Consider the following 72,089-nt stretch of genomic DNA (forward strand, 5'->3'; position numbering starts at 1 on the left):
CGTGGACAGTAGTGGATGGTCCACAGGTTGAAAACAGTGTCGATTCTTCTCCTTCTTTTCATTGATAGCTCAGAGACTGAAAAGGCAGCTACAAAATTTTAAATACATCCCTACAGATTCAAAAACTGTTCTTCTTAATTTGCATCTCCACCATAACAACATATGCTTAGAACTAAATTACCAATGGGAATTTTATAGCTTCTCAGAAATGAAACAGGACCTGGCTAATGGGCCTTAACAGTAGCTACAAGTTTTTCAGCACAAGGCATCTCAAAAGCATTTTAACCTTACAGTACTTTTCTGTCTTATGCTTTCATCTCAAGGATGCAGGAAAAAAACAAAAAAAAAAAAACAACAAAACAAGAAACCCCACCAAATTGATAATAAGCAAAATCAGTGACATATATAGAAACAGATCCCATGGTTTTTAACTTCCAAACTTGTCTTCTCAGCACACTCTCTACAATGGAATTGTTTCCCTATCTGCCTTGAAACATTTTGCAGCAAAAACACTCTAAGGCCCCTGCTGGGTGTTTTGTTCAAAAATCACTTCTTCTGGTTTTCTGTCCATAAGCGGAGTAACGTGGCTGTGCTGGCAGCTGACCAAAGGAGGTAGGAAGAGTAATCATCACCCACAACACTGGGGCTAAAGAAATTTCCACAGAAAATTACCTGCCCTATTACTTGTTCACGTGTTGGGTTGAACGTTCAGAATCTGTTTCCATTTTCCCCATTCATAGAATGTTCTATTTCACAGAATTCCAGCCCCTCAAACATCAGTCCTGCCAGAACTGCCCGCCATAGGGGGCTGTCATAGGGGATCTGCTAATGTCCACTGACTCTTACCAGTATAGTGCTTGTCACTGTTGCAGACCAAGAACTTCTGAATAGTTTGGATTCATGCTCTTTGAGGGGTTGAAAACAAGAAAAGAATGACTAGATATTTCCATGATCAAATCCCCTGATGGAATAAAAATAGGAGCATAATAAATGTATTCATTGTTCTAAGAAGGGAGATGAAGGCTCCAAATGATTACTTGCATACTTCCTGTTCTAAATCCCTTGTTATCTGGCAAATTGCAAAAGATTCCAGGCTTTTGCCAAAATGCAAACCAGGTTAAAATGTGAAGCCTTACAGTTTACTGGATATAAAACTTCATCATCCATTTTTAAATCTTTGAGATTGTTATGTACTTCCTATTACTACCCTGAGGTTTAGAGCTGTAATTCAGAGAGAAAAGAATGCTATCTTGAATTCATTCCAGCAAATCGGCACTCTCATCTTGTCGGCACTCTCTCCTCTTGGTGTTCACTTCTGAAACTCTGTACGGAAGAGTGCATTAATGCATAGAGCTCTGCATCAATTCTTTACAACAGTTTCCCCTGTAATTCTTCTTTCAAGGCAAACTTATAAAAATCCACACTTTCTTACCCCACTTCTAAAATTCTATTGAGAAGCAAAAAAAAAAAACAAAAACCCATCAAACCACTAAATCACTGCTCCAATAAAAAAAACAGTCCATTAACTGCTTTCTTAACAGGTTCTTTACCTTGTATTAATATGGCAACCTTTTCTTGCTCTTCTAGATTAGAACCAAATTCTTACAGCATATAAGGAAACATAGGTTTACTGTATCTGATTCTTAGATACAGAAGTCCAGCAAGGAGTTCAGACCTCAAAAGAAGTGTCTGTACAACGAGATTCAGCACAACGTTGAGACATATTAGCTATTTTTCAAGAAAAGCGGCCAAACTGAAACTTTTTAGACTTCTCTACAATCATGCATGCCTGCTTCCAGAACCTGACCTTCGTTGCTGGAAACTAGCTGCAATGTTACTGTAAACAATGCTGTGAATGTAGGACATCGTCATTCTTCTCTTCCATTGAAAACCTCAAGTGGAGTCGCGTCACTTCTCTTCAAAATTCTGTATTTCCTTGCAAACTGGTCAAATAAGGATCAATAAAGCGTTCTGTTCATTCAGTTTAAACCTAATGTTCAAAATGAAAAAAAAAAAAAATCCATTCAGATATGGTCTGCAATAATACAGTAGAAGAGAAGATGAACCAGACTGGCCTACAACAGAAAGAAGTGAAGCAGAATTTGGGAATTTGGAAGACCTTATGATGAATAATTCAAATAAATAAATAAAAAAAATATTGCCTACCCAAATTCAATCAGTGATGCACAGACAGAGAAAAAGTACTAATTACTACTAATATTTCTTTCATTCTCAGACAAGAAGTTCAATGATCCTCTTGAATGCACGGAAGATTCTTGGAAAAGACAGCAGCCTTCTTCTTCACAACATACTCCTCAGAACTCCAGGAGACAAATCATTTGAGCTGTGAGGATCTTTCTCTCTGTAAAACTCCCAGAGCATAGCCAATATTCTATTCCTTTAGGGATCCTCGCCTCCCTGGGGGAGTGCTGGATAGTCTACATCCCGGTACATCAGCCAGACACTCCACCTTATTTCCCATGGCTACTGCAGCAAGGACATCATCTACACTGGCTTTCTAGCCAAAATAGATGCAAGGCACAACAAAGACCATAGCCAAAACCTTGAGCACAGCTTATGGGTTTTGAACGAAAAATCTCAGGATGGCAATACCGGATATTCTGATCCAAACCATCAGGAAACATTTCTTTAGAGGTGTTGGGAAAGATGAAAGTTTGACGAGAAAGTCTCACAGATATGTATGCTTGGCAGAAAGATTTTTCAATGTGGAGTCTGAAGAAGGAATAGAGTTGGAAGCAAGTTTTGATCTAGAAGAAAAGAATTGCTGAGCCAGTCTTACTGGATAACCGAGGATACCTTAGTTAGAAGAGGGTTTTATGACTTACAGCAAAGGATAAACCCACCCCAAACAAGAAGATGTTTTTACCAAGCAGGAAGCTAGCACAGGCAAACAAGTCAGCAAATGCTGCAAGCAGAAAAAGCTCTCCAAATTTTCCACTGTCAAGAAAACTGAAAAACAACTTTCCACTTCGACTGTAATATACTGACTTTTAGTGGGTGGAGAATAGCAACATATGGTAATTAGAGTCGTTAGGATAGGCTATAGATAATAGTTAAGGGATAGATTGGTTCTACTGTATGAAGATGCTCAGCAAAGTGCCAAAACCAAAGGGTCTCCAGGCCTGCCTGCAGCTAGAGCTGACAGCTGTAGGCACAGGCTCTGTTGCCCACTACCCTGGACTGCTGCAACGTCTTGGATGGAATAAACTGCATTTTGGAGAGCCGCCTGGACTCTCACATCCCTCCTTTAGGCTCTTCCATGGAGGTGAAAAAAGCCTCTGGGTATTGTACAAAAAAACAGCTATGTAATCTAGAGTTGCATGACCCAATATTTCTATTGAACTGGAACAAGTTTTATCAATATTATGGATCCACTTCTTTTCAGTGCGTTTGGTCAAAAACATAAAGCATCGTTTAAAAGACATTCTTGGATGCGTACTAAGTACTACAAATTAGTTAAGGTGTTGGTTTGGCATGGCTTGGTTTTTGGTGGGGAGGGAAGAAGCCAGCCACAGAAGTGATTTTTGTGCAAAGCTCCTAGAAGCTTCCTCCATGCCTGGCAAAGTGAATCCCTGCTTGGCACTAAGAACAGACATGCTGCTCAGCCAATTACAGAAGCTGATAGTGCCTTGGTGATATATTGAAGAAGGAAATCAAAAGTGCAGCCAGTTAACCTTGAAGTTGGGAAATTTTTAGGTTGGCACCTCTTCTGCTTTGAAAGCCAAACCAGTGAGACACTCTGTTGCAGTGTGTGTTTATTATTGTACTGCAGTTCTAGTAGTCCGTTTTCTAAGGCTTCCTATTTTGTGCTGTTATAGCATATGTTATTATGAATGGATTGTTCCTTTCCCCCCAGTATTGTTGGCTTTTGCCCTAGCTGTCCCTCTCCCCAAAGACCTGCCCTTTTGTTCCCTGTCCCTTCTCCCACTGAACATCAACCCCTCCCCAAGCCTGCCCCTTTCTCTAGAAACTTCCCTCTCAATTTTGTACCCTTCAAAACCCCATTGGTTTCTTCAAGTTATTCTCCTCCCCTGTAGTCCCCCTACTGGTTTCAACATTGCATTCCCCTCCTTGTCTTCCACCCCCAGTTTCTCCCAGTTGGTTAAAGATTGTATCCTCCCCTGGGACCTTCCCCCCATTTAGAAGTTGATGGATGCCTTTGAATCAGTGTCTTTCTGTCCTTGAGCCTCCAGGGAGTAAACTGAAAAATATGCAGAAGACCTCTCCCTGTTCCTTGTCCCTGCCCTCAGCGCAGTTCTATCCCCAAGGCAGTCCACCTGTGCCGTAGAACAGCTGTGCCCTACAGCTGCAGCCTGGATTCGACAGCTTTCTTGGGGCGGCCCACTCTCGCTGTCGGTGTCGGGAGCTAGTTGGGCTGAAGAAATCCAGCACCGCAGCAAGACTCCAAGTCAGAAATCCAGTTTATTAGGAAAAGGGGGAAAAACCCAAATCCATGCAAGAGTACAAAAGAAAAACCACTGACAGAGTCAGAATACAAGCTGACGTCCTGCTAGTTAGGGTGGTGAAAGCAGTTTGGATGAAATGGTCTTGTTGAAGTGGTGATTCTGTAGAAACCATCTGGTAGCTCTCGTCCTTTGGAAAACCAGTGGCTAAGGGTGGCCGTTCCTCTGGCAATGCAGTAGAAATGGTGCTTCTTGCCTTCCAAAACCCAGATGATATCCAGGTGGGGATGCTTAGCTCCTACCCCCTGGCCAGAGCAGCTCCCAATGGGCTGATATCATTCTGAGTCATGATGTGGGTCCTTGATTACCCGTGAAACAGAAATGGCTCCTGGAGGGAGTTATCTCGGAGTCATGTGGCAAGACATTGATGGGCCCATTAACAGGAGAGAAGGAAAAAACGATGCCACCCCTGGTTTCCGCAGTTCTTGAGGGTGGGAATAGGATGCATTTGGATATTGTAAGCTAGGACAATACAGGATGCAGGTTTTTGCATTTGCAGGAAGTTTGTATGGATTTGAAAAGTATCCTCATAGCAGAAGCACAAAAGTATTCTCATACCCCTTTGAATCATCTTCAAATGAAGCAATTCTCCCAATAACCTAAGGCATGAATGACTTGCAAGTGAGTTGAAGGAACACGGCAAAGATAAGTAGTGTTCAACTGCAGAGAATTGTTTAGGGACATCATACCCTAATATTTTAAATCAGAAAGCATGGATGGACGGGTCTTTTTTCCTTAGTTGACTACAGAACCAGCGGTCCTTTGCAGGAGGGTCTTTGGATTTAGGATGGTGCTGGCAACTAAGAGCATGGCTACACAGAAGGTGCTACTTTTAGACCAGAACATTCAACTACTAAAGGCAGATAGGAGAATAGCTGATTAGTGACAGCTCCGACAGGAGGAGTCTGCAGCTTACCCCGTGGGAACAATAGTAGCACATTTCAATTTTAGAAAACCATTCATTTCAGAGGACCAAGCATCAGTGAAAAGAAAAGGTCGAGTAAAGACATCCTAGTGCTCTTCTGATCAGAAGCATCTTCCTCCATATGAGAGTATTTAGGAAAGGACAGTGCGTTCATAAGGAAAGGTGTGCCAGTTACAAAACCTGCAGAACAAGGCAAGACAAACTTATATATTTTATTTGCTATTTTTATTTCACCTGCTAAAAAATGATTTTTTTTAAGACTGAATTTTATGAATTCTGCAAAGCTGTCTTTTTGAAGGTCTTCCTACCCGTATTAAACACCGAGGTGACTAAGAGAGCAGCAGTGGAAGGAAAGCTGGTCCATCTCCCCCTCCTTGTAGCTTTAGGCCAGTGAGCGATTAGAAGTTGGTCACTTCATTTGAGATAAATAGCTTTACCAAGAGAGAATATTATCCAGCCTTGATCTTTCCTTTGGAGCTGATCCACTTTGTAGTCATGAATTCTTGACTCGGTTGGGGAGAAACAATGGCATTACGGCCATGGATGTTAGAGTGCGCTGATGGGAAATGAAGTTTTCATCTTCCGGTCCTTGCTTCAGTAAATATTCCAAATTCATCAGAAAGAAAATTCGAAGACCAGGAATCCCCACTCAAATGACCTACTTCAAATAGTCTGCACGCATAAGAGACATCAAGCAGGTGCTCTCATCTGTTAGGGGAATACCCAGCCAGTATATTATTGTCTAGCTAGGAGGCAATAATTTTGGAAATCATTGAATTTTTTGTATTGCAAGTGAATGGTCAACAGATTTTATTACTGGATAAGGTAAAATCATGTCTTCTGCATCCTTTCAGAGAGGAAGCTTACCTGGATCTAAAGCTGCTCAGCTCCATGATGGGATGCTTTGTCTTCAAAGGGAACTCTAGTCTTTGTCCTTTTGGATTGCTTCCATAGCTTTTCACTCACTCTTCAAGTACCTGTTAAAATGCCCTCTTATCCCATGCAAATTTTTATGGGCATAGTCACTGAATTGGGAAGTATTCCATAAAGTCCACAGGCCTTGTTGAGACGGATGCACAGGTCTCAAGGGTGTTAGCAGATGTTATTCTGAGGCCACTCCTGATCATGTTGGATGGATCATGGTGACTGAGGAAAGTGCCCAAAGACTGGATGAAAGCAAATGTCACCCATCTTCAAAAAAGGCAACCAGGAGGACTCAGAAAAGTACAAGCCAGCCAGCCTCATTTTGATCCCCAGGAAGTTGATGGAGTAGCTATTCCTGGAAAGCATTGCCAGGCACACCAAGGAGGACAGAACAAATGTAGTCAGCATGGATTTACCAGGGGAAATTGGTGCTTGACAACTTTTTAAACCTATCCGGTGAATGAACTTGCCTGGTAGATGAAGAGAATATCATCTGCCTGGGCTTCAGGGAAGTTTTGGACGTTTATCTACATGGCAGCACACATACCTACGGGAAGGAATAGTGCAAAGAGCAGGGAACCAGTGTCTTTTCAATGATGCTCAGTGAAAAGACAAGAGGCAGTGGGCACACACTGCAATACAGGAGATTGCCTCTGAGCACCACAAAATTATTTTTTACCGTGACGGTGACTGAACCATGGCACAGAGTGTCCAGAAAGATGGTGGAGTCTGGATCATTGAAGACATTAAAAGTAGGCCCAGATATAATCCTGGGCAACAGGCTCTAGGTATCCTGGTTGAAGCAGGGGGATGGGACTTGGTGAGCCCCACAGAGCCCTTCCACCCTCATTCATTCTGTGCTAGTGAATTCTCTTAGAGATGCATTTCAAGGACTGGCATGACAAAGCTCTGTGCAGAGTGAGATCCAAATGGACATGGGATTTAAGTTCCTTAAGTAGTGTTCAAGAAGAATGTAAAACTCCAGGAAACCTGTCTCTTCCATAACTGAATCCCTTTCATGGGAAAATTCCCCAGCTCTAGAAAGATCCTCTCAGACGCATGCTTAAGACTGACACTGGCAGAGCAAATTTCTCCCTATGTGTGTCGAAGACCAGTTAGGATCTTTACCAAAAGTGTTGTCAACGTAGTCACAGAAGGCATATTGTTAAGAAGTGACAACTTACATCAGAATGGCAAATATTGGTCCACCAATGAATTACTGTATGGGAATTATCGACTTGTATTCCAAATAAAAAAAAAGGAGTTGGTCTTTATTGAACTCTCTCATTGCAATATTCATAAGGGAAGAAAAAGACCTATGTCCTTAACTTTCTTAACTCTAACAAAGACTTAAAACATTCCTTGTAAAAAGCGTATCTGAATTATCGGTCTATGAAACAATTTGAGTTGGGAAAAAAGTCCTAAAATTGTGTAGACAGTTGCAGAGAAAGCAAGAAAATAGGAAAGAAACAAAAACAGAGAAAAAGAGTCATCTTGAGTCTGCTAGCTAGTTCTAGAAGTAGTCTGCTAGAAAAAGGAAACCCCAGTTGAATTTCAAATGTGTTCATGCACTTGATTCAGTAACTGGTCAATGTAAAAACCAGTCCTTTCGTACAACTTCCCCCAGCAACAAAAACTTCAACAGATTGACACCACCATCATGCCTGTCCCAGATGTATTTAAAAGAGAAATGATGATTTTCTTGAAAATCTATTTGCGTCAAAGTTGCAAGACATTGGAGGGATTCTCCACATTCTCCTTCCTCCATGCGGCTTGAAAGTATATTTGATAAAATATGCAACAAAGCATGTGATTTACAAGGTAGAGTAAAATGGATGACTTGGGAATTGATCTCTTTTGGATATGACACTTCATATCCACTCTCTGGGAAGTTTCTAAAAGAAATGATGGAGCTGAGGCATGAATCTGCCTCTCCGAGTGCTAAGCAAACATAGACACTCCCCTTCACATGCCCCCACCTTCCGCACACACCTAGGCATGCACAGAGATCAGCATAGCAGATCATGAACACCTTGGAAAAGACTGAAATGCTAAATAGCTCTCTTTGTGGACAAAATAGCCGGTACACTATTTCAAATATCTGGTACAAAAACTCTGTTGAATATCTACCTCATATTTAAAACACAGGTTTTCATTGAATTCTGTTTGCAGAATATATTCCTTCCATTTGTTCCTTTAAAATTCCTTTGTTCTATGTCTAGAAATACTTTCTTCTAAAAATAGAAAAAATTAGATGATGTCTTTTCAGAAGAAAACATTGGTTTAGACAATTTTTAACCATCATGGTATGGAAGAATTTATTTGTCCCTCACTAAGGAGGAATAAGTATTTTGATCATAGATCATTTACAGTGAAATACTTGACATTTTTAAGATGCTTTCAATCAATTTTGATCCTCATTGCTTATTCATTGTAAACAGTAAGTTTTCAGTGCATGGAAAGTGTGTGTGGTACGTCTACATTAGTTCAAACACCAATTCCAACTAATGGCCAGGCTGAACTACAGTAAATAATGTCCTAAAGGATATTTTGCCGCCTTCTTTGGCACTCCTTGAAATCCTAATGATTGGCATGAAGTGTTGAAGTACAGAGATTTTCTCTCAGAGGGTGTCCCATGGTGAAACCCATCCCATGTGTTTGATGTTGTAGTTCTTATCGCTTTTAAAATGTGATATCTTCTGCACGGTTTTCATGAAGCTTTCTGTTACAGTAGTGAAAATCACAGAGAAATGCAATTTTGTACAACTTTGAATTTACCCCAAGAGCTGAGAGAAAATTTGTTCGTATACTTCAATCTGAGTCTCTTCTATATTCAAGCTTTGTTTATCTCCCATCAAGGGTCGCATTTGTTGCTGTTCAAAGCCCCATCCAAGCTGACCTTGAATACGTTCAGGGATGGGACATCCACAACTTCTCTGGGCAACCCGAAGCAGCGTTCCAGCACCCCAACAGCAAAAAATGTCTTCCTTTCATCTAATAGAGACCAGAAATACTAAATCTAGGTATATAAACTTTGAGGAAAGGTTTGAAATTCAATTGATTTGAAACACATTTGATAGGAATACTAACTTCCAGATGACTGAAATATGTTGATGGCCATTTGAGATTGACACTTTTTGAAAAAGTGCATGGAATTGAAAATTAAAACCGGCAAAATTAAAAACTTCTTGCCATTTTCTTTTAACTCTGATCTTCAAAATTGCATAGGTCAGATATCTGTGCTTCATGCAAATCTCTCAGATACTCTCAGACCAAAGCTTTTCTTTCAGACTAAACTGCGGTTTAGGTAGAACACGAGTGCTTAGTGAAGGTTTTTCTGGGCATAGGGGGATTTGTGTGCACAAGAGGTTTTATCCAAACTGGAAAATTCATCCCAGCTGCATTTGTTCATCGTTCCTACTGCATCAGGCCTGAAGATTCTGTGAAAAGTATCCTGTGGACCTTGAACATAGCTCATGTGAAAGAGATGAGAGGTGATGGAGAAGTTGAGGGAGAGAATCAAGAGCATATGGCCCAGTAAAGGCACCAGAAGGTATTTTTTCATGTGGTCCACAGCCCAAACAATTGTTTAGCACCGTTTGAAGGCTGTGTTTGACCAACAGGGCTGAAGCAGGTCTTCAAAATATCCAGTAGATCAAAACCCATTGAAGCAAATGACCCTGGCCAGTCACCTTGCTGCTGATCATTCACCCTCCATACCAGCTGATCAGGCCTAAGAATGCTGCTGCAAAAGTGTTGTGAAAAAGGTAGGCACATTTTCCCAGAGGCAGGGGAAAATGCCCTTGGATGGTGATTCCAAGGGATAACTTGATGGCGCAAGTTAGGTACTCTTATCTACTGTGCAATATCGAAGTTGGTGAGTTCACCATCTGTAAGCATCACTTTAGAAAATAAATGTTTGATCCACAAAACGATACTTCCTATGTCCTGTCTACCTGCTTCATTTCAGCCAAGGAATAGGCTACGTTCCATCAGCAAAGTGTTCATGATCATATGCTTCTTTAAACTGTGGTCATTCTTTCTTTTTTTCTAAATCAGACACTGTCTATTCCTAAGATTCAGATGTCCATAGGTAGGGGTGTAATTAAGTTCACTGTTAAAAAATATCCTTCTTGTTATCTTTTTAATAAATTGCTGAGATGTAACATCAGTCTGAGAGCTGAAAGAAACCCCTTCATTTGCTGTTTGCCAAGTATCATCTATGTGATACAAATTCTATTTGACCCATCCATTGTCATCTAATACTACTAGTAATGCCTTCACAACCTTTTCTTCATCGTTAGGGATTTTGGAGAAGTGAAAGATTTGAACATAAGCAAGGGCATTTGTTCAAGATGCTCCAGAAAGAGCTGCCGTCTGTTCTCTTCCTTGCTGCCTATGTTGGCAGGAAGCTGCAAAAAACCCAAAGATAACTAGAAAGAGTGTTACTTTTAGTCTAAATTTGGAAATGATGTTTGGAATACCCTGTTAAATGACAAGGTGCTCTTTTCAAATATGGCATCTTCTGGGGAAAAGTCAGTTTAAAGAGGTTTTGAGACAGTTGCTTCTGGAAAAAAAAATGAAAATTTGAGGTATCCGAGGTCTTTAGCCATACCACTTGGAAGATTGATTCAAAACACAGTTCCTTCATCTAGGAAGAACAGAGGACCATAGATGCAGCCCATTTCAAAACGGAGTTCTTTATGTGTCAGGTTGGGATTTACTGGACATCATTTCTTGTAAAGTCGAGGGACTGCAGTTAGCTCTCCAATAATTTCCTTCCCTGAAATTCATCGGCATTTGCTCCTTTCTCCAGCGTTCCCATTTCTTAGTGCTGGTATACTCCATCTATGCATTAGAATATTCAACTGGAGTGTGTGTCCGATATTTTCTAGTTCAAATTGGCTGGAACGCAATGGATAGTTCCAGTTGCTTGTATACAGTAGTTTTATTTTGACAAGTTTTCTTTGAACAACGTTTAAGCAGCAGTAGCAAATCGGAAGTACAGCTTGCAGCAGGGAAAGACACTTCTGCTTGCTCAAGTTTCCTGTAGTCAGATAGATGCCAAAAGGCTTTTCATAGTACTATTACTGTCTTGTAGGAATACTTGATCTAATCCTACCTTTGATACAATTACGAATGGGCTACTTTTCCACAAGGTGGAACATTTTTCTTTTAATAATATGTTTTTTGTAAGTTGGAAACATGAACTTGTGCACCAGTCAGGTGGAATGTACTCCTACTTCTTCATAAGTTTCACAACATTATTTAGAAAATATTGACTCTGTGTAACTTCAAAAGAAGAATTCTGGGCATCTACTTTCTATGGATGTGATTTTTTTTTTACCATGCTGTTCTTGTTTTCTATGGAACTCATTTTTACCAATAGAAATATTTTTCCCTGACACCTATGGAAAATACCTATGTTTACTCAATATTGCAGCCTCAGTACACTGTTTAGAATTATTTCAACATGGTCCCAAGCATATCCGACAGCTAGACAGCAGAGGTTAGCAACAGTGAGTGGGAATAACTTCTGAACCATTTCAGGAGATTTCCCAGGAAGGGCTTGCTTTCTGCCCCTGCAAATTTTCCCAGAGATATTGTCTGGTGAACAGTTGCATCAAAAGAGTATTTTTGCACAAACCTTGGGCCAAGCTCTGTCTCAGATTTACTAGAGAATGCAAAGAGGGTGAAAGTGCTGCTTCAAAGCCCTCTGTGTGCTTTCCGTACCAAAAGGGAGGTGACCCCAGAAATAAGTTTTTGATCTCTCTTCAAAACACGAGGCATGTCACCAGCTCATTCATCTTTTTCTGGGACTCAGCATCTAAAGACCAAGAAGCCCTCTTGCTTGCTAAAGTGTGTTCAGCAAAAAAACCCTTGTCCCATCAGCAAATTTGAACACAGCTGCATTCCAGTCAATTCCAATGCTGGCAGGGCAATACTCTAGCCCAGTAGTAACATGCCACTGTTAGAAGACTGTGTAAAAATCTTTGTGTACAAAGTAATGGGAGGGAAAAATAGAATTGGGAAGAACTGCACATTGTTCTGGAAAAAGCCTCCTGCCACAGTCTTACAGACGTCATTTTCTGGTATCATTTTTAAGAGTTGGAGTTTCTTAAATTTTGTACAAGATAAAATCTTACTGGACCTTGAAGTTTCCCTACTAGAAGTACAGCCATTTCTTAGTAGAATAGAAGTAAGCCCTTTGAATATGTACAAATGGCCTTTCAAAATATATATGCTATAGCCCACTGTGAAAGGAATTAGCTATAAAAATAGAAATTCAAAGGTTTAAAAAGGTTTTGAATAAAGTAAGTCTAAGGTGATAGAAGAAGAAGAAAACAGCAGTTTTCTTCTTCTGCTGAAAAAACAACTCCGAGGACATTGTACTCTACAGGTGTATTATATCACTTTCTGAAAAACTGAGTAGGTTTGCTATTTCAAAAGGTTTTCATTAGGAAGGAAGAGATTCCTTTGGAAAAAAAAACTTCAAATTGACTTGACATGAATGTTATGACACTTCACTTCACCAATCATGAAGAACAATTCTCATCACTTGATATGGAAATCATGATGGTAACGGAGACAAGGATGTCTAAGCCGTGCCATCAGGAACATCAAAAAGCATTAGAATGCAGGTAAGACTGAGCTCCTGAACTAGTGAGAAGAGAACGCAACCAAAACACTTTCCTTTAAGAGTCTTCAGGATGAACAGCAGATCAAATGTTTTCCTGTGAAGTATTTATGAATAGAATTAACCTTTAAAAGAACATTGTTTTCAAAAACCTGTGTCCAGTATCTCTTAGAATGATACAGAGTTCTTATTACTAGAAAAAAGAAAAGCACTTTTTTCCAAACTGTTGTGCACTTTTAAACGATCTACAATAAAAAGAGTACTTTTTCATGCTGGGAACGGTGTTCATTACAAAAAAGCCTTGTGGCACGCTTGGTACTCTAGTGTCTTGATTAGCATAGCTTTTATTCATTGACTCTTTTTCACCTTGAAATAATGGCGTCTTTGTACTTATGCAGCATCCATGAAGAATTTCTTGGGTGTCATTTTGTACTCGATCCTAAATGGCAGCTTCTGCATTCTGCCATCCATCTAGCTTTCCCATTTGATGCAGCTTCTGAGAGGTCTTTTCAGAATTGAGGACTACCTGCAAGAATGATGCTAAATGCATGCATTTTACTCCTTGGTTAATGCAAAAGAGTTTTTCCTTTACAGCATAATAATAATAGGAAAAGAATGATGGTGGATTCAATTCTTATAGTAATACAAAGAGGACTATTATCATCATTAGAAACCAAGCAAGTCATATTTATTGCTCATGCAGTACAACCACAATGCAAATTACCCTGTAAATTCAAAATGAATCTGTATCACAGGAGTGGATTGAATGTCTCTCTTGATATTTTGCTTAAAGCAGAAAATTAATTCTTTTGACAGCCAACTCATAATTGCAACCGAACTTTCAACTACAGCTTTCAAACAGTGGAAACATGTCTGTTTATAACACGATATAGTACCGTACACAAGACCAAAACAGGTCCTAGACGTTCAAATGAAAGAAAAGATCAAAGGACAGATTAATTCATGTCTGCAAGCCGTCAAGAGCGTGCAGGTCAAAAGTCCCCAGAAAACTAGGCCAGTGGCACAAATTCTCGATGTTGGCACCAGCAGAAGCAGCTGCTATCTTTCTAGGATGCAATCTTGCTTACGTCATCCTTCAAAGCAATCTTCTGTCCCCCTGCCCAATATGCCTTCTGCTCTACTCCTTGGACTTCACGTTTGCATTTCTACAGAGTCCTGCAAACGGACTCAAAGTTCAGGTAATAGATTTCCAAGATTTAGAAAGATTGTGTTAAGTCTATTTCTTTCGTATTTCATCCCGTCTAAGCATACTGTAACTTTCTGAGGTGAAATATGTAGAGTATGTCACGTGTAGTTTACATGTTAGTTCTGCTTGACATTAAAACTTCTCACAGACCCCTGGGATGCCTTACTGCAAAAATAGATAGCTGCAAAGAGTGGTTGCACAAAGTTAGAAAGGCCAGAAAACCATGCAAACAACCTAACAGTAGAGGCTTGAATTTCTGAATATAATCTTGCACCATCTAAAGTCAAAATAGAATATTGAAATGATTTTCATCTAATAATGAGCGTGGGGAAGAAAGAATCCAGATAGGCTTTTTTTTTTTTTTTTTTTTGAAACAGTTCCAGGAAATACATGGCCTTAACTTGGAAGTATAGCATTAAATATTTTTATACAGCATGAGTTCTCATTACCTAATCATATGATTTGTAGAACTGAATTAGAAAGTAGGAAATAAACAAAGAAAAATATTCAAGCTATAAAAAATGTGAGTTTAAAATTTTCTTTGTATTTCTGATTAAAACGATGAGGTAGCCAAATGGTCACCCATTATTTTCAAAAGCATCTGGACATAAAAAACGGATCAATTTTGGCGGGACTCGGATGTCAGCTATTCCTGAAAAGCTTTATTTCACTGCTTCCCAAGCCTGATTCAATCCCCTTAAATGCAGCTGTATTTCAGTTGCTCAGTGAAACTGTCCCTCTCATGCATATAGTTTACAAATAATCTGCAGAAAAAGCTAGCTAGATTTAAAGATCTTTTTTCTGTAAATGGCCTTCAACTGATTTCTACAAACACACAGCTGGGATTTCTGCTGTCTTCTTCAGGCCACTTCCTGCAGAGACCTCTCCATTAAATCTGTCTCGTTCTACTAAGAACGCTTCTGGTGATCCAAAGTCAGCACTGGGATTGTCCAACTGCATGGAATTACTGTCTGCTAGAGCTGCACACTGAGGGCTTCTGTGTGCAGCATCATGTGAGCCCTGCTAATGTCACCCTGTTGGTATAAACTGAGCTAAGTGGACCTTAAGGGACAAGATTGTGCACTGATTTTGTAATAGAAATGAGGTACTAAGAAGGAGGCGGGAGGATTTCCATGTTTCTGCCTCCAGCTGAAGCAACACTAAATCTCGGTCTTTATCTGAAAAACCAGGTGAATTAACCCCTTTGGCATTCATATGCCAAAAAGGTCAGTAATACACTCAGAACTGTCAAAAGAGTAACAATTCCAATCATTACTTTCTAAAAAGAATTCATTTGAAGAAGTCAGGAAGACAGATGAAACATGCAAATATCCTACCCTGAGAATCATTCTGTTGATCTGCACAGGTTTCTTGTTATATTCCCATCTAATGCATTGGTCATGTGTGCTTGTGATGACACAAATACTTGCAAAGCTTACCAGAAAATCACGTTCTCTTCAAACAGCAAAGCATTTCTTGATGGTTGCATTTGCTAATTCCATTTAGACTCAATGTTCTTAAAGGTCTTTTCCAACCAAAGTTCCAACCATCATTCTCTAAGTCGCACATCCTGATTGTCCTGGTTTAGGGCAAATTTGGCAGAAAACCTCAAAAAGGGCCACTGCACCCTCCCCCCCACCGAAAGCCCACCCACACAGCCCCTCCCCTCAACTGGTTTGGGGAGAGAAGTGGGAAAAAGCTGTTGATTTAACAGGCAAAGCACTTCCCAGCACAAAAAAATGAACAATACCAGATGACAAAACTCATTTGCCGCACTGAAGAGACGACAAATCAGAAAGTCTCTCCTGTGGCTGCTCACTCTGTTATCAATGCCTCCGGCAATGGGGAAGGCTGCTGCCCAGGGTAGGCCCTAGTAGGCCACAAAGTGCAAGTTCCCAGTGCTTCCCAGGTCCCAGGCCGGAGCAGATGCGAAACGTTCCAAGAAAAGGGAAAGGAAAAAAAAAACCAGTCCAGGGAAAACTCTGCCTCAGCCAGCTAAACCAACTAAAAAGCAAATGCGTGCTCTGTTCTGCTCCGTCAGCGCCCAGACAACACAGTGCAGCGCAGAACGTGGAAGAGTCTTGCTTTTTAAGGAGTGCAGCCTCTGATAAGAAACTCGGTGCTTCTTCTTCTCCCCACCTTTGCTCTCAGAACCAGTCTTGAAGGCAGAGAATATCATATCCAGCATTAACAGAACAGATGACTGGGGATACAAGCATCATAAAGTCACCCTAGGACACTGCTCCTTTGAGATATGTCACCAGACTATGCTAAGACCAAGTTTTGGAACTGCTCATTAAAATTCTACTCTCACAGTGAAGCTGAGGAGGAAACACAGCTCACTACAGTTACCTTGTGGCATGCCAGTGCTTCCTTTCAATCACAATGGTCTTCGTTTTTAAGTCCCTGACATCACAGGCATCATGAAACATCCTTTGTGCAGGAAGGAAGGAAATATTCTTCTCCTTGATGCTGATGGGTTAGCTGACATGCAAAGCAGTTAATTCAAAGGGACAGAGCAATCAAGTCAATAGGAAAACTCACCACAGTTTTGTTTACTCCCCTAAATCCTTACTATCCCAAAATACAAGAACAGCTGTAAAAGCCTTGTGGCTACCTAATTTTTTCCTAGACCTACATGGTGGGGTAAGAGATAAACAATCCCAAACTATGGTAATCCACAACAAAGCATTCTTGACATCATATTCAGGTTCTGCATAGCGAGCTCTTCCTCCTGATCAAGTTATTCCATCGCAATACTTTGGGGAGTATCTCAGAGGGCTGGCTGTTGTTTGGTTTGAAAGCATCTTGATCATTCAGGAACCCAGTAGCAAGGACAAAGTTTAAAAGAAGATAGTGCTATGCATTGATTTTCATCTAGGACAGAGATATTTCTACAACACAGAAGGCTGACCTAATGCTTCACGACAACGTGGCTGAAGTGGCATCCAGGTCCCCATAGGTTTTTCTCTTTACTTTTAGCTGCTTTCTTACCAGATTAATGAGCTGAACTAGCTCAAAAAAGAATCAGATAAGTGCCAGAGCTTTCAAACAAAAAAAAAAAAAAAAAAAACCAACAAAAAAAAAAACCCAAAACAGATGCAAAAAGGTGATTTGTAAGTGCATTTGAAAACAGAAGTTTTTTGTACTTTTCATAGATACATGGCATTCTCTGGAATGATATTGCTCCAATGCTTTGGGTTTGGTTTTGTTTTTGTTTTTTTCCTCAATTCTAAATGTTACACATTCTTTTTTGGCCATTTTAGTAAACTGATTTTCTGATCCATGTGAAAGACAGTCCGAAGTTCCCCTCATTTGCCTCACGACTGTCCCCAGGACAGACATCGGGACCCTGAGGACCCTGACTGGAATGCTGGCATGCCGGTCAGAGAGGAATGCCAGAAATCCTGAGGCCCCTGAGCAGAATTCTGGCCTGCCAAGTGATTGTTGGCAGCTGTGTCTACAGTGACTGCTTCTAGCAGGGCCTGCCAAGGGGCGAGGCGACCTATGGGCCTGCACGTGCTTCGCGACACCAGCCCAGGAATTTTCCCACCTCTTGGCCAGATGAACTTGCTGGGGCAACTGTGGTTTCCGCCCCATGGAAAATCCTTCATCTGCTCCACTACCACCGTGAGGGACGGAGATTGAAGCCCCCCTCCCAAGGACTGAGGCTGAGACGCCCGTAATTCTGATCCAGGGCTGCTGGCGTGACTGAAGCAGGATGCCTGCTAAGTGTTGCCTGCAGATGTGTTCGCGGGACCTAGACTGGTTTCCCATAGAAACCAGTCCTGAAACAATAGCTCCCACTCACTGCTGATATTGATATTGACTTCTCCTGCTGAGAACATGGACTGTCTCTACCCGTCTTCAATACCATTTTCCCCCTCAGCAATTTCAATAGACTTGCTCTTTATTGTATCTGCTTCCCCTCAGCCATTTCTAGATCTGTTTCCCCCCTCAGCAATGGACTAGAATAGAACCTTGAGATAACCAGGACTTTGAGATCTCCCCTAGGAGAACTCCATCGGCTGGGCTGCGAGGACTTCATCTCTCTCCATTTGGTAGCTGTACTCCCTCTCTCTTTCTCCCCCTCTTTTCTATTCTTTTCCTCTCCCTAATTCCTTGAAGGCATTTGCTGGGGTCATTCTAGAAAGGTGCATTTGTTTGGAGTGATACTGCAATCCCTTTTCCATCTTGTCTTTTGCCCTCCGAGATCAGTTAAGAAAACATCATCCCCCCTTGGTAGGAGCGGATCAGAACAATATGTTCTTTCCAGCTGAAATTGGTTCTAGTCAATAGAAGCACACTGGTAGGTAAAAGTAGACTATAAAAGATAACCTTCAGAATGTATTTCCCATGTCTTCCCATTCAAGTAAGTGAAGAAAGCAGACAGATCTTCAGATAACATGCTATGCGAATTGAAAGGAATCTTCTTGGAGGCAACTGTGAAACTCACGCAATGCAATACGGATGAGAGAGATGAAAGGGTCACATATGATGTCAAATCTATTCTTTTAATGTTTGAATGAAACAAGATTTCTTGAAGTACAATCCTACAAAATGAAGGTGAACTTGCAGAAGCAATTGAACTGGGTCTCCTTTAGAAACACAATGTTTTCTAATGAAACTGAGCATTCAGGAAGGCAACCTTGAAATCCAAAGGATTTAGAAAAATACAAATACCAGGACTGGCAGTTCGTTATCTTTCACGGTCTCTTTAAGATAAGATTGATTTGAACTTCCACTTGTAGTAGGTCTGAAGACATTAGGAATGATGCAATATGATAAAACCAAAACAAAACAACTTTCTCAAAAAGCTTTGAGAAACCAGAGAAATGATGATTTTTAGTGGTTAGGTAGTCCTTTAAAATTTGTCTTGGGGGGAAAGAGATAAAAAACTGACTGAGATCAAATGTCTGTGGAGTATATTCCAAAACAGTAATGAAGAAGGTAAGGGGCAAGAGCCTGTTAGAAAAATACTATGCTGGCTTCATCTGTTGAAAGCATTCCAGAATGGTTGAAATTATGAATCATATCTTCTGGGATTAAAAAAAAAAAAAGAGGAAGAAAACAGAAGGAAAAAAAAATATTTTGAACATATTTTTCCATTCCAAGATGGTATAATGGCTTTATTTCATTTTGTTCCTATGACCGGTTAATAGCTTATGAAGTGTTTAGCAATAGAGAGTGAGAGTCTTCACACTAGCCATACCATTTGGATGTGTCTCTTTTACTTTCTAGAGCAGCAGATATGGTTTAGCACTCCACAATTCAGTCCCCAAAAGTGAGTAAGGGTGGCAGATTTAACCTAACTGCCCAGTCCACCAAAATGCCTAATTATCTTGAAAAATGCTTTGCTCTATCTCATTATCTGGACATGTCTCTCTAGCTCCACTTTGAGCTTCTTGATCTTTCATCTACAGGATGAGATCCAATTTAGCTTAGCAAGGATGTAGCCTTTCCAAACCATATCTTTTACCTTCTCTATTCTTACAAGTACATTTCTACCGCAGGGACCAGTTTGGAAGATCCTAGTTGTTTTATTCCTTAGATTATGTTGCTGCATTAATTAGCTCTTCTTTGAAGTTTTTTCCCTGCTCAAGTATAGGGTCAGTGCTGAAATGATTGTGATGCTAACTCCTTATGATATATTCTGCAGGCTTACAGAGTATGCAGCAAAGTTTTCTCTTCTTCTGAGGACATTCTACTCTTTTGATGAGAAATGCTGAAGGTCTGACTTCAGTTGCAAAGGTATTTGATTGAAAGATTGCAAAATTGTTGTCTAGTAACAGCAGGAAAAGCGTGCTCTTGCTCTGTATGTAAATGTTGTGTCAGCTGCTGTTGGGATAAAAAGCATGAGCATAAGTAAAGATATCTGCATGGATAGAAAAGAAAGAAAGAAGATATTTGTTGTGATTTCTGCACTAAGGAGCAAGAAGAAGCATGAAGCGCTAATTTCAGTGGCTAAGACAGTATCATCCTTGGGCCAGTTCTCTTCAACATCTTTGGAACCACTTGGACTCGGCACTTGAAGGAATATTAAGCAAGTTTGCCAGAGACGCTACATTGGGAGGAGCTGTCAACTAACTCCCTTGAGGCCAGTGAGACACTGCAGAGAGATCTTGACAAATAAGAGAGATGGGCAATTATGGCTGGCCGGGAGTCTATGCACAAATCACGAAAGGGGCGGGACTGCAGGGGAAGGCGTCCCAAGCTGTTGTATTTTCCAGCATCAGTCTCATGACATGCTTATGACAGTGGGAAGATGCCAGCAGCTCACGTCCCCAGCAGCAGAAAAACAACTTGATGTTACAAATTACTTGAAAAGCTTTTTGACCAATCCCACAAAGCAAAAGCATATTGACAGTAGTTCTTTCCGATCCCTAGAAGCACACAGAACTTTGGTTCAAAGAACGCTTGCTTCTTTTGAATAAAAGACCTGCTTGTAAGCCTTAAGATAGAATGCACAGAGCTCCATTATTAAGCTTAGAACTTCCTAACATCTGGCTAGATCTACTTTGCTGTAGCTTAGGGAGTTCTTCTGGTCAAGCGTTAATACACAGGCCATTGTTCTATTTGTCCTTACTTCTCTACTTCTTCTATCATTTTTCTGCTGACAAACCTTATGACTACTGCTTAGCTCCAAGCACAGTTCTGCTGTCTCTGAGGCCTGCCTTTTGCAGCTTTCCCAAAATCCTCTGTTTTCAAGGATTGCCACAGGCAATCCCCAACCTTCGGGAGTTGTGCGATGGCAAGTGCTGGATTCAGCACCTGGGACAGGGCAATCCTGCTCTGTGTGTGTATAGACTAGGGAGCCAGAGGCTGAAAGGAAGCCAGGCTCCTGGCCAATGGCAAGCTAAATGTGTATCAGCAGTGCCCTGGCAGCCAGGAGGGCCAAGCCTGTCCTGGGGTGCATCAGGCACAGTATCACCAGCTGGGCAAGAGAGGGCATTGTCCTGCTCTGCTCTGCTCTGCTGTGTTCTGGGGCGGCCTCACCTTGAGTGCTTGGGGGCAGTTTTGGGTACCACAATGAAAAAAGACATGAAGGTATCAGAAAGTTCTCCAATAAGGTTTACAAGGACAGAAGTGGAGGAAATAGCATGCAGCTGAGTCAGGGGAGGGTCAGGTCCGGTATCAGGAAAAAGTTTTTTAACCAGAGGATGGCTGGGCACTGGAAGAGTCTCTCCAGGGTGTGCTCACAGCATCACACCTATCTTGAGTTCAAGAACCTTTGGGACATTGCTCTCAGGCATCTGGTGTGATTCTTGAGGAAGGTCCCATGCAGGGCCAGAAGTTGGACTTGATGCTCCTGACGGGCCCCTTCCAATTCAACTGATTCTACCACTCTATGATTCTGTCCTGGCCACTCAAGGTATATTGCTTGATCTCACCAGATTTTGACCTGCTCTTGTTGGGTCAGAATTTGTCACTACTGCCTAATGATATTTACCACAAAAGACATATTTTCTCAAGAAAAGTTGAAGAGGCACCCTAGAATCCTAAAAAAGTCTTTTCCTTGAAACAACACTGTCTCCTGCCCAGTATTCTTTCCAGATCTTAAGGAGAAAGAAGGCAAAATCAGGGGATGCACTGTCAAGTTTCCGGACCTTTAGCAGTATATTTGTACTTCCACTATTCTTTTCTATAAAATCACGGTTTTGTAGAGCATGTCATTTTCTAGCAAGACACATTTTTGCAACTGAGCCCATCAGTCTCTGTGAGAATATATTGTCAAAAGCACAAAACATATGAATGGGCAGTGGCAAGTGAGGGGAAAAAACAGTATGGGAAGCAGCTCCGTGATACTACAGTAAGACAAGGAGGAGGAGGTGTTCCAGTTGACAGAGCAAAGAATCCCCCGCAGTCCCTGGAGATATCCTAGTGAAGCAGGTTGTCTCCCAGCAGTCCCTAGAGAACCATGGAGGAACACATACCTACAGTGCAGCTGCTGGAGGGCTCCATGCCACAACAGGTGAAAGTGCCTTGAAGGAAGCTGCAGCTTGCGGAGGGAGGGCCAGAAAACCATCCTTGACCTCTTCTTTAGCCGAAGAGTATGTGCAAATGTTTAACAGCTGCTAACTCAAATCTATCCTCTTTCCAGTTCTTGTCCTAGGTAAGTAGGACAATACAAGAATTAGAAGCCTAAGCTGTTTTGCATGAGGCTCCCATTCTCTCTGCCACTCCCTTAAAATTTACTTTGAGATGAAATAAAACTCATGATCAAGTTCCTAAGGCTTGATGGTCAGGCTTCTCAGAAAACAGGGAGTGCAAAGAACTCTTGTCACTGTCATTTTTTTTCATAGAACTAAAAAAGTTAAATTACTGTTTTCTAAGAAATTACGAAAGTCAACTGGTAGAGGTGGTGAGAGTGAAGAGTATAATTAAGCTGGAAAGAGACTATCATGTAGCTACCTCATCTGCATAGAAGGTTTTTTACCAGGAACTCTGGACTTTTAAACAGATTTAGGACACAAGAGTTATCTCTGGGAATGTTTTAGTAAGTCTAGAACATTCATCTTTAAATAGCTCAATCTGTTTTACCCTTATGACTTACGTTTTAAATTTTATTTGAGGAGAAATATTTGCCATTCAGATCATTTCAAGTTCTGAAGCATTTCAGTTGTTGACAGCTTTTGCTGTCTCCTGAGGGCAGGAAAATAGTCCTGGAACCAATACTGAAAGAAACTAGATGGAAAAATTAGTTTTCCGCATTCTTTTCTGTCTATTCTATGAGGCACAAGAGCAAAACCACTGCTATGAGTCTGAGTTGCCTTACCACTCATGGATGGCAACCTTGTAGTGAGTAGTCTGTTATTTGCACACATTTCTGATGCTGCTTGTTACCTGTTGTGCAGAAAGATCTGTAAAGTATTTTCACGGAAAGGCATTCCTGAATTGCTTCACTTATCTCTGAAGCAGAGAACTAAGCTGGCACTCTACTTCGGAGATCTTCCAGTGCTCGCCCCCAAACCCGTTTCCTTCAAATGCAATTTACTTTCAACCAAAGCACTTCATTACTTCATCAGGTAATCTCTTGTTCTTAATGTTCGGGGGAGTGTTTTAAAACGGTAAGAACATCTTCTAATAAGAAGGTAGAACGTCTGTCTTAAGTAGTAGACATCACTGGGCTTTGGTTCATGCACCAGAACAACAGCAAGGAATGTCGTTTGCAATCAATAGATGGGTTGGGGAAACCGGCCACAAGTTTAGGAATCTTTCTCCAATTAATTATGCTTTAAAATTTGGCTCTTAGCATTTCAAGTGTGTTTTTATTAAAACAATCAACTATTTATTACCTGTACCACAATGAAGCACAATCAGCAGTGCTTGTGCAACAATTCCAAGAAGAAGAATGGTCTGAGCCTCCAGTGTAGCTCATTACCATAAGTAGGGAAAAAAGTTCTTGGACAGCTTTCTTTTGCATCATTCTAAACCTTATGCAGCACTTTTCTCTTCAATCTTCCATTTTCTTTTCTCCAGGAGTTGGTAAGAGCTCGAGTACCTTCATGAAAAACGTCCTGGGACGCTTGCTGTGCTGGCAGAGTTCCTTTTTGAGAAAATGCCTGGAAAAGCTTTTCGCTAAGGTCTAGGCGGCAAGAGACACAGAAGACGGGCATAGGCAGCGGTCCGAAGGTAGGTGCCGGTCCCGGGCGGCTTTCGGCAGAAGCCGCGGTTCGGAGCGCACCGCGACCGGCAGAAAGCTCTGTGCGCGAAAAAGCCGCTTCTTCGCCACCGGCAGCCGGAGAGCTCGGCCGATGCTGAGACGTCAAGAACGAAGCCGCACAGCACCGGGATTAAGTGAGCAGCTCTGAAACTGAGGGAAAACGATAACTAACCACTTTCCAACAGTTTCAACTTACATTACCATAAGTAGGGAAAAAGTTCTTGGACAGCTTTCTTTTGCATCCTTCTAAACCTTATGCAGCACTTTCTGGTCAATCTTACATTTTCTTTTCTCCAGGAGATGGTAAGAACTCGAGTACCTTCATGAAAAACTTCGTGGGACGCTTGCTGTGCTGGCAGAGTTCCTTTTTGAGATAATGCCTGGAAAAGCTTTTCGCTAAGGTCTAGGCGGCAAGAGACGCAGAAGACGGGCATAGGCAGCTGTCCGAAGGTAGGTGCCGGCCCCGGGCGGCTTTCGGCAGAAGCCGCGGTTCGGAGCGCACTGCGACCGGCAGAAAGCTCTGTGCGCGAAAAAGCCGCTTCTTCGCCTCCGGCAGCCGGAGAGCTCGGCCGATGCGGAGACGTCAAGAACGAAGCCGCACAGCACTGGGATTAAGTGAACAGCTCTGAAACTGAGGGAAAACGATAACTAACCACTTTTCAACAGTTTCAACTTACATTACCATAAGTAGGAAAATTTTCTCAAGCAACTTTCTTTTCTATCGTTCTCAGCCATTTGCAGCACTTTCTGGTCAATCTTACATTTTCTTTTCTCCAGGAGTTGGTAAGATCTCGAGTACCTTCATGAAAAACGTCCTGGGACGCTTGCTGTGCTGGCTGAGTTCCTTTTTGAGATAATGCCTGGAAAAGCTTTTCGCTAAGGTCTAGGTGGCAAGAGACACAGAAGACGGGCATAGGCAGCTGTCCGAAGGTAGGTGCCGGTCCCGGGCGGCTTTCGGCAGAAGCCGCGGTTCGAAGCGCACCGCGACCGGCAGAAAGCTCTGTGCGCGAAAAAGCCGCTTCTTCGCCTCCGGCAGCCGGAGAGCTCGGCCGATGCTGAGACGTCAAGAACGAAGCCGCACAGCATTGGGATTAAGTGAGCAGCTCTGAAACTGAGGGAAAACGATAACTAACCACTTTCCAACAGTTTCAACTTACATTACCATAAGTAGGGAAAAAGTTCTTGGACAGCTTTCTTTTGCATCCTTCTAAACCTTATGCAGCACTTTCTGGTCTATCTTACATTTTCTTTTCTCCAGGAGATGGTAAGAACTCGAGTACCTTCATAACAACCGTTGTGGGACGCTTGCTGTGCTGGCAGAGTTCCTTTTTGAGATAATGCCTGGAAAAGCTTTTCGCTAAGGTCTAGGTGGCAAGAGACGCAGAAGACCGGCATACGCAGCTGTCCGAAGGTAGGTGCCGGTAGCCGGATTCTTTTAACAGAAGCCGCTCTTCGGCGGGCTCTCTTACCTTTATAATGGGTTTTGCTGGAGGAAGTCGCTTTTTCGTTTCCGGGAATACCTAGAGAGCAGCACTAGCTTAAGCCGCGATTGGCACCATTATGTGGAGTTTTGCTCGTTCCAGCAGGAATAACTGCGTTCTTCTTTACGCTAGGTGGCGATGCTTATCAAGGTTTGGCTGCTTTTAATCATTTGAGGTGCTGGATGTTCAAACGACTTATCGTAACTTCTTCTATTTTAAGTCAGGTGCTCACTGACGTAGATCCTATTAGATATAGCAGACTGCAAATAGGAGGTGAAATAGATTTATTGTTACTAGCACATGGGTACGAGTGTTAGGAATTTTATAAGGAATATGTTGCATGAATCTTTTGGACCATTCTGCAGCCATTCATACGAAACGCACACAAGTACAAGACAATATGAAGAAATTGACTGGGAACGAGTGGGGTTTGCATCAATGGTTTGAGGGATGGGAAAGAACTGGGTGGTTGAAAGATCTCGTAAATGGAGCTTTGTTTTTACCAGTAGTCATTATTTCATTGCTTTGTGTTATTCCATGCATGGTGAAACTGGTGTGCCTCTTGCTAAAAATGACATTGGAAAAGATCTGGCTGGTGCAAGAAGAAGGGGCAATTGTGACAATGTATCTGAACCGCTTAGACTACGGGCTGCACCAGCCATCCAGCGTGGAACGGTTCTTCTCAGAATTTTCTCAGGGCCCTCTGGAATTCATCAAGACATAAGCCTTGCTAAAACAAGAGAGGAAAAGCTGAGAAACTAAATTCCAAGACCACAAGAACTCCAAAACAGGGGCGGGGGAGGGGCAAAGTACCTGGACTGTAAGGAAACACATCTTCTGAGAGGTGCACGCAGAATGCGTGGACAAGACAAAGGCACCAATAAGAAAAGCGTGACTAGCGTGTGCAGAGAGTCGGAATGAGTAAGTGCATTATATAAACCATAAACGGCTTCTGCTTAATCCTCTTGGTCCATTGTGCAGGAGTCCTGAATTTCCCATAAGTGATACTTACTAAAAGGGTTCTGATTTTAATGCTAGAGTTACTGTCTAGACGATGATTCATGGGAATAGTTCTTTCAAGTCCTTCCCTTGCTGACATCAGTCAGTTTCATCTTTTCCTGAATGTACTGCTGGCTATACATAAGTGATGAATAGAAGGGAATGAGTTTTAGGGATATGTTGCAAGGAAATAGATTGGTAGCTCTGCTTCCATTTCCATTGCCTAAGAAGAATTCCCAATATTTTTGGCCCTTTCATAGACCTCTGACTCGATTAGCATCAGCAGGGAGGGACATTTAATTGGTTTTTCTCCTTTTTAGAGAGAAGCTAATGAAAAAGTTTCACCAGAATCAGAGCAGGCTGCGTAACAAGAAGAGCGTCATGGAAAGGCGCCAATCCTATCCTCTTAGTATTGCTAGTTGTGATTGGACTTCAATGAAATGTGTCAACTCTGTGTTCCTGGGTATCACATCAGTAACAGGTACTTCACCTGCTGTACTTCTCTCCTAAAGCTAAGAACAGAATCCCAAATCATCTTGATTCCAAGGTCCCAATTCACCCTGTGATGCTGACAGGTGAAAAAGGAGTGGAAGGTGCACCAGTAAATGAACTTGAATGGCCTATCTAAATCAGCGGCCACTGATTTCCTGAAGGCCTTAACAGGTCAGTTGCCCCTATTTTTCTTGGGGTTCTTTTATTCTTTGGTCATGTTTTTCTTGGGATTCTTTGAATCCTTCCACACCAGTTCAGCCTCTGCTCTCAAATCCTTTGCTGTCATTTAAAGTATCTCAAGAGCCTGGAAACCTGTTGTCTTTATTTATCAACCCATTATTCCCTTCCAAAGGTTGTTTGCCTCAAGTCTCATTCTTGCTGATTTTCTGCTAGTTCATTGTCAGATGGCAGCAGGTGTTCTGTAAGAGCAAGTACACGATCGTATAGCTTGCCTTTCTTTTGATTTGGCCTGTCTAGAAAATGGAATGACTGAACATCTCCAACAGGATTTTCTCTCCCCATTGTGTTTCACCGCAAGGGCAGATGCCAATCATCTACCTAAACTCTTGGTGGTGAAGAAACTAGTGGTATGCTGTTGCATATAGGTAGAACTTTCCGAAAGGAAGGCCTTGTAAAACCATGGCTGAGGCCCGTTACTTTGGCTAAGTAGAAAATGACTAGGGGAAAGTGAGACAGCTGAATTAGAGGTAGATCAAGAAGTTCTAGAAGCATTGCGTGTTCACAGCGTGGGGTATGACGGTTGGTTGAATTATGTTTGTTGTGGCTTAAAGCTATGCAAGTGATAAAGGCCTGATTGCTTCAAAGGCCTGGCTTTTGCAAGAAAGCGGTTCTCCTTTGCACCTTCCTGGGGACTCTGCGTCACTACAGACCCTCACGCCCAGTTTGCCAAGGAGATGATGAGTAGGAATGTTGCAGAGCTGCTGTGTGCATATGAAAGGAATGGCAGAGAGTGAAGCCGTGGACAATTTCTGGGCTATAGTACAATGCTGCTGCATTGGTGCCAGTTTAGTCGGTTTTCCATCAGTGGCATTTCTGTCTAGAAGTACACTGCCCAGAGTCTTTCTAGCATTTGATGCCATTTCCTTACTGCCATTAATTCCTTCCTTCAGTTTCAAGGATGAGAGAATCTTTACAGGATTTTGAAGATCCCTGTTAGGAAACACTATGCCAGAGGAGTCATCACTCCCTTTTCTTTTGCCTCCTTTGTAATTTTTATAGACTCATTTCACATTTCTGCTAATGGCAATAAGAATACTGAGACTACTTAGCAGGGTTGACGCTCTCAGCTGCTTTCCTCTTTCCTACTGCTTCATACCGGATGTGACTTGATGGCCTCGTTTTGCAACCAGCATTTTGCTGTGGTTTGCTAAAACCTGGCATGCACTGCCAACTCACAACTTGTGTGTTGGCATTTCAGGGGCTTTGATGGGTTCCTTTCTGAGATTGCCATGCACTGGACTTTCACAGTCACAAAGACTTCATCCACCATCGGTCGAATTTCAGTATTTAATGCTCTTTCCTGGAATGTAGGCAACCTAGCAGCAAGTACTAAATTCGCTGCAAGCCCTGTCTTCCCAAAGGACCATTCAAAAAGTTTGCTTTTCCCCTCTGACCAATCTGCCAGTATTTTGATGGAGAATTTGCTACCTTAATAGAACCTCTTAGAAGGGATCTCATGGCAGACAGCATCTCAGGCTTTCTTGAAATACTGAAAAAAACTTTGGATCTCAATTCCATTCAGAGTGCATTTAAGATTTTTTTTCCACTGAAGCCATTCAACAATGCCTCTTCTCTTATAAAATGTGATGCAGGTGAGAAAGATGGATCCCCGTGAAAGGTTCTATTGATATCAAAATTCGTGCCCAATGGACTGTGCTGGTGGAAATCAAATACTAGTCTAGTATTTTGAATCCAAATAATTCCTCCCAATCAGGCCCGACAGGATTGTTTGGCTTTGAATCTGAGCACGTGGACAGTAGTGGATGGTCCACAGGTTGAAAACAGTGTCGATTCTTCTCCTTCTCCATTGATAGCTCAGAGACTGAAAAGGCAGCTACAAAATTTTAAATACATCCCTACAGATTCAAAAATTGTTCTTCTTAATTTGCATCTCCACCATAACAACAGATGCTTAGAGCTAAATTACCAATGGGAATTTTATAGCTTCTCAGAAATGAAACAGGACCTGGCTAATGGGCCTTAGCAGTAGCTACAAGTTTTTCAGCACAAGGCATCTCAAAAGCATTTTAACCTTACAGTACTTTTCTGTCTTATGCTTTCATCTCAAGGATGCAGGAAAAAAACAACAAAAAAAAAACAACAAAACAAGAAACCCCACCAAATTGATAATAAGCAAAATCAGTGACATATATAGAAACAGATCCCATGGTTTTTAACTTCCAAACTTGTCTTCTCAGCACACTCTCTACAATGGAATTGTTTCCCTATCTGCCTTGAAACATTTTGCAGCAAAAACACTCTAAGGCCCCTGCTGGGTGTTTTGTTCAAAAATCACTTCTTCTGGTTTTCTGTCCATAAGCGGAGTAACGTGGCTGTGCTGGCAGCTGACCAAAGGAGGTAGGAAGAGTAATCATCACCCACAACACTGGGGCTAAAGAAATTTCCACAGAAAATTACCTGCCCTATTACTTGTTCACGTGTTGGGTTGAACGTTCAGAATCTGTTTCCATTTTCCCCATTCATAGAATGTTCTATTTCACAGAATTCCAGCCCCTCAACCATCAGTCCTGCCAGAACTGCCCGCCATAGGGGGCTGTCATAGGGGATCTACTAATGTCCACTGACTCTTACCAGTATAGTGCTTGTCACTGTTGCAGATCAAGAACTTCTGAATAGTTTGGATTCATGCTCTTTGAGGGGTTGAAAACAAGAAAAGAATGACTAGATATTTCCATGATCAAATCCCCTGATGGAATAAAAATAGGAGCATAATAAATGTATTCATTGTTCTAAGAAGGGAGATGAAGGCTCCAAATGATTACTTGCATACTTCCTGTTCTAAATCCCTTGTTATCTGGCAAATTGCAAAAGATTCCAGGCTTTTGCCAAAATGCAAACCAGGTTAAAATGTGAAGCCTTACAGTTTACTGGATATAAAACTTCATCATCCATTTTTAAATCTTTGAGATTGTTATGTACTTCCTATTACTACCCTGAGGTTTAGAGCTGTAATTCAGAGAGAAAAGAATGCTATCTTGAATTCATTCCAGCAAATCGGCACTCTCATCTTGTCGGCACTCTCTCCTCTTGGTTTTCACTTCTGAAACTCTGTACGGAAGAGTGCATTAATGCATAGAGCTCTGCATCAATTCTTTACAACAGTTTCCCCTGTAATTCTTCTTTCAAGGCAAACCTATAAAAATCCACACTTTCTTACCCCACTTCTAAAATTCTATTGAGAAGCAAAAAAAAAAAAAACCCATCAAACCACTAAATCACTGCTCCAAAAAAAAAAGCAGTCCATTAACTGCTTTCTTAACAGGTTCTTTACCTTGTATTAATATGGCAACCTTTTCTTGCTCTTCTAGATTAGAACCAAATTCTTACAGCATATAAGGAAACATAGGTTTACTGTATCTGATTCTTAGATACAGAAGTCCAGCAAGGAGTTCAGACCTCAAAAGAAGTGTCCGTACAACGAGATTCAGCACAACCTTGAGACATATTAGCTATTTTTCAAGAAAAGCAGCCAAACTGAAACTTTTTAGACTTCTCTACAATCATGCGTGCCTGCTTCCAGAACCTGACCTTCGTTGCTGGAAACTAGCTGCAATGTTACTGTAAACAATGCTGTGAATGTAGGACATTGTCATTCTTCTCTTCCATTGAAAACCTCAAGTGGAGTCGCGTCACTTCTCTTCAAAATTCTGTATTTCCTTGCAAACTGGTCAAATAAGGATCAATAAAGCGTTCTGTTCATTCAGTTTAAACCTAATGTTCAAAATGAAAAAAAAAAAAAATCCATTCAGATATGGTCTGCAATAATACAGTAGAAGAGAAGATGAACCAGACTGGCCTACAACAGAAAGAAGTGAAGCAGAATTTGGGAATTTGGAAGACCTTATGATGAATAATTCAAATAAAAAAATAAAAAAAATATTGCCTGCCCAAATTCAATCAGTGATGCACAGACAGAGAAAAAGTACTAATTACTACTAATATTTCTTTCATTCTCAGACAAGAAGTTCAATGATCCTCTTGAATGCATGGAAGATTCTTGGAAAAGACAGCAGCCTTCTTCTTCACAACATACTCCTCAGAACTCCAGGAGACAAATCATTTGAGCTGTGAGGATCTTTCTCTCTGTAAAACTCCCAGGGCATAGCCAATATTCTATTCCTTTAGGGATCCTCGCCTCCCTGGGGGAGTGCTGGATAGTCTACATCCCGGTACATCTGCCAGACACTCCACCTTATTTCCCATGGCTACTGCAGCAAGGACATCATCTACACTGGCTTTCTAGCCAAAATATATGCAAGGCACAACAAAGAACATAGCCAAAACCTTGAGCACAGCTTATGGGTTTTGAATGAAAAATCTCAGGATGGCAATACTGGATCTTCTGATCCAAACCATCAGGAAACATTTCTTTAGAGGTGTTGGGAAAGATGAAAGTTTGACGAGAAAGTCTCACAGATATGTATGCTTGGCAGAAAGATTTTTCAATGTGGAGTCTGAAGAAGGAATAGAGTTGGAAGCAAGTTTTGATCTAGAAGAAAAGAATTGCTGAGCCAGTCTTACTGGATAACCGAGGAGACGTTCGTTAGAAGAGGGTTTTATGACTTACAGCAAAGGATAAACCCACCCCAAACAAGGGTGGGTTTGCACAGGCAAACAAGTCAGCAAATGCTGCAAGCAGAAAAAGCTCTCCAAATTTTCCACTGTCAAGAAAACTGAAAAACAACTTTCCACTTCAACTGTAATATACTGACTTTTAGTGAGTGGAGAATAGCAACATATGGTAGTTAGAGTCGTTAGGATAGGCTATAGATAATAGTTAAGGGATAGATTGGTTCTACTGTATGAAGATGCTCAGCAAAGTGCCAAAACCAAAGGGTCTCCAGGCCTGCCTGCAGCTAGAGCTGACAGCTGTAGGCACAGGCTCTGTTGCCCACTACCCTGGACTGCTGCAACGTCTTGGATGGAATAAACTGCATTTTGGAGAGCCGCCTGGACTCTCACATCCCTCCTTTAGGCTCTTCCATGGAGGTGAAAAAAGCCTCTGGGTATTGTACAAAAAAACAGCTATGTAATCTAGAGTTGCATGACCCAATATTTCTATTGAACTGGAACAAGTTTTATCAATATTATGGATCCACTTCTTTTCAGTGCGTTTGGTCAAAAACATAAAGCATCGTTTAAAAGACATTCTTGGATGCGTAGTAAGTACTACGAATTAGTTAAGGTGTTGGTTTGGCATGGCTTGGTTTTTGGTGGGGAGGGAAGAAGCCAGCCACAGAAGTGATTTTTGTGCAAAGCTCCTAGAAGCTTCCTCCATGCCTGGCAAAGTGAATCCCTGCTTGGCACTAAGAACAGACATGCTGCTGAGCCAATTACAGAAGCTGATAGTGCCTTGGTGATATATTGAAGAAGGAAATCAAAAGTGCAGCCAGTTAACCTTGAAGTTGGGAAATTTTTAGGTTGGCACCTCTTCTGCTTTGAAAGCCCAACCAGTGAGACTCTCTGTTGCAGTGTGTGTTTATTATTGTACTGCAGTTCTAGTAGTCCGTTTTCTAAGCCTTCCTATTTTGTGCTGTTATAGCATATGTTATTATGAATGGATTGTTCCTTTCCCCCCAGTATTGTTGGCTTTTGCCCTAGCTGTCCCTCTCCCCAAAGACCTGCCCTTTTGTTCCCTGTTCCTTCTCCCACTGAACATCAACCCCTCCCCAAGCCTGCCCCTTTCTCTAGAAACTTCCCTCTCAATTTTGTACCCTTCAAAACCCCATTGGTTTCTTCAAGTTATTCTCCTCCCCTGTAGTCCCCCTACTGGTTTCAACATTGTATCCCCCTCCTTGTCTTCCACCCCCAGTTTCTCCCAGTTGGTTAAAGATTGTATCCTCCCCTGGGACCTTCCCCCCATTTAGAAGTTGATGGATGCCTTTGAATCAGTGTCTTTCTGTCCTTGACCCTCCAGGGAGTAAACTGAAAAATATGCAGAAGACCTCTCCCTGTTCCTTGTCCCTGCCCTCAGCGCAGTTCTATCCCCAAGGCAGTCCACCTGTGCCGTAGAGCAGCTGTGCCCTACAGCTGCAGCCCGGATTCGACAGCTTTCTTGGGGCGGCCCACTCTCGCTGTCGGTGTCGGGAGCTAGTTGGGCTGAAGAAATCCAGCACCGCAGCAAGACTCCAAGTCAGAAATCCAGTTTATTAGGAAAAGGGGGAAAAACCCAAATCCATGCAAGAGTACAAAAGAAAAACCACTGACAGAGTCAGAATACAAGCTGACGTCCTGCTAGTTAGGGTGGTGAAAGCAGTTTGGATGAAATGGTCTTGTTGAAGTGGTGATTCTGTAGAAACCATCTGGTAGCTCTCGTCCTCTGGAAAACCAGTGGCTAAGGGTGGCCCTTCCTCTGGCAATGCAGTAGAAATGGTGCTTCTTGCCTTCCAAAACCCAGATGATATCCAGGTGGGGATGCTTAGCTCCTACCCCCTGGCCAGAGCATCTCCCAATGGGCTGATATCATTCTGAGTCATGATGTGGGTCCTTGATTACCCGTGAAACAGAAATGGCTCCTGGAGGGAGTTATCTCTGAGTCATGTGGCAAGACATTGATGGGCCCATTAACAGGAGAGAAGGAAAAAATGATGCCACCCCTGGTTTCCGCAGTTCTTGAGGGTGGGAATAGGATGCATTTTGATATTGTAAGCTAGGACAATACAGGATGCAGGTTTTTGCATTTGCAGGAAGTTTGTATGGATTTGAAAAGTATCCTCATAGCAGAAGCACAAAAGTATTCTCATACCCCTTTGAATCATCTTCAAATGAAGCAATTCTCCCAATAACCTAACGCATGAATGTCTTGCAAGTGAGTTGAAGGAACACGGCTAAGATAAGTAGTGTTCAGCTGCAGAGAATTGTTTAGGGACATCATACCCTAATATTTGAAATCAGAAAGCATGGATGGACGGGTCTTTTTTCCTTAGTTGACTACAGAACCAGCGGTCCTTTGCAGGAGGGTGTTTGGACTTAGGATGACCCTGGCAACTAAGAGCATGGCTACACAGAAGGTGCTACTTTTAGACCAGAACATTCAACTACTAAAGGCAGATAGGAGAATAGCTGATTAGTGACAGCTCCGACAGGAGGAGTCTGCGGCTTACCCCGTGGGAACAATAGTAGCACATTTCAATTTTAGAAAACCATTCATTTCAGAGGACCAAGCATCAGTGAAAAGAAAAGGTCGAGTAAAGACATCCTAGTGCTCTTCTGATCAGAAGCATCTTCCTCCATATGAGAGTATTTAGGAAAGGACAGTGCGTTCATAAGGAAAGGTGTGCCAGTTACAAAACCTGCAGAACAAGGCAAGACAAACTTATATATTTTATTTGCTATTTTTATTTCACCTGCTAAAAAATGATTTTTTTAAAGACTGAATTTTATGAATTCTGCAAAGCTGTCTTTTTGAAGGTCTTCCTACCCGTATTAAACACCGAGGTGACTAAGAGAGCAGCAGTGGAAGGAAAGCTGGTCCATCTCCCCCTCTTTGTAGCTTTAGGCCAGTGAGCGATTAGAAGTTGGTCACTTCATTTGAGATAAATAGCTTTACCAAGAGAGAATATTATGCAGCCTTGATCTTTCCTTTGGAGCTGATCCACTTTGTAGTCATGAATTCTTGACTCGGTTGGGGAGAAACAATGGCATTACGGCCATGGATGTTAGAGTGCGCTGATGGGAAATGAAGTTTTCATCTTCCGGTCCTTGCTTCAGTAAATATTCCAAATTCATCAGAAAGAAAATTCGAAGACCAGGAATCCCCACTCAAATGACCTACTTCAAATAGTCTGCACACATAAGAGACATCAAGCAGGTGCTCTCATCTGTTAGGGGAATACCCAGCCAGTATATTATTGTCTAGCTAGGAGGCAATAATTTTGGAAATCATTGAATTTTTTGTATTGCAAGTGAATGGTCAACAGATTTTATTACTGGATAAGGTAAAATCATGTCTTCTGCATCCTTTCAGAGAGGAAGCTTACCTGGATCTAAAGCTGCTCAGCTCCATGATGGGATGCTTTGTCTTCAAAGGGAACTCTAGTCTTTGTCCTTTTGGATTGCTTCCATAGCTTTTCACTCACTCTTCAAGTACCTGTTAAAATGCCCTCTTATCCCATGCAAATTTTTATGGGCATAGTCACTGAATTGGGAAGTATTCCATAAAGTCCACAGGCCTTGTTGAGACGGATGCACAGGTCTCAAGGGTGTTAGCAGATGTTATTCTGAGGCCACTCCTGATCATGTTGGATGGATCATGGTGACTGAGGAAAGTGGCCAAAGACTGGATGAAAGCAAATGTCACCCATCTTCAAAAAAGGCAACCAGGAGGACTCAGAAAAGTACAAGCCATCCAGCCTCATTTTGATCCCCAGGAAGTTGATGGAGTAGCTATTCCTGGAAAGCATTGCCAGGCACACCAAGGAGGACAGAACAAATGTAGTCAGCATGGATTTACCAGGGGAATTGGTGCTTGACGACTTTTTAAACTCTTCTGGTGAATGAACTTGCCTGGTAGATGAAGAGAATATCATCTGCCTGGGCTTCAGGGAAGTTTTTGACGTTTATCTACATGGCAGCACACATACCTACGGGAAGGAATAGTGCAAAGAGCAGGGAACCAGTGTCTTTTCAATGATGCTCAGTGAAAAGACAAGAGGCAGTGGGCACACACTGCAATACAGGAGATTGCCTCTGAGCACCACAAAATTATTTTTTACCGTGACGGTGACTGAACCATGGCACAGAGTGTCCAGAAAGATGGTGGAGTCTGGATCATTGAAGACATTAAAAGTAGGCCCAGATATAATCCTGGGTAACAGGCTCTAGGTATCCTGGTTGAAGCAGGGGGATGGGACTTGGTGAGCCCCACAGAGCCCTTCCACCCTCATTCATTCTGTGCTAGTGAATTCTCTTAGAGATGCATTTCAAGGACTGGCATGACAAAGCTCTGTGCAGAGTGAGATCCAAATGGACATGGGATTTAAGTTCCTTAAGTAGTGTTCAAGAAGAATGTAAAACTCCAGGAAACCTGTCTCTTCCATAACTGAATCCCTTTCATGGAAAATTCCCCAGCTCTAGAAAGATCCTCTGAGACGCATGCTTAAGACTGACACTGGCAGAGCAAATTTCTCCCTATGCGTGTCTAAGACCAGTTAGGATCTTTACCAAAAGTGTTGTCAACGTAGTCACAGAAGGCATATTGTTAAGAAGTGACAACTTACATCAGAATGGCAAATATTGGTCCACCAATGAATTACTGTATGGGAATTATCGACTTGTATTCCAAATAAAAAAAAAGGAGTTGGTCTTTATTGAACTCTCTCATTGCAATATTCATAAGGGAAGAAAAAGACCTATGTCCTTAACTTTCTTAACTCTAACAAAGATTTAAAACATTCCTTGTAAAAAGCGTATCTGAATTATCGGTCTATGAAACAATTTGAGTTGGGAAAAAAGTCCTAAAATTGTGTAGACAGTTGCAGAGAAAGCAAGAAAATAGGAAAGAAACAAAAACAGAGAAAAAGAGTCATCTTGAGTCTGCTAGCTAGTTCTAGAAGTAGTCTGCTAGAAAAAGGAAAGCCCAGTTGAATTTCAAATGTGTTCATGCACTTGATTCAGTAACTGGTCAATGTAAAAACCAGTCCTTTCGTACAACTTCCCCCAGCAACAAAAACTTCAACAGATTGACACCACCATCATGCCTGTCCCAGATGTATTTAAAAGAGAAATGATGATTTTCTTGAGAATCTATTTGCGTCAAAGTTGCAAAACATTGGAGGGATTCTCCACATTCTCCTTCCTCCATACGGCTTGAAAGTATATTTGATAAAATATGCAACAAAGCATGTGATTTCCAAGGTAGAGTAAAATGGATGACTTGGGAATTGATCTCTTTTGGATATGAAACTTCATATCCACTCTCTGGGAAGTTTCTAAAAGAAATGATGGAGCTGAGGCATGAATCTGCCTCTCCGAGTGCTAAGCAAACATAGACACTCCCCTTCACATGCCCCCACCTTCCGCACACACCTAGGCATGCACAGAGATCAGCATAGCAGATCATGAACACCTTGGAAAAGACTGAAATGCTAAATAGCTCTCTTTGTGGACAAAATAGCCGGTACACTATTTCAAATATCTGGTACAAAAACTCTGTTGAATATCTACCTCATATTTAAAACATAGGTTTTCATTGAATTCTGTTTGCAGAATATATTCCTTTCATTTGTTCCTTTAAAATTCCTTTGTTCTATGTCTAGAAATATTTTCTTCTAAAAATAGAAAAAATTAGATGATGTCTTTTCAGAAGAAAACATTGGTTTAGACAATTTTTAACCATCATGGTATGGAAGAATTTATTTGTCCCTCACTAAGGAGGAATAAGTATTTTGATCATAGATCATTTACAGTGAAATACTTGACATTTTTAAGATGCTTTCAATCAATTTTGATCCTCATTGCTTATTCATTGTAAACAGTAAGTTTTCAGTGCATGGAAAGTGTGTGTGGTACGTCTACATTAGTTCAAACACCAATTCCAACTAATGGCCAGGCTGAACTACAGTAAATAATGTCCTAAAGGATATTTTGCCGCCTTCTTTGGCACTCCTTGAAATCCTAATGATTGGCATGAAGTGTTGAAGTACAGAGATTTTCTCTCAGAGGGTGTCCCATGGTGAAACCCATCCCATGTGTTTGATGTTGTAGTTCTTATCGCTTTTAAAATGTGATATCTTCTGCACAGTTTTCATGAAGCTTTCTGTTACAGTAGTGAAAATCACAGAGAAATGCAATTTTGTACAACTTTGAATTTACCCCAAGAGCTGAGAGAAAATTTGTTCGTATACTTCAATCTGAGTCTCTTCTATATTCAAGCTTTGTTTATCTCCCATCAAGGGTCGCATTCGTTGCTGTTCAAAGCCCCATCCAAGCTGACCTTGAATACGTTCAGGGATGGGACATCCACAACTTCTCTGGGCAACCCGAAGCAGCGTTCCAGCACCCCAACAGCAAAAAATGTCTTCCTTTCATCTAATCGAGATCAGAAATACTAAATCTAGGTATATAAACTTTGAGGAATGGTTTGAAATTCAATTGATTTGAAACACATTTGATAGGAATACTAACTTCCAGACGACTGAAATACGTTGATGGCCATTTGAGATTGACACTTTTTGAAAAAGTGCATGGAATTGAAAATTAAAACCGGCAAAATTAAAAACTTCTTGCCATTTTCTTTTAACTCTGATCTTCAAAATTGCATAGGTCAGATATCTGTGCTTCATGCAAATCTCTCAGATACTCTCAAACAAAAGCTTTTCTTTCAGACTAAACTGCGGTTTAGGTAGAACACGAGTGCTTAGTGAAGGTTTTTCTGGGCATAGGGGGATTTGTGTGCACAAGAGGTTTTATCCAAACTGGAAAATTCATCCCAGCTGCATTTGTTCATCATTCCTACTGCATCAGGCCTGAAGATTCTGTGAAAAGTATCCTGTGGACCTTGAACATAGCTCATGTGAAAGAGATGAGAGGTGATGGAGAAGTTGAGGGAGAGAATCAAGAGCATATGGCCCAGTAAAGGCACCAGAAGGTATTTTTTCATGTGGTCCACAGCCCAAACAATTGTTTAGCACCGTTTGAAGGCTGTGTTTGACCAACAGGGCTGAAGCAGGTCTTCAAAATATCCAGTAGATCAAAATCCATTGAAGCAAATGACCCTGGCCAGTCACCTTGCTGCTGATCATTCACCCTCCATACCAGCTGATCAGGCCTAAGAATGCTGCTGCAAAAGTGTTGTGAAAAAGGTAGGCACATTTTCACAGAGGCAGGGGAAAATGCCCTTGGATGGTGATTCCAAGGGATAACTTGATGGCGCAAGTTAGGTACTCTTATCTACTGTGCAATATCGAAGTTGGTGAGTTCACCATCTGTAAGCATCACTTTAGAAAATAAATGTTTGATCCGCAAAATGATACTTCCTATGTCCTGTCTACCTGCTTCATTTCAGCCAAGGAATAGGCTACGTTCCATCAGCAAAGTGTTCATGATCATATGCTTCTTTAAACTGTGGTCATTCTTTCTTTTTTTCTAAATCAGACACTGTCTATTCCTAAGATTCAGATGTCCATAGGTAGGGGTGTAATTAAGTTCACTGTTAAAAAATATCCTTCTTGTTATCTTTTTAATAAATTGCTGAGATGTAACATCAGTCTGAGAGCTGAAAGAAACCCCTTCATTTGCTGTTTGCCAAGTATCATCTATGTGATACAAATTCTATTTGACCCATCCATTGTCATCTAATACTACTAGTAATGCCTTCACAACCTTTTCTTCATCGTTAGGGATTTTGGAGAAGTGAAAGATTTGAACATAAGCAAGGGCATTTGTTCAAGATGCTCCAGAAAGAGCTGCCGTCTGTTCTCTTCCTTGCTGCCTATGTTGGCAGGAAGCTGCAAAAAACCCAAAGATAACTAGAAAGAGTGTTACTTTTAGTCTAAATTTGGAAATGATGTTTGGAATACCCTGTTAAATGACAAGGTGCTCTTTTCAAAGATGGCATCTTCAGGGGAAAAGTCAGTTTAAAGAGGTTTCGAGACAGTTGCTTCTGGAAAAAAAAATGAAAATTTGAGGTATCCGAGGTCTTTAGCCATACCACTTGGAAGATTGATTCAAAACACAGTTCCTTCATCTAGGAAGAACAGAGGACCATAGATGCAGCCCATTTCAAAACGGAGTTCTTTATGTGTCAGGTTGGGATTTACTGGACATCATTTCTTGTAAAGTCGAGGGACTGCAGTTAGCTCTCCAATAATTTCCTTCCCTGAAATTCATCGGCATTTGCTCCTTTCTCCAGCGTTCCCATTTCTTAGTGCTGGTATACTCCATCTATGCATTAGAATATTCAACTGGAGTGTGTGTCCGATATTTTCTAGTTCAAATTGGCTGGAACGCAATGGATAGTTCCAGTTGCTTGTATACACTAGTTTTATCTTGACAAGTTTTCTTTGAACAATGTTTAAGCAGCAGTAGCAAATCGGAAGTACAGCTTGCAGCAGGGAAAGACACTTCTGCTTGCTCAAGTTTCCTGTAGTCAGATAGATGCCAAAAGGCTTTTCATAGTACTACTACTGTCTTGTAGGAATACTTGATCTAATCCTACCTTTGATACAATTACGAATGGGCTACTTTTCCACAAGGTGGAACATTTTTCTTTTAATACTATGTTTTTTTGTAAGCTGGAAACATGAACTTGTGCACCAGTCAGGTGGAATGTACTCCTACTTCTTCATAAGTTTCACAACATTATTTAGAAAATATTGACTCTGTGTAACTTCAAAAGTAGAATTCTGGGCATCTTCATTCTATGGATGTGATTTTTTTTCTACCATGCTGTTCTTGTTTTCTATGGAACTCATTTTTACCAATAGAAATATTTTTCCCTGACACCTATGGAAAATACCTATGTTTACTCAATATTGCAGCCTCAGTACACTGTTTAGAATTATTTCAACATGGTCCCAAGCATATCCGACAGCAGAGGTTAGCAACAGTGAGTGGGAATAACTTCTGAACCATTTCAGTAGATTTCCCAGGAAGGGCTTGCTTTCTGCCCCTGCAAATTTTCCCAGAGATATTGTCTGGTGAACAGTTGCATCAAAAGAGTATTTTTGCACAAACCTTGGGCCAAGCTCTGTCTCAGATTTACTAGTGAATGCAAAGAGGGTGAAAGTGCTGCTTCAAAGCCCTCTGTGTGCTTTCCGTACCAAAACAGAGGTGACCCCAGAAATAAGTTTTTGATCTCTCTTCAAAACACGAGGCATGTCACTGGCTCATTCATCTTTTTCTGGGACTCAGCATCTAAAGACCAAGAAGCCCTCTTGCTTGCTAAAGTGTGTTCAGCAAAAAAACCCTTGTCCCATCAGCAAATTTGAACACAGCTGCATTCCAGTCAATTCCAATGCTGGCAGGGCAATACTCTAGCCCAGTAGTAACATGCCACTGTTAGAAGACTGTGTAAAAATCTTTGTGTACAAAGTAATGGGAGGGAAAAATAGAATTGGGAAGAACTGCACATTGTTCTGGAAAAAGCCTCCTGCCACAGTCTTACAGACGTCATTTTCTGGTATCATTTTTAGGAGTTGGAGTTTCTTAAATTTTGTACAAGATAAAATCTTACTGGACCTTGAAGTTTCCCTACTAGAAGTACAGCCATTTCTTAGTAGAATAGAAGTAAGCCCTTTGAATATGTACAAATGGCCTTTCAAAATACATATGCTATAGCCCACTGTGAAAGGATTTAGCTATAAAAATAGAAATTCAAAGGTTTAAAAAGGTTTTGAATAAAGTAAGTCTAAGGTGATAGAAGAAGAAGAAAACAGCAGTTTTCTTCTTCTGCTGAAAAAACAACTCCGAGGACATTGTACTCCACAGGTGTATTATATCACTTTCTGAAAAACTGAGTAGGTTTGCTATTTCAAAAGGTTTTCATTAGGAAGGAAGAGATTCCTTTGGAAAAAAAAACTTCAAATTGACTTGACATGAATGTTATGACACTTCACCAATCATGAAGAAAAATTCTCATCACTTGATATGGAAATCATGACGGTAACGGAGACAAGGATGTCTAAGCCGTGCCATCAGGAACATAAAAAAGCATTAGAATGCAGGTAAGACTGAGCTCCTGAACTAGTGAGAAGAGAACGCAACCAAAACATTTTCCTTTAAGAGTCTTCAGGATGAACAGCAGATCAAATGTTTTCCTGTGAAGTATTTATGAATAGAATTAACCTTTAAAAGAACATTGTTTTCAAAAACCTGTGTCCAGTATCTCTTAGAATGATACAGAGTTCTTATTACTAGAAAAAAGAAAAGCACTTTTTTCCAAACTGTTGTGCACTTTTAAACGATCTACAATAAAAAGAGTACTTTTTCATGCTGGGCATGATGTTCATTACAAAAAAGCCTTGTCGCACGCTTGGTACTCTAGTGTCTTGATTAGCATAGCTTTTATTCATTGACTCTTTTTCACCTTGAAATAATGGCGTCTTTGTACTTATGCAGCATCCATGAAGAATTTCTTGGGTGTCATTTTGTACTCGATCCTAAATGGCAGCTTCTGCATTCTGCCATCCGTCTAGCTTTCCCATTTGATGCAGCTTCTGAGAGGTCTTTTCAGAATTGAGGACTACCTGCAAGAATGATGCTAAATGCATGCATTTTACTCCTTGGTTAATGCAAAAGAGTTTTTCCTTTACAGCATAATAATAATAGGAAAAGAATGATGGTGGATTCAATTCTTATAGTAATACAAAGAGGACTATTATCATCATTAGAAACCAAGCAAGTCATATTTATTGCTCATGCAGTACAACCACTAATGCAAATTACCCTGTAAATTCAAAATGAATCTGTATCACAGGAGTGGATTGAACGTCTCTCTTGATATTTTGCTTAAAGCAGAAAATTAATTCTTTTGACAGCCAACTCATAATTGCAACCTAACTTTCAACTACAGCTTTCAAACAGTGGAAACATGTCTGTTTATAATACGATACAGTACCGTGCACAAGACCAAAACAGGTCCTAGACGTTCAAATGAAAGAAAAGATCAAAGGACAGATTAATTCATGTCTGCAAGCCGTCAAGAGCGTGCAGGTCAAAAGTCCCCAGAAAACTAGGCCAGTGGCACAAATTCTCGATGTTGGCACCAGCAGAAGCAGCTGCTATCTTTCTAGGATGCAATCTTGCTTACATCATCCTTCAAAGCAATCTTCTGTCCCCCTGCCCAATATGCCTTCTGCTCTACTCCTTGGACTTCACGTTTGCATTTCTACAGAGTCCTGCAAACGGACTCAAAGTTCAGGTAATAGATTTCCAAGATTTAGAAAGATTGTGTTAAGTCTATTTCTTTCGTATTTCATCCCGTCTAAGCATACTGTAACTTTCTGAGGTGAAATATGTCGAGTATGTCACGTGTAGTTTACATGTTAGTTCTGCTTGACATTAAAACTTCTCACAGACCCCTGGGATGCCTTACTGCAAAAATAGATAGCTGCAAAGAGTGGTTGCACAAAGTTAGAAAGGCCAGAAAACCATGCAAACAACCTAACAGTAGAGGCTTGAATTTCTGAATATAATCTTGCACCATCTAAAGTCAAAATAGAATATTGAAATGATTTTCATCTAATAATGAGCGTGGGGAAGAAAGAATCCAGATAGGCTTTTTTTTTTTTTTTTTTTTGAAACAGTTCCAGGAAATACATGGCCTTAACTTGGAAGTATAGCATTAAATATTTTTATACAGCATGAGTTCTCATTACCTAATCATATGATTTGTAGAACTGAATTGGAAAGTAGGAAATAAACAAAGAAAAATATTCAAGCTATAAAAAATGGGAGTTTAAAATTTTCTTTGTATTTCTGATTAAAACGATGAGGTAGCCCAATGGTCACCCATTATTTTCAAAAGCATCTGGACATTAAAAAACGGATCAATTTTGGCGGGACTCGGATGTCAGCTATTCCTGAAAAGCTTTATTTCACTGCTTCCCAAGCCTGATTCAATCCCCTTAAATGCAGCTGTGTTTCAGTTGCTCAGTGAAACTGTCCATCTCATGCATATAGTTTACAAATAATCTGCAGAAAAAGCTAGCTAGATTTAAAGATCTTTTTTCTGTAAATGGCCTTCAACTGATTTCTACAAACACACAGCTGGGATTTCTGCTGTCTTCTTCAGGCCACTTCCTGCAGAGACCTCTCCATTAAATCTGTCTCGTTCTACTAAGAACGCTTCTGGTGATCCAAAGTCAGCACTGGGATTGTCCAACTGCATGGAATTACTGTCTGCTAGAGCTGCACACTGAGGGCTTCTGTGTGCAGCATCATGTGAGCCCTGCTAATGTCACCCTGTTGGTATAAACTGAGCTAAGTGGACCTTAAGGGACAAGATTGTGCACTGATTTTGTAATAGAAATGAGGTACTAAGAAGGAGGCGGGAGGATTTCAATGTTTCTGCCTGCAGCTGAAGCAACACTAAATCTCGGTCTTTATCTGAAAAACCAGGTGAATTAACCCGTTTGGCATTCATATGCCAAAAAGGTCAGTAATACACTCAGAACTGTCAAAAGAGTAGCAATTCCAATCATTACTTTCTAAAAAGAATTCATTTGAAGAAGTCAGGAAGACAGATGAAACATGCAAATATCCTACCCTGAGAATCATTCTGTTGATCTGCACAGGTTTCTTGTTATATTCCCATCTAATGCATTGGTCATGTGTGCTTGTGATGACACAAATACTTGCAAAGCTTACCAGATAAATCACGTTCTCTTCAAACAGCAAAGCATTTCTTGATGGTTGCATTTGCTAATTCCATTTAGACTCAATGTTCTTAAAGGTCTTTTCCAACCAAAGTTCCAACCATCATTCTCTAAGTCGCGCATCCTGATTGTCCTGGTTTAGGGCAAATTTGGCAGAAAACCTCAAAAAGGGCCACTGCACCCTCCCCCCCACCGAAAGCCCACCCACACAGCCCCTCCCCTCAACTGGTTTGGGGAGAGAAGTGGGAAAAAGCTGTTGATTTAACAGGCAAAGCACTTCCCAGCACAAAAAAATGAACAATACCAGATGACAAAACTCATTTGCCGCACTGAAGAGACGACAAATCAGAAAGTCTCTCCTGTGGCTGCTCACTCTGTTATCAATGCCTCCGGCAATGGGGAAGGCTGCTGCCCAGGGTAGGCCCCAGTAGGCCACAAAGTGCAAGTTCCCAGTGCTTTCCAGGTCCCAGTCCGGAGCAGATTCGAAACGTTCCAAGAAAAGGGAAAGGAAAAAAAAAACCAGTCCAGGGAAAACTCTGCCTCAGCCAGCTAAACCAACTAAAAAGCAAATGCGTGCTCTGTTCTGCTCCATCAGTGCCCAGACAACACAGTGCAGCGCAGAATGTGGAAGAGTCTTGCTTTTTAAGGAGTGCAGCCTCTGATAAGAAACTCGGTGCTTCTTCTTCTCCCCACCTTTGCTCTCAGAACCAGTCTTGAAGGCAGAGAATATCATATCCAGCATTAAGAGAACAGATGGCTGGGGATACAAGCATCATAAAGTCACCCTAGGACACTGCTCCTTTGAGATATGTCACCAGACTATGCTAAGACCAAGTTTTGGAACTGCTCATTAAAATTCTACTCTCACAGTGAAGCTGAGGAGGAAACACAGCTCACTACAGTTACCTTGTGGCATGCCAGTGCTTCCTTTCAATCACAATGGTCTTCGTTTTTAAGTCCCTGACATCATAGGCATCATGAAACATCCTTTGTGCAGGAAGGAAGAAAATATTCTTCTCCTTGATGCTGATGGGTTAGCTGACATGCAAAGCAGTTAATTCATAGTGACAGAGCAATCAAGTCAATAGGAAAACTCACCACAGTTTTGTTTACTCCCCTAAATCCTTACTATCCCAAAATACAAGAACAGCTGTAAAAGCCTTGTGGCTACCTAATTTTTTCCTAGACCTACATGGTGGGGTAAGAGATAAACAATCCCAAACTATGGTAATCCACAACAAAGCATTCTTGACATCATATTCAGGTTCTGCATAGCGAGCTCTTCCTCCTGATCAAGTTATTCCATCGCAATACTTTGGGGAGTATCTCAGAGGGCTGGCTGTTGTTTGGTTTGAAAGCATCTTGATCATTCAGGAACCCAGTAGCAAGGACAAAGTTTAAAAGAAGAGAGTGCTATGCATTGATTTTCATCTAGGACAGAGATATTTCTACAACACAGAAGGCTGACCTAATGCTTCACGACAACGTGGCTGAAGTGGCATCCAGGTCCCCATAGGTTTTTCTCTTTACTTTTAGCTGCTTTCTTACCAGATTAATGAGCTGAACTAGCTCAAAAAAGAATCAGATAAGTGCCAGAGCTTTCAAACAAAAAAAAAAAAAAAAAACCCAACAAAAAAAAAAACCCAAAACAGATGCAAAAACGTGATTTGTAAGTGCATTTGAAAACAGAAGTTTTTTGTACTTTTCATAGATACATGGCATTCTCTGGAATGATATTGCTCCAATGCTTTGGGTTTGGTTTTGTTTTTGTTTTTTTCCTCAATTCTAAATGTTACACATTCTTTTTTGGCCATTTTAGTAAACTGATTTTCTGATCCATGTGAAAGACAGTCCGAAGTTCCCCTCATTTGCCTCACGACTGTCCCCAGGACAGACATCGGGACCCTGAGGACCCTGACTGGAATGCTGGCATGCCGGTCAGAGAGGAATGCCAGAAATCCTGAGGCCCCTGAGCAGAATTCTGGCCTGCCAAGTGATTGTTGGCAGCTGTGTCTACAGTGACTGCTTCTAGCAGGGCCTGCCAAGGGGCGAGGCGACCTATGGGCCTGCACGTGCTTCGCGACACCAGCCCAGGAATTTTCCCACCTCTTGGCCAGATGAACTTGCTGGGGCAACTGTGGTTTCCGCCCCATGGAAAATCCTTCATCTGCTCCACTACCACCGTGAGGGACGGAGATTGAAGCCCCCCTCCCAAGGACTGAGGCTGAGACGCCCGTAATTCTGATCCAGGGCTGCTGGCGTGACTGAAGCAGGATGCCTGCTAAGTGTTGCCTGCAGATGTGTTCGCGGGACCTAGACTGGTTTCCCATAGAAACCAGTCCTGAAACAATAGCTCCCACTCACTGCTGATATTGATATTGACTTCTCCTGCTGAGAACATGGACTGTCTCTACCCGTCTTCAATACCATTTTCCCCCTCAGCAATTTCAATAGACTTGCTCTTTATTGTATCTGCTTCCCCTCAGCCATTTCTAGATCTGTTTCCCCCCTCAGCAATGGACTAGAATAGAACCTTGAGATAACCAGGACTTTGAGATCTCCCCTAGGAGAACTCCATCGGCTGGGCTGCGAGGACTTCATCTCTCTCCATTTGGTAGCTGTACTCCCTCTCTCTTTCTCCCCCTCTTTTCTATTCTTTTCCTCTCCCTAATTCCTTGAAGGCATTTGCTGGGGTCATTCTAGAAAGGTGCATTTGTTTGGAGTGATACTGCAATCCCTTTTCCATCTTGTCTTTTGCCCTCCGAGATCAGTTAAGAAAACATCATCCCCCCTTGGTAGGAGCGGATCAGAACAATATGTTCTTTCCAGCTGAAATTGGTTCTAGTCAATAGAAGCACACTGGTAGGTAAAAGTAGACTATAAAAGATAACCTTCAGAATGTATTTCCCATGTCTTCCCATTCAAGTAAGTGAAGAAAGCAGACAGATCTTCAGATAACATGCTATGCGAATTGAAAGGAATCTTCTTGGAGGCAACTGTGAAACTCACGCAATGCAATACGGATGAGAGAGATGAAAGGGTCACATATGATGTCAAATCTATTCTTTTAATGTTTGAATGAAACAAGATTTCTTGAAGTACAATCCTACAAAATGAAGGTGAACTTGCAGAAGCAATTGAACTGGGTCTCCTTTAGAAACACAATGTTTTCTAATGAAACTGAGCATTCAGGAAGGCAACCTTGAAATCCAAAGGATTTAGAAAAATACAAATACCAGGACTGGCAGTTCGTTATCTTTCACGGTCTCTTTAAGATAAGATTGATTTGAACTTCCACTTGTAGTAGGTCTGAAGACATTAGGAATGATGCAATATGATAAAACCAAAACAAAACAACTTTCTCAAAAAGCTTTGAGAAACCAGAGAAATGATGATTTTTAGTGGTTAGGTAGTCCTTTAAAATTTGTCTTGGGGGGAAAGAGATAAAAAACTGACTGAGATCAAATGTCTGTGGAGTATATTCCAAAACAGTAATGAAGAAGGTAAGGGGCAAGAGCCTGTTAGAAAAATACTATGCTGGCTTCATCTGTTGAAAGCATTCCAGAATGGTTGAAATTATGAATCATATCTTCTGGGATTAAAAAAAAAAAAAGAGGAAGAAAACAGAAGGAAAAAAAAATATTTTGAACATATTTTTCCATTCCAAGATGGTATAATGGCTTTATTTCATTTTGTTCCTATGACCGGTTAATAGCTTATGAAGTGTTTAGCAATAGAGAGTGAGAGTCTTCACACTAGCCATACCATTTGGATGTGTCTCTTTTACTTTCTAGAGCAGCAGATATGGTTTAGCACTCCACAATTCAGTCCCCAAAAGTGAGTAAGGGTGGCAGATTTAACCTAACTGCCCAGTCCACCAAAATGCCTAATTATCTTGAAAAATGCTTTGCTCTATCTCATTATCTGGACATGTCTCTCTAGCTCCACTTTGAGCTTCTTGATCTTTCATCTACAGGATGAGATCCAATTTAGCTTAGCAAGGATGTAGCCTTTCCAAACCATATCTTTTACCTTCTCTATTCTTACAAGTACATTTCTACCGCAGGGACCAGTTTGGAAGATCCTAGTTGTTTTATTCCTTAGATTATGTTGCTGCATTAATTAGCTCTTCTTTGAAGTTTTTTCCCTGCTCAAGTATAGGGTCAGTGCTGAAATGATTGTGATGCTAACTCCTTATGATATATTCTGCAGGCTTACAGAGTATGCAGCAAAGTTTTCTCTTCTTCTGAGGACATTCTACTCTTTTGATGAGAAATGCTGAAGGTCTGACTTCAGTTGCAAAGGTATTTGATTGAAAGATTGCAAAATTGTTGTCTAGTAACAGCAGGAAAAGCGTGCTCTTGCTCTGTATGTAAATGTTGTGTCAGCTGCTGTTGGGATAAAAAGCATGAGCATAAGTAAAGATATCTGCATGGATAGAAAAGAAAGAAAGAAGATATTTGTTGTGATTTCTGCACTAAGGAGCAAGAAGAAGCATGAAGCGCTAATTTCAGTGGCTAAGACAGTATCATCCTTGGGCCAGTTCTCTTCAACATCTTTGGAACCACTTGGACTCGGCACTTGAAGGAATATTAAGCAAGTTTGCCAGAGACGCTACATTGGGAGGAGCTGTCAACTAACTCCCTTGAGGCCAGTGAGACACTGCAGAGAGATCTTGACAAATAAGAGAGATGGGCAATTATGGCTGGCCGGGAGTCTATGCACAAATCACGAAAGGGGCGGGACTGCAGGGGAAGGCGTCCCAAGCTGTTGTATTTTCCAGCATCAGTCTCATGACATGCTTATGACAGTGGGAAGATGCCAGCAGCTCACGTCCCCAGCAGCAGAAAAACAACTTGATGTTACAAATTACTTGAAAAGCTTTTTGACCAATCCCACAAAGCAAAAGCATATTGACAGTAGTTCTTTCCGATCCCTAGAAGCACACAGAACTTTGGTTCAAAGAACGCTTGCTTCTTTTGAATAAAAGACCTGCTTGTAAGCCTTAAGATAGAATGCACAGAGCTCCATTATTAAGCTTAGAACTTCCTAACATCTGGCTAGATCTACTTTGCTGTAGCTTAGGGAGTTCTTCTGGTCAAGCGTTAATACACAGGCCATTGTTCTATTTGTCCTTACTTCTCTACTTCTTCTATCATTTTTCTGCTGACAAACCTTATGACTACTGCTTAGCTCCAAGCACAGTTCTGCTGTCTCTGAGGCCTGCCTTTTGCAGCTTTCCCAAAATCCTCTGTTTTCAAGGATTGCCACAGGCAATCCCCAACCTTCGGGAGTTGTGCGATGGCAAGTGCTGGATTCAGCACCTGGGACAGGGCAATCCTGCTCTGTGTGTGTATAGACTAGGGAGCCAGAGGCTGAAAGGAAGCCAGGCTCCTGGCCAATGGCAAGCTAAATGTGTATCAGCAGTGCCCTGGCAGCCAGGAGGGCCAAGCCTGTCCTGGGGTGCATCAGGCACAGTATCACCAGCTGGGCAAGAGAGGGCATTGTCCTGCTCTGCTCTGCTCTGCTGTGTTCTGGGGCGGCCTCACCTTGAGTGCTTGGGGGCAGTTTTGGGTACCACAATGAAAAAAGACATGAAGGTATCAGAAAGTTCTCCAATGAGGTTTACAAGGACAGAAGTGGAGGAAATAGCATGCAGCTGAGTCAGGGGAGGGTCAGGTCCGGTATCAGGAAAAAGTTTTTTAACCAGAGGATGGCTGGGCACTGGAAGAGTCTCTCCAGGGTGTGCTAACAGCATCACACCTATCTTGAGTTCAAGAACCTTTGGGACATTGCTTTCAGGCATCTGGTGTGATTCTTGAGGAAGGTCCCATGCAGGGCCAGAAGTTGGACTTGATGCTCCTGACGGGCCCCTTCCAATTCAACTGATTCTACCACTCTATGGTTCTGTCCTGGCCACTCAAGGTACATTGCTTGATCTCACCAGATTTTGACCTGCTCTTTTTGGTCAGAATTTGTCACTACTGCTTAATGATATTTACCACAAAAGACAAAGGGCCTTTTCTCAATTTTCTCAAGAAAAGTTGAAGAGGCACCCTAGAATCCTAAAAAAGTCTTTTCCTTGAAACAACACTGTCTCCTGCCCAGTATTCTTTCCAGATCTTAAGGAGAAAGAAGGCAAAATCAGGGGATGTATTACAATGAAGCACTGTCAAGTTTCCGGACCTTTAGCAGTATATTTGTACTTCCACTATTCTTTTCTATAAAATCACGGTTTTATAGAGCATGTCATTTTCTAGCTAGACACATTTTTGCAACTGAGCCCATCAGTCTCTGTGAGAATATATTGTCAAAAGCACAAAACATATGAATGGGCAGTGGCAAGTGAGGGGAAAAAACAGTATGGGAAGCAGCTCCGTGATACTACAGTAAGACAAGGAGGAGGAGGTGTTCCAGTTGACAGAGCAAAGAATCCCCCGCAGTCCCTGGAGATATCCTAGTGAAGCAGGTTGTCTCCCAGCAGTCCCTAGAGAACCATGGAGGAACACATACCTACAGTGCAGCTGCTGGAGGGCTCCATGCCACAACAGGTGAAAGTGCCTTGAAGGAAGCTGCAGCTTGCGGAGGGAGGGCCAGAAAACCATCCTTGACCTCTTCTTTAGCCGAAGAGTATGTGCAAATGTTTAACAGCTGCTAACTCGAATCTATCCTCTTTCCAGTTCTTGTCCTAGGTAAGTAGGACAATACAAGAATTAGAGGCCTAAGCTGTTTTGCATGAGGCTCCCATTCTCTCTGCCACTCCCTTAAAATTTACTTTGAGATGAAATAAAACTCATGATCAAGTTCCTAAGGCTTGATGGTCAGGCTTCTCAGAAAACAGGGAGTGCAAAGAACTCTTGTCACTGTCATTTTTTTTCATAGAACTAAAAAAGTTAAATTACTGTTTTCTAAGAACTTACGAAAATCAACTGGTAGAGGTGGTGAGAGTGAAGAGTATAATTAAGCTGGAAAGAGACTATCATGTAGCTACCTCATCTGCATATAAAGTTTTTTACCAGGAACTCTGGACTTTTAAACAGATTTAGGACACCATAGTTATCTCTGGGAATGTTTTAGTAAGTCTAGAACATTCATCTTTAAATAACTCAATCTGTTTTACCGTTATGACTTATGTTTTAAATTTTATTTGAGGAGAAATATTTGCCATTCAGATCATTTCAAGTTCTGAAGCATTTCAGTTGTTGACAGTTTTTGCTGTCTCCTGAGGGCAGGAAAATAGTCCTGGAACCAATACTGAAAGAAACTAGATGGAAAAATTAGTTTTCCGCATTCTTTTCTGTCTATTCTATGAGGCACAAGAGCAAAACCACTGCTATGAGTCTGTGTTGCCTTACCACTCATGGATGACAACCTTGTAGTGAGTAGTCTGTTATTTGCACACATTTCTGATGCTGCTTGTTACCTGTTGTGCAGAAAGATCTGTAAAGTATTTTCACGGAAAGGCATTCCTGAATTGCTTCACTTATCTCTGAAGCAGAGAACTAAGCTGGCACTCTACTTCGGAGATCTTCCTGTGCTCGCCCCCAAACCCGTTTCCTTCAAATGCAATTTACTTTCAACCAAAGCACTTCATTACTTCATCAGGTAATCTCTTGTTCTTAATGTTCGGGGGAGTGTTTTAAAACGGTAAGAACATCTTCTAGTAAGAAGGTAGAACGTCTGTCTTAAGTAGTAGCCATCACTGGGCTTTGGTTCATGCACCATAACAACAGCAAGGAATGTCGTTTGCAATCAATAGATGGGTTGGGGAAACCGGCCACAAGTTTAGGAATCTTTCTCCAATTAATTATGCTTTAAAATTTGGCTCGTAGCATTTCAAGTGTGTTTTATTAAAACAATCAACTATTTATTACCTGTACCACAATGAAGCACAATCAGCAGTGCTTGTGCAACAATTCCAAGAAGAAGAATGGTCTGAGCCTCCAGTGTAGCTCATTACCATAAGTTGGAAAAAAGTTCTTGGACAGCTTTCTTTTGCATCCTTCTAAACCTTATGCAGCACTTTTCTCTTCAATCTTCCATTTTCTTTTCTCCAGGAGTTGGTAAGATCTCGAGTACCTTCATGAAAAACGTCCTGGGACGCTTGCTGTGCTGGCACAGTTTCTTTTTGAGATAATGCCTGGAAAAGCTTTTCGCTAAGGTCTAGGCGGCAAGAGACACAGAAGACGGGCATAGGCAGCGGTCCGAAGGTAGGTGCCGGTCCCGGGCGGCTTTCGGCAGAAGCCGCGGTTCGGAGCGCACCGCGACCGGCAGAAAGACCTGGGCGCGAAAAAGCCGCTTCTTCGCCTCCGGCAGCCGGAGAGCTGGGCCGATGCGGAGACGTCAAGAACGAAGCCGCACAGCACTGGGATTAAGTGAGCAGCTCTGAAACTGAGGGAAAACGATAACTAACTACTTTCCAACAGTTTCAACTTACATTACCATAAGTAGGGAAAAAGTTCTTGGACAGCTTTCTTTTGCATCCTTCTAAACCTTATGCAGCACTTTCTGGTCAATCTTACATTTTCTTTTCTCCAGGAGATGGTAAGAACTCGAGTACCTTCATGACAACCGTCGTGGGACGCTTGCTGTGCTGGCAGAGTTCCTTTTTGAGATAATGCCTGGAAAAGCTTTTCGCTAAGGTCTAGGCGGCAAGAGACGCAGAAGACGGGCATAGGCAGCTGTTCCGAAGGTAGGTGCCGGTCCCGAGGGGCTTCGGCAGAAGCCGCGGTTCGGAGCGCACCGCGACCGGCAGAAAGCCCTGGGCGCGAAAAAGCCGCTTCTTCGCCTCCGGCAGCCGGAGAGCTCGGCCGATGCGGAGACGTCAAGAACGAAGCCGCACAGCACTGGGATTAAGTGAGCAGCTCTGAAACTGAGGGAAAACGATAACTAACCACTTTCCAACAGTTTCAACTTACATTACCATAAGTAGGGAGAAAGTTCTTGGACACCTTTCTTTTGCATCCTTCTAAACCTTATGCAGCACTTTCTGGTCAATCTTACATTTTCTTTTCTCCAGGAGATGGTAAGAACTCGAGTACCTTCATGAAAACCGTCGTGGGACGCTTGCTGTGCTGGCAGAGTTCCTTTTTGAGATAATGCCTGGAAAAGCTTTTCGCTAAGGTCTAGGCGGCAAGAGACGCAGAAGACGGGCATACGCAGCTGTCTGAAGGTAGGTGCCAGTCCCGGGCGGCTTTCGGCAGAAGCCGCGGTTCGGAGCGCACCGCGACCGGCAGAAAGCTCTGGGCGCGAAAAAGCCGCTTCTTCGCCTCCGGCAGCCGGAGAGCTCGGCCGATGCTGAGACGTCAAGAACGAAGCCGCACAGCACTGGGATTAAGTGAGCAGCTCTGAAACTGAGGGAAAACGATAACTAACCACTTTCCAACAGTTTCAACTTTCATTACCATAAGAAGGGAAAAAGTTCTTGGACAGCTTTCTTTTGCATCCTTCTAAACCTTATGCAGCACTTTCTGGTCAATCTTACATTTTCTTTTCTCCAGGAGATGGTAAGAACTCGAGTACCTTCATGAAAAACTTCGTGGGACGCTTGCTGTGCTGGCAGAGTTCCTTTTTGAGATAATGCCTGGAAAAGCTTTTCGCTAAGGTCTAGGCGGCAAGAGACGCAGAAGACGGGCATAGGCAGCTGTCCGAAGGTAGGTGCCGGTCCCGGGCGGCTTTCGGCAGAAGCCGCGGTTCGGAGCGCGCCGCGACCGGCAGAAAGCTCTGGGCGCGAAAAAGCCGCTTCTTCGCCTCCGGCAGCCGGAAAGCTCGGCCGATGCGGAGACGTCAAGAACGAAGCCGCACAGCACTGGGATTAAGTGAGCAGCTCTGAAACTGAGGGAAAACGATAACTAACCACTTTCCAACAGTTTCAACTTACATTACCATAAGTAGGGAAAAAGTTCTTGGACAGCTTTCTTTTGCATCCTTCTAAAACTTATGCAGCACTTTCTGGTCAATCTTACATTTTCTTTTCTCCAGGAGATGGTAAGAACTCGAGTACCTTCATGACAACCGTCGTGGGACGCTTGCTGTGCTGGCAGAGTTCCTTTTTGAGATAATGCCTGGAAAAGCTTTTCGCTAAGGTCTAGGCGGCAAGAGACGCAGAAGACGGGCATAGGCAGCTGTCCGAAGGTAGGTGCCGGTCCCGGGCGGCTTTCGGCAGAAGCCGCGGTTCGGAGCGCACTGCGACCGGCAGAAAGCTCTGTGCGCGAAAAAGCCGCTTCTTCGCCTCCGGCAGCCGGAGAGCTCGGCCGATGCGGAGACGTCAAGAACGAAGCCGCACAGCACTGGGATTAAGTGAGCAGCGATGAAACTGAGGGAAAACGATAACTGACCACTTTCCAACAATTTCAACTTACATTACCATAAGTAGGGAAAAAAGTTCTTGGACAGCTTTCTTTTGCATCCTTCTAAACCTTAAGCAGCACTTTCTGGTCAATCTTACATTTTCTTTTCTCCAGAAGATGGTAAGAACTCGAGTACCTTCATGAAAAACGTCCTGGGACGTTTGCTGTGCTGGCAGAGTTTCTTTTTTGAGATAATGCCTAGAAAAGCTTTTCGCTAAGGTCTAGGCGGCAAGAGACGCAGAAGACGGGCATAGGCAGCTGTCTGAAGGTAGGTGCCGGTCCCGGGCGGCTTTCGGCTGAAGCCGCGGTTCGGAGCGCACTGCGACCGGGCAGAAAGCTCTGGGCGCGAAAAAGCCGCTTCTTCGCCTCCGGCAGCCGGAGAGCTCGGCCGATGCGGAGACGTCAAGAACGAAGCCGCACAGCACTGGGATTAAGTGAGCAGCTCTGAAACTGAGGGAAAACGATAACTAACCACTTTCCAACAATTTCAACTTTCATTACTATAAGTAGGAAAGTTTTCTCAAACAACTTTCTTTTCTATCGTTCTTAACAATTTGCAGCACTTTCTGGTCAATCTTACATTTTCTTTTCTCCAGGAGATGGTAAGAACTCGAGTACCTTCATGAAAAACGTCCTGGGACGCTTGCTGTGCTGGCAGAGTTCCTTTTTGAGATAATGCCTGGAAAAGCTTTTCGCTAAGGTCTAGGCGGCAAGAGACACAGAAGACGGGCATAGGCAGCTGTCCGAAGGTAGGTGCCGGTCCCGGGCGGCTTTCGGCAGAAGCCGCGGTTCGGAGCGCACCGCGACCGGCAGAAAGCTCTGGGCGCGAAAAAGCCGCTTCTTCGCCTCCGGCAGCCGGAGAGCTCGGCCGATGCTGAGACGTCAAGAACGAAGCCGCACAGCACTGGGATTAGGTGAGCAGCTCTCAAACTGAGGGAAAACGATAACTGACCACTTTCCAACAATTTCAACTTTCATTACTATAAGTAGGGAAAAAGTTCTTGGACAGCTTCCTTTTGCATCCTTCTAAACCTTATGCAGCACTTTCTGGTCAATCTAACTTTTCCTTTTCTCCAGGAGATGGTAAGAACTCGAGTACCTTCATGACAACCGTCGTGGGACGCTTGCTGTGCTGGCAGAGTTCCTTTTTGAGATAATGCCTGGAAAAGCTTTTCGCTAAGGTCTAGGCGGCAAGAGACGCAGAAGACGGGCATAGGCAGCTGTCCGAAGGTAGGTGCCGGTAGCCGGATTCTTTTAACAGAAGCCGCTCTTCGGCGGGCTCTCTTACCTTTATAATGGGTTTTGCTGGAGGAAGTTGCTTTTTCGTTTCCGGGAATACCTAGAGAGCAACGCTAGCTTAAGACGCGATTGGCACCATTATGTGGAGTTTTGCTCGTTCCAGCAGCAATAACTGCGTTCTTCCTTACGCTAGGTGGCGATGCTTATCAAGGTTTGGCTGCTTTTAATCATTTGGGGTGCTGGATGTTCAAACGACTTATCGTAACTTCTTCTATTTTAAGTCAGGTGCTCACTGACGTAGATCCTATTAGATATAGCACACTGCAAATAAGAGCTGAAATCGATTTATTGTTACTAGCACATGGGTACGAGTGTTAGGAATTTTATAAGGAATATGTTGCATGAATCTTTTTGACCATTCTGCAGCCATTCATACGAAACTCACACAAGTACAAGACAATATGAAGAAATTGACTGGGAACGAGTGGGGTTTGCATCAATGGTTTGAGGGATGGGAAAGAACTGGGTGGTTGAAAGATCTCGTAAATGGAGCTTTGTTTTTACCAGTAGTCATTATTTCATTGCTTTGTGTTATTCCATGCATGGTAAAACTGCTGTGACGCTTGCTAAAAATTGCATTGGAAAAGATCTGGCTGGTGCAAGAAGAAGGGGCAATTGTGACAATGTATCTGAACCGCTTAGACTACGGGCTGCACCAGCCATCCAGCATGGAACGGTTCTTCTCAGAATTTTCTCAGGGCCCTCTGGAATTCATCAAGACATAAGCCTTGCTAAAACAAGAGAGGAAAAGCTGAGAAACTAAATTCCAAGACCACAAGAACTCCAAAACGGGGGCGGGGGAGGGGCAAAGTACCTGGACTGTAAGGAAACACATCTTCTGAGAGGTGCACCCAGAATGCGTGGACAAGACAAAGGCACCAATAAGAAAAGCGTGACTAGCGTGTGCAGAGAGTCGGAATGAGTAAGTGCATTATATAAACCATAAACGGCTTCTGCTTAATCCTCTTGGCCCATTGTGCAGGAGTCCTGAATTTCCCATAAGTGCTACTTACTAAAAGGGTTCTGATTTTAATGCTAGAGTTACTGTCTATACGATGATTCATGGGACTAGTTCTTTCAAATCCTTCCCTTGCTGACATCAGTCAGTTTCATCTTTTCCTGAATGTACTGCTGGCTATACATAAGTTATGAATAGAAGGGAATGAGTTTTAGGTATATGTTGCAAGGAAAGAGATTGGTAGCTCTGCTTCCATTTCCATTGCCTAAGAAGAATTCCCAATATTTTTGGCCCTTTCATAGACCTCTGACTCGATTAGCATCAGCAGGGAGGGACATTTAATTGGTTTTTCTCCTTTTTAGCGAGAAGCTAATGAAAAAGTTTCACCAGAATCAGAGCAGGCTGCGTAACAAGAAGAGCGTCATGGAAAGGCGCCAATCCTATCCTCTTAGTATTGCTAGTTGTGATTGGACTTCAATGAAATGTGTCAACTCTGTGTTCCTGGGTATCACATCAGTAACAGGTACTTCACCTGCTGTACTTCTCTCCTAAAGCTAAGAACAGAATCCCAAATAATCTTGATTCCAAGGTCCCAATTCACCCTGTGATGCTGACAGGTGAAAAAGGAGTGGAAGGTGCACCAGTAAATGAACTTGAATGGCCTATCTAAATCAGCGGCCACTGATTTCCTGAAGGCCTTAACAGGTCAGTTGCCCCTATTTTTCTTGGGGTTCTTTTATTCTTTGGTCATGTTTTTCTTGGGATTCTTTGAATCCTTCCACACCAGTTCAGCCTCTGCTCTCAAATCCTTTGCTGTCATTTAAAGTATCTCAAGAGCCTGGAAACCTGTTGTCTTTATTTATCAACCCATTATTCCCTTCCAAAGGTTGTTTGCCTCAAGTCTCATTCTTGCTGATTTTCTGCTAGTTCATTGTCAGATGGCAGCAGGTGTTCTGTAAGAGCAAGTACACGATCGTATAGCTTGCTTTACTTTTGATTTGGCCTGTCTAGAAAATGGAATGACTGAACATCTCCAACAGGATTTTCTCTCCCCATTGTGTTTCACCGCAAGGGCAGATGCCAATCATCTACCTAAACTCTTGGTGGTGAAGAAACTAGTGGTATGCTGTTGCATATAGGTAGAACTTTCCGAAAGGAAGGCCTTGTAAAACCATGGCTGAGGCCCGTTACTTTGGCTAAGTAGAAAATGACTAGGGGAAAGTGAGACAGCTGAATTAGAGGTAGATCAAGAAGTTCTAGAAGCATTGCGTGTTCACAGCGTGGGGTATGACGGTTGGTTGAATTATGTTTGTTGTGGCTTAAAGCTATGCAAGTGATAAAGGCCTGATTGCTTCAAAGGCCTGGCTTTTGCAAGAAAGCGGTTCTCCTTTGCACCTTCCTGGGGACTCTGCGTCACTACAGACCCTCACGCCCAGTTTGCCAATGAGATGATGAGTAGGAATGTTGCAGAGCTGCTGTGTGCATATGAAAGGAATGGCAGAGAGTGAAGCCGTGGACAATTTCTGGGCTATAGTACAATGCTGCTGCATTGGTGCCAGTTTAGTCGGTTTTCCATCAGTGGCATTTCTGTCTAGAAGTACACTGCCCAGAGTCTTTCTAGCATTTGATGCCATTTCCTTACTGCCATTAATACCTTCCTTCAGTTTCAAGGATGAGAGAATCTTTACAGGATTTTGAAGATCCCTGTTAGGAAACACTATGCCAGAGGAGTCATCACTCCCTTTTCTTTTGCCTCCTTTGTAATTTTTATAGACTCATTTCACATTTCTGCTAATGGCAATAAGAATACTGAGACTACTTAGCAGGGTTGACGCTCTCAGCTGCTTTCCTCTTTCCTACTGCTTCATACCGTATGTGACTTGATGGCCTCGTTTTGCAACCAGCATTTTGCTGTGGTTTGCTAAAACCTGGCATGCACTGCCAACTCACAACTTGTGTGTTGGCATTTCAGGGGCTTTGATGGGTTCCTTTCTGAGATTGCCATGCACTGGACTTTCACAGTCACAAAGACTTCATCCACCATCGGTCGAATTTCAGTATTTAATGCTCTTTCCTGGAATGTAGGCAACCTAGCAGCAAGTACTAAATTCGTTGCAAGCCCTGTCTTCCCAAAGGACCATTCAAAAAGTTTGCTTTTCCCCTCTGACCAATCTGCCAGTATTTTGATGGAGAATTTGCTACCTTAATAGAACCTCTTAGAAGGGATCTCATGGCAGACAACATCTCAGGCTTTCTTGAAATACTGGCTCCTTTGGATCTCAATTCCATTCAGAGTGCATTTAAGATTTTTTTTCCACTGAAGCCATTCAACAATGCCTCTTCTCTTATAAAATGTGATGCAGGTGAGAAAGATGGATCCCCGTGAAAGGTTCTATTGATATCAAAATTCGTGCCCAATGGACTGTGCTGGTGGAAATCAAATACTAGTCTAGTATTTTGAATCCAAATAATTCCTCCCAATCAGGCCCGACAGGATTGTTTGGCTTTGAATCTGAGCACGTGGACAGTAGTGGATGGTCCACAGGTTGAAAACAGTGTCGATTCTTCTCCTTCTTTTCATTGATAGCTCAGAGACTGAAAAGGCAGCTACAAAATTTTAAATACATCCCTACAGATTCAAAAACTGTTCTTCTTAATTTGCATCTCCACCATAACAACAGATGGTTAGAACCAAATTACCAATGGGAATTTTATAGCTTCTCAGAAATGAAACAGGACCTGGCTTATGGGCCTTAGCAGTAGCTACAAGTTTTTCAGCACAAGGCATCTCAAAAGCATTTTAACCTTACAGTACTTTTCTGTCTTATGCTTTCATCTCAAGGATGCAGGAAAAAAACAACAAAAAAAAAAACAACAAAACAAGAAACCCCACCAAATTGATAATAAGCAAAATCAGTGACATATATAGAAACAGATCCCATGGTTTTTAACTTCCAAACTTGTCTTCTCAGCACACTCTCTACAATGGAATTGTTTCCCTATCTGCCTTGAAACATTTTGCAGCAAAAACACTCTAAGGCCCCTGCTGGGTGTTTTGTTCAAAAATCACTTCTTCTGGTTTTCTGTCCATAAGCGGAGTAACGTGGCTGTGCTGGCAGCTGACCAAAGGAGGTAGGAAGAGTAATCATCACCCACAACACTGGGGCTAAAGAAATTTCCACAGAAAATTACCTGCCCTATTACTTGTTCACGTGTTGGGTTGAACGTTCAGAATCTGTTTCCATTTTCCCCATTCATAGAATGTTCTATTTCACAGAATTCCAGCCCCTCAACCATCAGTCCTGCCAGAACTGCCCGCCATAGGGGGCTGTCATAGGGGATCTGCTAATGTCCACTGACTCTTACCAGTATAGTGCTTGTCACTGTTGCAGATCAAGAACTTCTGAATAGTTTGGATTCATGCTCTTTGAGGGGTTGAAAACAAGAAAAGAATGACTAGATATTTCCATGATCAAATCCCCTGATGGAATAAAAATAGGAGCATAATAAATGTATTCATTGTTCTAAGAAGGGAGATGAAGGCTCCAAATGATTACTTGCATACTTCCTGTTCTAAATCCCTTGTTATCTGGCAAATTGCAAAAGATTCCAGGCTTTTGCCAAAATGCAAACCAGGTTAAAATGTGAAGCCTTACAGTTTACTGGATATAAAACTTCATCATCCATTTTTAAATCTTTGAGATTGTTATGTACTTCCTATTACTACCCTGAGGTTTAGAGCTGTAATTCAGAGAGAAAAGAATGATATCTTGAATTCATTCTAGCAAATCGGCACTCTCATCTTGTCGGCACTCTCTCCTCTTGGTTTTCACTTCTGAAACTCTGTACGGAAGAGTGCATTAATGCATAGAGCTCTGCATCAATTCTTTACAACCGTTTCCCCTGTAATTCTTCTTTCAAGGCAAACCTATAAAAATCCACACTTTCTTACCCCACTTCTAAAATTCTATTGAGAAGCAAAAAAAAAAAACAACCCATCAAACCACTAAATCACTGCTCCAAAAAAAAAAGCAGTCCATTAACTGCTTTCTTAACAGGTTCTTTACCTTGTATTAATATGGCAACCTTTTCTTGCTCTTCTAGATTAGAACCAAATTCTTACAGCATATAAGGAAACATAGGTTTACAGTATCTGATTCTTAGATACAGAAGTCCAGCAAGGAGTTCAGACCTCAAAAGAAGTGTCTGTACAACGAGATTCAGCACAACGTTGAGACATATTAGCTATTTTTCAAGAAAAGCGGCCAAACTGAAACTTTTTAGACTTCTCTACAATCATGCGTGCCTGCTTCCAGAACCTGACCTTCGTTGCTGGAAACTAGCTGCAATGTTCCTGTAAACAATGCTGTGAATGTAGGACATCGTCATTCTTCTCTTCCATTGAAAACCTCAAGTGGAGTCGCGTCACTTCTCTTCAAAATTCTGTATTTCCTTGCAAACTGGTCAAATAAGGATCAATAAAGCGTTCTGTTCATTCAGTTTAAACCTAATGTTCAAAATGAAAAAAAAAAAAATCCATTCAGATATGGTCTGCAATAATACAGTAGAAGAGAAGATGAACCAGACTGGCCTACAACAGAAAGAAGTGAAGCAGAATTTGGGAATTTGGAAGACCTTATGATGAATAATTCAAATAAATAAATAAAAAAAATATTGCCTGCCCAAATTCAATCAGTGATGCACAGACAGAGAAAAAGTACTAATTATTACTAATATGTCTTTCATTCTCAGACAAGAAGTTCAATGATCCTCTTGAATGCATGGAAGATTCTTGGAAAAGACAGCAGCCTTCTTCTTCACAACATACTCCTCAGAACTCCAGGAGACAAATCATTTGAGCTGTGAGGATCTTTCTCTCTGTAAAACTCCCAGAGCATAGCCAATATTCTATTCCTTTAGGGATCCTCGCATCCCTGAGGGAGTGCTGGATAGTCTACATCCCGGTACATCAGCCAGACACTCCACCTTATTTCCCATGGCTACTGCAGCAAGGACATCATCTACACTGGCTTTCTAGCCAAAATAGATGCAAGGCACAACAAAGAACATAGCCAAAACCTTGAGCACAGCTTATGGGTTTTGAATGAAAAATCTCAGGATGGCAATACTGGATCTTCTGATCCAAACCATCAGGAAACATTTCTTTAGAGGTGTTGGGAAAGATGAAAGTTTGACAAGAAAGTCTCACAGATATGTATGCTTGGCAGAAAGATTTTTCAATGTGGAGTCTGAAGAAGGAATAGAGTTGGAAGCAAGTTTTGATCTAGAAGAAAAGAATTGCTGAGCCAATCTTACTGGATAACCGAGGAGACGTTCGTTAGAAGAGGGTTTTATGACTTACAGCAAAGGATAAACCCACCCCAAACAAGAAGATGTTTTTACCAAGCAGGAAGCTAGCACAGGCAAACAAGTCAGCAAATGCTGCAAGCAGAAAAAGCTCTCCAAATTTTCCACTGTCAAGAAAACTGAAAAACAACTTTCCACTTCAACTGTAATATACTGACTTTTAGTGGGTGGAGAATAGCAACATATGGTAATTAGAGTCGTTAGGATAGGCTATAGATAATAGTTAAGGGATAGATTGGTTCTACTGTATGAAGATGCTCAGCAAAGTGCCAAAACCAAAGGGTCTCCAGGCCTGCCTGCAGCTAGAGCTGACAGCTGTAGGCACAGGCTCTGTTGCCCACTACCCTGGACTGCTGCAACGTCTTGGATGGAATAAACTGCATTTTGGAGAGCCGCCTGGACTCTCACATCCCTCCTTTAGGCTCTTCCATGGAGGTGAAAAAAGCCTCTGGGTATTGTACAAAAAAACAGCTATGTAATCTAGAGTTGCATGACCCAATATTTCTATTGAACTGGAACAAGTTTTATCAATATTATGGATCCACTTCTTTTCAGTGCGTTTGGTCAAAAACATAAAGCATCGTTTAAAAGACATTCTTGGATGCGTAGTAAGTACTACGAATTAGTTAAGGTGTTGGTTTGGCATGGCTTGGTTTTTGGTGGGGAGGGAAGAAGCCAGCCACAGAAGTGATTTTTTGTGCAAAGCTCCTAGAAGCTTCCTCCATGCCTGGCAAAGTGAATCCCTGCTTGGCACTAAGAACAGACATGCTGCTGAGCCAATTACAGAAGCTGATATCGCCTTAGTGATATATTGAAGAAGGAAATCAAAAGTGCAGCCAGTTAACCTTGAAGTTGGGAAATTTTTAGGTTGGCACCTCTTCTGCTTTGAAAGCCCAACCAGTGAGACTCTCTGTTGCAGTGTGTGTTTATTATTGTACTGCAGTTCTAGTAGTCCGTTTTCTAAGCCTTCCTATTTTGTGCTGTTATAGCATATGTTATTATGAATGGATTGTTCCTTTCCCCCCAGTATTGTTGGCTTTTGCCCAAGCTGTCCCTCTCCCCAAAGACCTGCCCTTTTGTTCCCTGTTCCTTCTCCCACTGAACATCAACCCCTCCCCAAGCCTGCCCCTTTCTCTAGAAACTTCCCTCTCAATTTTGTACCCTTCAAAACCCCATTGGTTTCTTCAAGTTATTCTCCTCCCCTGTAGTCCCCCTACTGGTTTCAACATTGTATTCCCCTCCTTGTCTTCCACCCCCAGTTTCTCCCAGTTGGTTAAAGATTGTATCCTCCCCTGGGACCTTCCCCCCATTTAGAAGTTGATGGGTGCCTTTGAATCAGTGTCTTTCTGTCCTTGAGCCTCCAGGGAGTAAACTGAAAAATATGCAGAAGACCTCTCCCTGTTCCTTGTCCCTGCCCTCAGCGCAGTTCTATCCCCAAGGCAGTCCACCTGTGCCGTAGAACAGCTGTGCCCTACAGCTGCAGCCCGGATTCGACAGCTTTCTTGGGGCGGCCCACTCTCGCTGTCGGTGTCGGGAGCTAGTTGGGCTGAAGAAATCCAGCACCGCAGCAAGACTCCAAGTCAGAAATCCAGTTTATTAGGAAAAGGGGGAAAAACCCAAATCCATGCAAGAGTACAAAAGAAAAACCACTGACAGAGTCAGAATACAAGCTGACGTCCTGCTAGTTAGGGTGGTGAAAGCAGTTTGGATGAAATGGTCTTGTTGAAGTGGTGATTCTGTAGAAACCATCTGGTAGCTCTCGTCCTCTGGAAAACCAGTGGCTAAGGGTGGCCCTTCCTCTGGCAATGCAGTAGAAATGGTGCTTCTTGCCTTCCAAAACCCAGATGATATCCAGGTGGGGATGCTTAGCTCCTACCCCCTGGGCAGAGCATCTCCCAATGGGCTGATAGCATTCTGAGTCATGATGTGGGTCCTTGATTACCCGTGAAACAGAAATGGCTCCTGGAGGGAGTTATCTCGGAGTCATGTGGCAAGACATTGATGGGCCCATTAACAGGAGAGAAGGAAAAAACGATGCCACCCCTGGTTTCCGCAGTTCTTGAGGGTGGGACTAGGATGCATTTTGATATTGTAAGCTAGGACAATACAGGATGCAGGTTTTTGCATTTGCAGGAAGTTTGTATGGATTTGAAAAGTATCCTCATAGCAGAAGCACAAAAGTATTCTCATACCCCTTTGAATCATCTTCAAATGAAGCAATTCTCCCAATAACCTAAGGCATGAATGACTTGCAAGTGAGTTGAAGGAACACGGCAAAGATAAGTAGTGTTCAGCTGCAGAGAATTGTTTAGGGACATCATACCCTAATATTTTAAATCAGAAAGCATGGATGGACGGGTCTTTTTTCCTTAGTTGACTACAGAACCAAGGGTCCTTTGATAGAGGGTGTTTGGATTTAGGATGACACTGGCAACTAAGAGCATGGCTACACAGAAGGTGCTACTTTTAGACCAGAACATTCAACTACTAAAGGCAGATAGGAGAATAGCTGATTAGTGACAGCTCCGACAGGAGGAGTCTGCAGCTTACCCCGTGGGAACAATAGTAGCACGTTTCAATTTTAGAAAACCATTCATTTCAGAGGACCAAGCATCAGTGAAAAGAAAAGGTCGAGTAAAGACATCCTAGTGCTCTTCTGATCAGAAGCATCTTCCTCCATATGAGAGTATTTAGGAAAGGACAGTGCGTTCATAAGGAAAGGTGTGCCAGTTACAAAACCTGCAGAACAAGGCAAGACAAACTTATATATTTTATTTGCTATTTTTATTTCACCTGCTAAAAAATGATTTTTTTTAAGACTGAATTTTATGAATTCTGCAAAGCTGTCTTTTTGAACGTCTTCCTACCCGTATTAAACACCGAGGTGACTAAGAGAGCAGCAGTGGAAGGAAAGCTGGTCCATCTCCCCCTCCTTGTAGCTTTAGGCCAGTGAGCGATTAGAAGTTGGTCACTTCATTTGAGATAAATAGCTTTACCAAGAGAGAATATTATCCAGCCTTGATCTTTCCTTTGGAGCTGATCCACTTTGTAGTCATGAATTCTTGACTCGGTTGGGGAGAAACAATGGCATTACGGCCATGGATGTTAGAGTGCGCTGATGGGAAATGAAGTTTTCATCTTCCGGTCCTTGCTTCAGTAAATATTCCAAATTCATCAGAAAGAAAATTCGAAGACCAGGAATCCCCACTCAAATGACCTACTTCAAATAGTCTGCACGCATAAGAGACATCAAGCAGGTGCTCTCATCTGTTAGGGGAATACCCAGCCAGTATATTATTGTCTAGCTAGGAGGCAATAATTTTGGAAATCATTGAATTTTTTGTATTGCAAGTGAATGGTCAACACATTTTATTACTGGATAAGGTAAAATCATGTCTTCTGCATCCTTTCAGAGAGGAAGCTTACCTGGATCTAAAGCTGCTCAGCTCCATGATGGGATGCTTTGTCTTCAAAGGGAACTCTAGTCCTTGTCCTTTTGGATTGCTTCCATAGCTTTTCACTCACTCTTCAAGTACCTGTTAAAATGTCCTCTTATCCCATGCAAATTTTTATGGGCATAGTCACTGAATTGGGAAGTATTCCATAAAGTCCACAGGCCTTGTTGAGACGGATGCACAGGTCTCAAGGGTGTTAGCAGATGTTATTCTGAGGCCACTCCTGATCATGTTGGATGGATCATGGTGACTGAGGAAAGTGCCCAAAGACTGGATGAAAGCAAATGTCACCCATCTTCAAAAAAGGCAACCAGGAGGACTCAGAAAAGTACAAGCCAGCCAGCCTCATTTTGATCCCCAGGAAGTTGATGGAGTAGCTATTCCTGGAAAGCATTGCCAGGCACACCAAGGAGGACAGAACAAATGTAGTCAGCATGGATTTACCAGGGGAATTTGGTGCTTGACGACTTTTTAAACCTATCCGGTGAATGAACTTGCCTGGTAGATGAAGAGAATATCATCTGCCTGGGCTTCAGGGAAGTTTTTGATGTTTATCTACATGGCAGCAGCACACATACCTATGGGAAGGAATAGTGCAAAGAGCAGGGAACCAGTGTCTTTTCAATGATGCTCAGTGAAAAGACAAGAGGCAGTGGGCACACACTGCAATACAGGAGATTGCCTCTGAGCACCACAAAATTATTTTTTACCGTGACGGTGACTGAACCATGGCACAGAGTGTCCAGAAAGATGGTGGAGTCTGGATCATTGAAGACATTAAAAGTAGGCCCAGATATAATCCTGAGCAACAGGCTCTAGGTATCCTGGTTGAAGCAGGGGGATGGGACTTGGTGAGCCCCACAGAGCCCTTCCACCCTCATTCATTCTGTGCTAGTGAATTCTCTTAGAGATGCATTTCAAGGACTGGCATGACAAAGCTCTGTGCAGAGTGAGATCCAAATGGACATGGGATTTAAGTTCCTTAAGTAGTGTTCAAGAAGAATGTAAAACTCCAGGAAACCTGTCTCTTCCATAACTGAATCCCTTCCATGGGAAAATTCCCCAGCTCTAGAAAGATCCTCTGAGACGCATGCTTAAGACTGACACTGGCAGAGCAAATTTCTCCCTATGCGTGTCTAAGACCAGTTAGGATCTTTACCAAAAGTGTTGTCAACGTAGTCACAGAAGGCATATTGTTAAGAAGTGACAACTTACATCAGAATGGCAAATATTGGTCCACCAATGAATTACTGTATGGGAATTATCGACTTGTATTCCAAATAAAAAAAAAGGAGTTGGTCTTTATTGAACTCTCTCATTGCAATATTCATAAGGGAAGAAAAAGACCTATGTCCTTAACTTTCTTAACTCTAACAAAGATTTAAAACATTCCTTGTAAAAAGTGTATCTGAATTATCGGTCTATGAAACAATTTGAGTTGGGAAAAAAGTCCTAAAATTGTGTAGACAGTTGCAGAGAAAGCAAGAAAATAGGAAAGAAACAAAAACAGAGAAAAAGAGTCATCTTGAGTCTGCTAGCTAGTTCTAGAAGTAGTCTGCTAGAAAAAGGAAAGCCCAGTTGAATTTCAAATGTGTTCATGCACTTGATTCAGTAACTGGTCAATGTAAAAACCAGTCCTTTCGTACAACTTCCCCCAGCAACAAAAACTTCAACAGATTGACACCACCATCATGCCTGTCCCAGATGTATTTAAAAGAGAAATGATGATTTTCTTGAAAATCTATTTGCGTCAAAGTTGCAAGACATTGGAGGGATTCTCCACATTCTCCTTCCTCCATGCGGCTTGAAAGTATATTTGATAAAATATGCAACAAAGCATGTGATTTACAAGGTAGAGTAAAATGGATGACTTGGGAATTGATCTCTTTTGGATATGACACTTCATATCCACTCTCTGGGAAGTTTCTAAAAGAAATGATGGAGCTGAGGCATGAATCTGCCTCTCCGAGTGCTAAGCAAACATAGACACTCCCCTTCACATGCCCCCACCTTCCGCACACACCTAGGCATGCACAGAGATCAGCATAGCAGATCATGAACACCTTGGAAAAGACTGAAATGCTAAATAGCTCTCTTTGTGGACAAAATAGCCGGTACACTATTTCAAATATCTGGTACAAAAACTCTGTTGAATATCTACCTCATATTTAAAACACAGGTTTTCATTGAATTCTGTTTGCAGAATATATTCCTTCCATTTGTTCCTTTAAAATTCCTTTGTTCTATGTCTAGAAATATTTTCTTCTAAAAATAGAAAAAATTAGATGATGTCTTTTCAGAAGAAAACATTGGTTTAGACAATTTTTAACCATCATGGTATGGAAGAATTTATTTGTCCCTCACTAAGGAGGAATAAGTATTTTGATCATAGATCATTTCCAGTGAAATACTTGACATTTTTAAGATGCTTTCAATCAATTTTGATCCTCATTGCTTATTCATTGTAAACAGTAAGTTTTCAGTGCATGGAAAGTGTGTGTGGTACGTCTACATTAGTTCAAACACCAATTCTAACTAATGGCCAGGCTGAACTACAGTAAATAATGTCCTGAAGGATATTTTGCCGCCTTCTTTGGCACTCCTTGAAATCCTAATGATTGGTTTGAAGTGTTGAAGTACAGAGATTTTCTCTCAGAGGGTGTTCCATGGTGAAACCCATCCCATGTGTTTGATGTTGTAGTTCTTATCGCTTTTAAAATGTGATATCTTCTGCACAGTTTTCATGAAGCTTTCTGTTACAGTAGTGAAAATCACAGAGAAATGCAATTTTGTACAACTTTGAATTTACCCCAAGAGCTGAGAGAAAATTTGTTCGTATACTTCAATCTGAGTCTCTTCTATATTCAAGCTTTGTTTATCTCCCATCAAGGGTCGCATTCGTTGCTGTTCAAAGCCCCATCCAAGCTGACCTTGAATACGTTCAGGGATGGGACATCCACAACTTCTCTGGGCAACCCGAAGTAGCGTTCCAGCACCCTAACAGCAAAAAATGTCTTCCTTTCATCTAATAGAGATCAGAAATACTAAATCTAGGTATATAAACTTTGAGGAAAGGTTTGAAATTCAATTGATTTGAAACACATTTGAAAGGAATACTAACTTCCAGATGACTGAAATATGTTGATGGCCATTTGAGATTGACACTTTTTGAAAAAGTGCATGGAATTGAAAATTAAAACCGGCAAAATTAAAAACTTCTTGCCATTTTCTTTTAACTCTGATCTTCAAAATTGCATAGGTCAGATATCTGTGCTTCATGCAAATCTCTCAGATACTCTCAGACCAAAGCTTTTCTTTCAGACTAAACTGCGGTTTAGGTAGAACACGAGTGCTTAGTGAAGGTTTTTCTAGGCATAGGGGGATTTGTGTGCACAAGAGGTTTTATCCAAACTGGAAAATTCATCCCAGCTGCATTTGTTCATCATTCCTACTGCATCAGGCCTGAAGATTCTGTGAAAAGTATCCTGTGGACCTTGAACATAGCTCATGTGAAAGAGATGAGAGGTGATGGAGAAGTTGAGGGAGAGAATCAAGAGCATATGGCCCAGTAAAGGCACCAGAAGGTATTTTTTCATGTGGTCCACAGCCCAAACAATTGTTTAGCACCGTTTGAAGGCTGTGTTTGACCAACAGGGCTGAAGCAGGTCTTCAAAATATCCAGTAGATCAAAATCCATTGAAGCAAGTGACCCTGGCCAGTCACCTTGCTGCTGATCATTCACCCTCCATACCAGCTGATCAGGCCTAAGAATGCTGCTGCAAAAGTGTTGTGAAAAAGGTAGGCAGATTTTCACAGAGGCAGGGGAAAATGCCCTTGGATGGTGATTCCAAGGGATAACTTGATGGCGCAAGTTAGGTACTCTTATCTACTGTGCAATATCGAAGTTGGTGAGTTCACCATCTGTAAGCATCACTTTAGAAAATAAATGTTTGATCCACAAAACGATACTTCCTATGTCCTGTCTACCTGCTTCATTTCAGCCAAGGAATAGGCTACGTTCCATCAGCAAAGTGTTCATGATCATATGCTTCTTTAAACTGTGGTCATTCTTTCTTTTTTTCTAAATCAGACACTGTCTATTCCTAAGATTCAGATGTCCATGGGTAGGGGTGTAATTAAGTTCACTGTTAAAAAATATCCTTCTTGTTATCTTTTTAATAAATTACTGAGATGTAACATCAGTCTGAGAGCTGAAAGAAACCCCTTCATTTGCTCTTTGCCAAGTATCATCTATGTGATACAAATTCTATTTGACCCATCCATTGCCATCTAATACTACTAGTAATGCCTTCACAACCTTTTCTTCATCGTTAGGGATTTTGGAGAAGTGAAAGATTTGAACATAAGCAAGGGCATTTGTTCAAGATGCTCCAGAAAGAGCTGCCGTCTGTTCTCTTCCTTGCTGCCTATGTTGGCAGGAAGCTGCAAAAAACCCAAAGATAACTAGAAAGAGTGTTACTTTTAGTCTAAATTTGGAAATGATGTTTGGAATACCCTGTTAAATGACAAGGTGCTCTTTTAAAAGATGGCATCCTCAGGGGAAAAGTCAGTTTAAAGAGGTTTCGAGACAGTTGCTTCTGGAAAAAAAAATAAGAATTTGAGGTATCTGAGGTCTTTAGCCATACCACTTGGAAGATTGATTCAAAACACAGTTCCTTCATCTAGGAAGAACAGAGGACCATAGATGCAGCCCATTTCAAAACGGAGTTCTTTATGTGTCAGGTTGGGATTTACTGGACATCATTTCTTGTAAAGTCGAGGGACTGCAGTTAGCTCTCCAATAATTTCCTTCCCTGAAATTCATCGGCATTTGCTCCTTTCTCCAGCGTTCCCATTTCTTAGTGCTGGTATACTCCATCTATGCATTAGAATATTCAACTGGAGTGTGTGTCCGATATTTTCTAGTTCAAATTGGCTGGAACGCAATGGATAGTTCCAGTTGCTTGTATACAGTAGTTTTATTTTGACAAGTTTTCTTTGAACAACGTTTAAGCAGCAGTAGCAAATCGGAAGTACAGCTTGCAGCAGGGAAAGACACTTCTGCTTGCTCAAGTTTCCTGTAGTCAGATAGATGCCAAAAGGCTTTTCATAGTACTATTACTGTCTTGTAGGAATACTTGATCTAATCCTACCTTTGATACAATTACGAATGGGCTACTTTTCCACAAGGTGGAACATTTTTCTTTTAATAATATGTTTTTTGTAAGTTGGAAACATGAACTTGTGCACCAGTCAGGTGGAATGTACTCCTACTTCTTCATAAGTTTCACAACATTATTTAGAAAATATTGACTCTGTGTAACTTCAAAAGAAGAATTCTGGGCATCTACTTTCTATGGATGTGATTTTTTTTTTACCATGCTGTTCTTGTTTTCTATGGAACTCATTTTTACCAATAGAAATATTTTTCCCTGACACCTATGGAAAATACCTATGTTTACTCAATATTGCAGCCTCAGTACACTGTTTAGAATTATTTCAACATGGTCCCAAGCATATCCGACAGCTAGACAGCAGAGGTTAGCAACAGTGAGTGGGAATAACTTCTGAACCATTTCAGTAGATTTCCCAGGAAGGGCTTGCTTTCTGCCCCTGCACATTTTCCCAGAGATATTGTCTGGTGAACAGTTGCATCAAAAGAGTATTTTTGCACAAACCTTGGGCCAAGCTCTGTCTCAGATTTACTAGTGAATGCAAAGAGGGTGAAAGTGCTGCTTCAAAGCCCTCTGTGTGCTTTCCGTACCAAAACGGAGGTGACCCCAGAAATAAGTTTTTGATCTCTCTTCAAAACACGAGGCATGTCACCAGCTCATTCATCTTTTTCTGGGACTCAGCATCTAAAGACCAAGAAGCCCTCTTGCTTGCTAAAGTGTGTTCAGCAAAAAAACCCTTGTCCCATCAGCAAATTTGAACACAGCTGCATTCCAGTCAATTCCAATGCTGGCAGGGCAATACTCTAGCCCAGTAGTAACATGCCACTGTTAGAAGACTGTGTAAAAATCTTTGTGTACAAAGTAATGGGAGGGAAAAATAGAATTGGGAAGAACTGCACATTGTTCTGGAAAAAGCCTCCTGCCACAGTCTTACAGACGTCATTTTCTGGTATCATTTTTAAGAGTTGGAGTTTCTTAAATTTTGTACAAGATAAAATCTTACTGGACCTTGAAGTTTCCCTACTAGAAGTACAGCCATTTCTTAGTAGAATAGAAGTAAGCCCTTTGAATATGTACAAATGGCCTTTCAAAATACAT

The sequence above is a fragment of the Haemorhous mexicanus genome, chromosome 13 (assembly GCF_027477595.1).
Source record: "Haemorhous mexicanus isolate bHaeMex1 chromosome 13, bHaeMex1.pri, whole genome shotgun sequence".
In the NCBI taxonomy this organism is placed as follows: Eukaryota; Metazoa; Chordata; class Aves; order Passeriformes; family Fringillidae; genus Haemorhous; species Haemorhous mexicanus.